The following is a 72089-nucleotide window of genomic DNA, read 5'->3' on the forward strand; positions in this document are numbered from 1 at the left end:
TGCGTGGGAACACCAAAATGAGGCTCTATTGAGCTACCTATAATAGGAAATCTCTTCTTAAGTACTCCAAATGCTCGTTCAATTGCATTACACAAAGATGCATGGCGAAGATTAAATAACTCGCATGCATTTCGTGGTGCATTTCTCAAATATTCTTTCAAGTGGTATCTCTCTCCCCTATAAGGTGTAATAAGTCCACTTCTCAACATGAATCCAGCATCAACAAGGTAATATTTTCCTATAAGGTGCAATAACGTTGTCAATACAAGTGAAACATTTATGTATTTCATGCCTAACTAATTTGCATTTTAGTATTACCTTGAGGAATTTTCAAAGGACATTGTCTAGTTAGCGCATTTTTTATAATTCTCGAATCAGAGGCCGTCCCTTCCCACCCGCATAGCACGTATGTGAATTTTAGGTCAAATGTGCACGCAGCCAACACATTTTGTGTCGGATATTCTTTTCTACCACGATATCTAGGTGCATCTTTGTTAGATACTTTAACACGAATATGTGTTCCATCAATAGCACCAATGCAATCCTGATATTAAATGTTAAATCAATATATAAAGTTAAGCAAATTAAAACTTAAAAAATCGACTAAATTATTTATCACCTTAAAAAAAGGGTGGAATTTGTCGTTGTTCAATATTTCCGTAGGAATTTGAGACCTATCAGGTTGTTTTAGAAACTTGTCTTCCAACTCCATTATAGCTTTTAATACATTGTGAAAATGACGACTTGTTGTTTCACCGGAACGGCGAAAAAGGAAAGACAATATCCTATTAGTAGTACCATGTCCTAACACGTAAAGTGTTTTTGCAACTTGCTCTTCAATAGTTGCACGCATTGTTGGCCTAAGACCCCCATCTCTTGCTAGCATATCACACAATCTAATAAGAGTAACAAAGAGCAAGCAAAGAGCAAAATCTGGAATTGAATAGCAAAGAAAGAGCAACAAAGAGCAAAATCTGGAATTGAAGAGCAAACAAAATCGAAAAATTTAGCACAAAATCTGGAATTGAAGAGCAACAAAGAGCAAGTAAAGAGCAAAATCTGGAATTGAAGAGCAAACAAAGAGCAAAATCTGGAATTGAAGAGCAACAAAGAGCAAGCAAAGAGCAAAATCTGGAATTGAAGAGCAAACAAATAGCAACAAAATCGAAAAATTTAGCACAAAATCTGGAATTGAATGAACAGTCCTGGATTGAAGATTAAAACCTGGATTGAAGAACCGAAGAAACCTCGTGGAGTTCTGCCTCTTCTTCTTCGTTCAGTTTATCGAGTTCTACGTCTCTTCTACTTCTTCTTCTATCGATTAGGTGAGTTTTTTTTTCATACGGATGAAATAAAGAGTGAGGGCAATTTTGTCACAGGAAAATATTTAACCCTCCTTCCCCCCCCCACCCAAATCCGGAGGTAAAGAAAATTAGGTAATTTTCACCCTCACCTACCTTACCCTCCAATTTACCCTCAAAACAAACAAGATAATTCTAATTCACTTACTTTACCTTACTTTAATTAACCCCCATCCAAACATAGAGTTAGGGACAGATCCAGAGGAGTTTAAAAAACCTATTAGAAACAATGAAATATGTTGTAATTTTTTATATAAAAACACTTAAAAAGAATATTAATTTAACACCTATAAATCACCGTAAACACAACTCTAATTCTCAGCGACTCTTGACTCAACATCCAAAGATCAATGCTTAAAGAAACTCCATAACGAAAATGGAATCACATTCAATAACAAAAAGGAGTAGATAAAATATAATTAAATCATCATAATCTTTTGGCTTTTGACATTGACAGTTTTTGACTAATATGCCCCTCTCCATGCATTCTGTATCAACTTCTTCTTATTGGTAGTTAGAAGAAGCAACATTGCTTTTAAAATAATATTTTATTTTTTTCTCATCTACTATCAAATAATATAAAATTTACAATTAATTAAGCACCCACATCAAATACTTTTTTTTGGTCATCAACAATATTTAATCACCACCTATTATTCTCCCTCAAATCTTATAAACTATCTTTTCTAATATGGTAAAGCATTTCTCTACTCTCCTATAGGTCCAGATTTATTAAAAACAGATACTTCACTTTCATATCAAGTATAAAAGTTAGGCAAAAACATTCTGAGCCCCTTGATTTATCATGTTTTGATACATTAAGTTCTTGATCTTTTATTTTCTGTCACATTAAGTCCATGATGATCATAAAGTCAGTTTTGAATATAAATCTAGATTGATAGAGTATTATTCATTTCACCTACGTTAGAAATTTTTATTTTTAACAGTTAAAACAATTTTTAATATGTAATGCAACTATAGAAAAACTGTAAAATCTTTATTTTAAGCTCTAAAAAAATATAATTTCAAATACGGATGAAATTAATAACATTTTTTTTAACTATTTTAGATATTTACAAGTAATCAATTTGACAAAAAAAATGGTTTAATATGACAGAAAATAAAAAATTAAGGATTTAATGTGTCCAAATAAAAAGTTAAGGGTTTAATACACCAATAATGTGAAAGATAAGGACTTCAAGATGCTTTTTACCTGAAAATTATTAACAAAGTTTCACATTTTCTTTTTCTATTTCTTTTGGTGCAATGTCATATACACCCAATATTGTATCTTTACTGTAAACTATAAATTAGTACTAGTTTACATTAGTCATGAGAGACAAATGTAAATTCATTTATTACAAATTTAAATTTCAATGATTTTTTTCTTGTGAAAAGTAGCATGATGAGTCTTAAATATAAAAAGTGGTAACAATATTTTTTAATATATCATAAAAAAAAAAATCTCTACCGGTAAGACTTTTAAATACATTTGTATTTTAGAATTTCACTTTGAATAAAAGGTTTATTTTGAAAGGAATGATTAATTGGTTTGTTATATTTTATTTATGGGAAATTTCCATATATATATTAAGGTGTCTTCTATGCTTACTTTGTTTTTCACAAAGTAAGCTTTACTTTCTTTTTTCTATCATTAGATGAGCTTACTTTGTCAAAGTTCACCACCATCCAATGGTGAAAAAAACAAAGTAAGGCTTCCTAGATTGTGTGGCACATCTAATAAGTTGTTCTCATTAGAACATGAACAATGTGTTCACGCAATGCACTTACAATAAACAAAGGAAGATTACATTAAAAAGAAATAAAAAACTTCAACCCAACACACCCATAACCTCTACAGTCATAGGTAAGCTCTCAACCAACAGGTTAAGAGCTTCACCATATAATGGTCATAAATATTAATAAAAATATAAATTTATTTAGAATGATCGTTATTATGTGTTCACCAATTTTTTCAAAATGTATAAAAGAAAATCTAAATGAATAAATCAACTATATCTTCTATTTTATAAATTCCATTTTTTAATTAACAAACCAATTTTAGAAATTTATTTATATTATTTATGTTTCACCGAAGTGAATTACGAAATATGATTCATTTTAGTGAAATAATATTATTTATTTATATTCTATTAGTGAAATTCCATATATGTTAATGAAACTGTGTGAACTAGAAAAAATATTCCAAGTACAAGTTAGTTATCCATGTAATATATATACAGTAAAAAAGGAAAATTTCAAGTTCAACAACTATTCATTCATCACATTTGTTCTCCCGATGTACTTCGTTTTTTACATCATAAATTATTTTCCTCTGACAATATATCAAATTTATATTTATTAACTCTTTACATAGATCTATATATCATATTATAAATAATTATTCCATATCGATGTATTATATTTATATTGTTATTATAGTAGGATTAAAGGGGAAGGAAGAGGGAATGGTTGATTCGGCCGCCGGAAGCTGGGGAGGAGAAATAGAGAGTGAAACAGATCAACACAATATTTTCTCTGTTTTTCCTTCCTAACGCGATTGATCAGAGGGAGGAAAAGCTGTACGATAAAACGCAAGGCGATGGAGGCGATTGCGTTGGCGATGCCGAGCCTGTGAACGCGTCTCCTCTCTGCAGTGTAGGAGTGTCGACAACGTTTGCTTCTGTCTGGCGGTCGGCGCTATTCTCTAAACCCCGGTGGGTTCGTTTCTCTCCTTCAATTCCGTGTGTCAATCGGCGGCGGTTTAGATTTACTTCAGCGTAATATTGCTTGTGGGTCCCCCTTTTAGATTGGTTGATTGTTATTGTAGTTATTGGATTGGTTGATAGTGGTTGATTGCTGTTCTTTGTCTTTTGCGTATTTTTGCTTGTGGGTTCCCATTTTGGATTGGTTGAGTGCTGTTGGGGTTATTCCTTTTGGATTAATTGATAGTGGTTGTGGTTATTCCTATGTAATTCCGTGAATTGTGTGATTTACAATTTGATAAGGAATATCAGAGGTGCGATCCCGATGGCGGAGATTTAATTCTTCAGTCATGTGCTCGTCTTCGTCTCAAGCGGCCGGCTCTGCGCCGTTCGCCATTGCCCACCTGTTCGATCGGAGGTCCTTCTCTCGTCTTGCGTCTTATGTCCCTACCTTGCATCCGCAATCGAAGCTTATTGCTCCACCAACTTTTGCGGCGGCTGTGAAGGGTTCGCTCCATAAAACGGCGATCCCTGCTCCGTCGCAGCCGGTCATCTCTGAAGAAGGGGGATTTATGGCGGTCAAAATTCCTCAGGCTATTTACGAGGAACGAATTAAGTCTGTCCAGCACTCTGTCATTGGTCGTGTTACAATGAACAAAGGAGATCGTCCCTGGAGACACGCTGATCTTAAGCAGAAACTGAACTAGGTCTGGAAACGAGACCTAGATTGGAAAATGATATCCCTTGGGAAAGGATTCTATCAGATAGTTATGCCTGATGAATGAGCCCTTCAGTCTATTTGGGGACATGGAGCAATTTCGCTGAAGCCCGGAATCATCAGATTCTCGCCTTGGACCCCAGGGTTCAATCCAGAGTTGCACAAATCCACTTCTGCGCAGGTATGGGTTCGTATTTACAATCTACCTTGGGAATTTTGGGATACCAGGATCATTGCCAGTATTGCTAGAGCTATAGGGGTTCCTATCAGATTTGATCAGAATACAGTTAGTGGTGAATTTGGGCATTATGCCAGAGTTCTTATTGATGTTGAGCTGTCTCGTGAGGTGCAATCTAAGCTCAGGATTGATACGGATAATCATAAACAGTGGGTCTATGTGGAATACGAGAATCTACCAGCGCTCTGTGGTACTTGTTCCTCTATTGGGCACTTGTCGGCTCAATGTCACCGTAATACTGATGTTAAACAGCAGGTTCCAATTAGTAAGAAATAGAGGAATGATCATGGTAAGGATTGGCGAAAAGCTCCTAATGCAAAGATTATCGAAGAGAATGAAGCTTCGCAACATGTAGAGAGATCTTGTGACAAAGAACAGCAGGTAAACGCCCTGCAGTTGGTTCTACATAATTCTGAAACTCGAATGAATGATGCAACTGGAGATAGGGCTGAGCCTAAGTCTTGGGATGATTCTAGTGAAGGTCTCAGCCGATCTACTTCGGATTCTGAGGGAATTGCGGTGAAGGTGCCAGCGGCTATACCAAAAGAGGTAAATTTCCTTTCTGAATCTCATGAATGGACACAACACTTGATTAGATAAAAAAATAGAGAGTCTTGTAATGGGAATGACTTTGCTGCTGAGAGTAGTGACTGGATCACAATGAGAAAGAAGCCTAAAGCTAAATCTACTGAATCTCAGTTGAAAGGGCGAGTTAAATCTCCCATCAAATATCCATGAAGATTTTGTACTGGAACTGTAGGGGTATCCAGAATCAGGGTACCCAAAGGGCTTTAAAACTGATGTGCAATACTAATCATCCTGATTTGGTGTGTTTATCAGAGCCTATGGTTGATTTTGATAAAATTTCTTCTCGCTTCTGGAACGCCCTATGGCTGCAACTCATCTCTCAAAATGATTGCAATTCAATTTGGCTTTTTTGTAAGATTGGTCTGAGTGGTCACTGTCACACTCTTCTTAATCATGAGCAACATATCACGGTTAAGTTCAGACTGCAGACTAATGAATTTCAGATTTCCTTTGTTTATGGGCATAACAGTTCTAGCATGCGCCGTTTGCTTTGGGATTCAGTTTTAGATATTAGGGAGAGTAATAAAAGAATTGTTCTGGGAGATTTTAATGCTGTGAGGGGTGCACATGAGAAAACTGGCAGAAGTCCTTCTGAAAGCAGCTGTAGAGATTTTAGAGAATTCATTCGGAATGGAGAATTGACTGAAGTGGAAAACACAGGTATGCAATTTACTTGGTCAAATGGTAGAATGGGTGATGCACATGTTGAATGCAGGCTAGACAGGGCTTTTGTCAATGACAATATTATTGATAGTTGGGACAGAATTCATTGCTCGGTTCTTCCTCGAAGCAAATCTGATCATTGTCCGATCCTGCTTTCTTGTGCTTCCGTCATGGCTCGGAAGGGAAGATTTAAATTCCTCTCTATGTGGACCACTCACAGCTCTCTGCACAAACTGATCCAGGATCATTGGATCTCCTACGCTATCTCTCTTCCACCTGCTCAGCTTCTCTGTCACAAACTTAAGACTCTTCGTCCTAAGCTTAGGGCATGGAATATTGAAGTTTTTGGCCGTCTTGACAGTAATATCACTGCTGCTCTTGACAAAATGAGAGAGGTCCAATCTGATATCTCTAGGGATGGCTTAAATGATTCCCGCTTTGCTCAGGAAGCGGAGGCTCAACAAGACCTTGATTTACAGCTTAACAGGCAAGAGATGGTTCTCAGAGACAAAAGCAGAGAAAAATGGCTTAGGGCATGAGACAGAAATTCGACCTTCTTCCACCGGTCGTCTAAAATTATGAAGGTTCAATCCTCTCTGGATAGTCTCCTAATCAATAATACTATGGTTAGTGATGAGAATGAGATATCTCAGCATGTGGTTAATTACTATGAGTCTCTTTTCTCCGGTAACTTAAGATTTGTTGATTATGATGCGGTTAACTCAGTCATTCCCCGTAGTGTGACTGATTCGGACAATGAGCTTCTTCTGAAGAGACCTTCTGATGATGAGATCCGAAATGCAGTATTCAAAATGAATAGGGACAGCTCGCCAGGGCCTGATGGTTTTGAAGGTATGTTTTATCAGCATTATTGGGATATTGTGGGATCTGATGTGTGTAGGATGGTGCTCAACTTCTTTGACTCTGGTTACATGCTTCCGGTCATGAATTCTAGCATCATTGCTCTCATTCCTAAGGTAGAAGGAGCTAATGAAATCCAGCAATTCAGACCTGTTGCTATGGGGAACTTCAATTACAAAATCATTTCCAGGATTCTCTCTGATAGGCTGGCTCCTATTGCTTCTAAAATTATCTCTAACAACCAGTTCGGCTTTATCTCAGGCAGAAGTATTCATCACTGCATAGTCGTGGCTTCAGAGGGTATCAACATGCTTAAAAAGAAGTGCTTTGGCGGAAGCATGGCTCTAAAAATTGATATCAGAAAAGCTTTCGACACTTTAGACTGGAACTTCCTGTTAGCTGTTCTAGATTCTTTTGGCTTTTCACTGAGGTTCAGAAACTGGATTCTGGAAATTCTTAGATCGGCTAGAATTTCAATTGATGTAGGAGGTGGAATTAAAGGATTCTTCAGCTGTTCTTGTGGTGTCAGGCAAGGGGACCCGCTCTCCTCCACGCTTTTTGGGCTCGCTGAGGATTTTCTTGGCAGATGGATTAGCAAATTGGCTGCTGAAGGTAAATTTGATCCTATGAATTACACTAAGGATGTTGGTTTTCCCTCTCATCTTCTATATACAGATGACATGATGCTATTCTGCCAAGCCACTATGAAAAATATGAGATGCATTAGAGATTTTTTCGCCCTTTATGAAGCTATTTCTGGACAAGCTGTCAATTGGGATAAATCACATGCTATCTTTGGCAACTATATCTCTTCCACTCGCGGAAACCGGCTCTCTGGTATCCTGGGTATTATGGTAGCTTCACTTCCATTTAATTATCTCGGAGTGCCTTTGTTTCAGGGGGGCCCTAGGTCCAGATACCTACAACCTCTAATTGACAGATTTCTCAGCAAATTCAGTTTATGGAAGGGACAATCCCTATCATTTGCTGGCCGTCTCACGCTTATTAAGTCTTCCTTGACTGGTGCGCTGGTGCACTCATTCCTAATTTACAAATGGCCATGTGCTCTCATTGCTCGAGTCAATATGGCTGTTCGCAACTTTCTCTGGACCGGGGACAGAGATAGAAGGAAGCTCATCACTGTTCCTTGGAATATCTGCTGTCAGCAAGCAGGCTTTGGTGGATTAGGTATTAAGGACTTTCAACTTTTCAACTCTTCCTTGATTGCAAAATTTAGTTGGGATCTATTGTAGGGTCAGAGCTTCATCACCACGCTGCTCCGACGTCGTTTCCTAGAAAACTCAGGGTTGGCGAAAAAATACATTGCAAATTCCTCTATCTAGACCTCTTCGAGATTGATTTTTGAAACTATCAGGAATAAGACTATTTGGTGGTTTGAGGAAAATTCTAAACTGAACTTCTGGACTGATCGATGGATCGTCCCTCCTGTTGCAGATCAGTTGGGTATTCCGGAAAAATTGCAGGCTAATCTCTTCAATCCTATCTATGAGTACAGATTGAATGGCAATTGGGCCAATTTGCAGGGCCTACCGGATCAGATTCAGAATATTATTAGAGAGATTGAGGTTTTTGGGGAGTCTGACAGTTGTGTATGGCAGCCGTCTGACACAGGAATGCTTTCTGTTAAAAGCTTTTATCTCGAACTTCAGCCGGGGACCCCTGTGAACTGGTGCAATTTCTTGTGGAATTCGTTTGTCCTCCTAGGCGGGCAGCGACCTGTTGGATGTTATTACACGGCAAGATGGCGGTGCAAGCACAGCTGCAGCATCGTGGGTTCTCGCTAGCTCAACGATGTGAGCTTTGCCGTGCTGATGGTGAATCCATCGAGCACTTGTTCGTTAATTGCAGGGTGGCCACGGACTTATGGACGATGGTCTGCAATATCCACGGGGTTAGCCGCTGTCCTGGTTCTGGTTTCGTCGAGTTCTTCAATGGGCTAAAAGCTGTGCGCGTGAGCAAGAGCTTGAGGAAAGGTTGGATTTTCTCGGTTATTACCTGCATCTGGTTCATTTGGTTCATCCGCAACAGGGCCGTATTCGATAACGAACTCCCTTCAATCCAAAACTATCGATGTTCTTTGCTGCACTTTATCAGTGAGGGAGCTACTGCCGCTACTGCCCGCACTCGACCTCCGCCCGAGCCGGATTTTGCAATAGTCCGTTGGATCCCGCCACCGACTAACTGGATAAAGGTAAACACTGATGGGGCTTCGAGTTCAAATGGCAACGCCGGGGCAGGAGGGATTTTTAGGAATTATAGAGGTTTCGTGAGGGGATGCTTTGCGTTTCCTATTCATAACTTGCCTGCACATATTGCTGAGCTGAAAGCTATTATCTATGCGGTTAGCGCTGCCTGGGAAAGAAACTGGAGGAACCTTTGGATTGAATCTGACTCATCGTATGCCGTGAATCTCCTTAATACTTACTCAAGTGGTGTTCCTTGGATAATAAAGAAAGACTGGCATTCCTGCTTAGCAAGACTTTCTGGCATGAATTGGAAAGCCACGCACATTTTTAGAGAAGGTAACCAGGCTGCTGATAGGTTGGCTGCAATGGGGCAATCGGCTGACTCTTCTCTCTGGTGGCACTCTGCGCCGCATTTTTGTCAGACTTTTGTTTTTGATGATTTGTGTAACGTAGCTCACATTAGATTTCTGTAACTTTCTTTTTTCTTTTTTCTGTCTCTTTCTCCCTCTTCTGTACTTTTTCCTTTATTAATAATATTCGGGTTGTTGGCTGTGCTGGAGGTGCCAACATAATTGGGATGTCTGGCCTGCCTTCGCGTCCCAACCTTTCATTCAAAAAAAAATATTGTTATTATAGTTGCATAATGTATGGTTTTATACCTTCTTATCACATTTTATGGAGGTTTTCTATGATATATGCTTACTCAATCCGTATTTTGACTTCCTAGATTGGTCCTTGACGAAGGATATATATTAAAAATGTATATTGGATATTGAGAATTTCTAAAAAAAGAAATTGGTCCGTATTTTGACTTCCTAGATTGGTCCTTGACGAAGGATATATATTAAAAATGTATATTGGATATTGAGAATTTCTAAAAAAAGAAATTGGAAAGCATTATAAGGATTTAAGCAAAGACACATGATAGGAATATACCGATTTCGTTTTCGTTCATATTTTGACACTACGTAAGGGTGAATCTAGAAATTGACTTCTGGAGATATAATTTTTTCGGCTACCGATAAAATTAGGAATCAACAACTCGATGGGCGAGCGATGCAAATTGAATTTAGTGCAAGTCGATGAACAAATTCAATAAATATAACCAAATTGTAATTTATCGGTTCGGTTTACTAATAGGTTAATAACCAATAAGTAAAAAATATTGTAAAATCAATCTATAGTCCAATAAATTTATTTTCTAATTTAATTTATAAAATATATAACATAACAAATTCATATTTTTTTTAACTTAATTCAATGTATAGCTCCTTAATTTATAATCCTAATTCATCAATTAAATTAATTTCTCAATTCATCAAATTAATATTTTCAATCTAACTCTAATTGATCAAATTATCACAGCGAATTAATTTAAATAATCAAATAATAATGCTAAGTTGAAAAAAATCAAATTAAATCTTCAATTCATATTTTTAATTTTAACATAATTTATCACATTTTCTATTAATTAAAATGATTAGCATTAAATAAATTTGAAATAATAGATTGGGGCTAAAAGCGTATAATATATTTAGAACAAAACCTTTTTTAAAAGTAAGTCTAAGAAAGAATAGGGACTTATCCTAATGGATCGAATAACTTTTAGTTTTTTAATCTGAAACACCAAGATTACGTTTAAAAAAAGGTGTTAGCTTATTAGGGCGGACATCATATTAGGCGTTGGCTCATTAGGACCGACATCACATTCTTTCTTTGTTGGAGTGTTTTCGCCGCAACAGAGAAATGAGAAGGGTTGCGAAGAGACAACACTACCCCTTATCAAGAATGATGTGGACAGTCAAAGATACTGTGACACCCATAAAATTTCCACCTTAACATCCCTAATAAAAAAATTTCCATTTTTCTTGTCATTGATAATTACTTTGAAAATTGTACGTCTCCATAATCCAATTCTCTTTAGAAGATAAAAAATTTCCGACATGTTAACACCTCTAATTATATGTAACTAGCTAAAATTCGTTTATTACTTTTAGGGATAATATGCAAAAATACCCCTAACGTTGACACATAAGAACACTTTTACCCATAACATTTAAAATGACGCAATTGTACCCCTAATTTTGGCAACCAAGAGCAATTTTACATTTAACATTGCAAGTTGAATCAATTTAAGATGTCGTCATTAAAAACAAATATTTTGTTCATTATTCTGCACCAGTTGCCTATCTGTTGGTATTAAAAAAAAATTCACATTTTTTGTGATTTAATAGTAAAATTAGAAATTGACAATTTTAAATATGATGAAATATTTGGATTTTTTTTTTGTGTAACTCGTACAAAATACAATATAATTTTATAATTTTTTTTTTAAATTTAAATCTATTCATATGGTTGTGATCCGTTACTAACGAGTGAATAGACAACGCACATATAAAATGTAGATGACACGCTTCATAACTGTGAATACAGTTTAATAAATTATTTTTTAAATTGACCGAACTTGCTAACGTTATATGTAAATTTACTACTAATATTAAAAATAAAATTGAATCATTTTAAACGTTAGAGATAAAATTACTTCTGGTTATAACCGTTACGAGCATTTTTCACCATTTCCCTATAAACCCAATATGATTTCTAGCCCTACATTTTTTAAATTGATGATTAAGTTGTTGAACAACATGCACTAATGACGACTTAAAATTATTATTATTATTATCATTATCAACGAAAATAAATAAATAAAAGAAAAAAAGTGGGAGAGAGAGAGACAATAATAGAAGGGATAGGAAAAAAAAGAAAGAAGAAGACATGCAAGCCGCTTTTCTTTGCAAATTGCATCTCTTCTCTTCTCTTTAGCATACGACTTCTCAACTCACTATTTATTTCATTCTTCTCTCTCTCTCTCTTTCTAAAGACTCTCCCTTTCTCTTCGAATCTCTTTTCTGAAAACAATAGCAGATTAAGGAAGAAGGTCCCATCTTCCACACACTCGCGCATATACGCAAATTTCTTATTCATTTCTGTGATGCCTATTTAAAGCGAGAATCTCTGCGCCAAAGTCATGGATTCGCTCCTTGTGGTTCAATTTCAGCTCCTCTTTTTTGGGTATCTCTTATTCCTTTCCTTTTCTTCTTCTTCTTCATTGAGGTTGGTTTAGTTGTGATGCGAGCATTTTTTTTCTTCTTCTCCCTTGCAGGTTGAGATTTTGGTAGTAATGCGGTGTGCTTTAGTTGTGTGATTCTCAAAATGGATTTCTCTTTTGAGGGTAAATTTCATTCTTTTTTTTTTGTTTCTGTAGTCATTAATTGGATGTTTTTGTTTCTGGATTTTGGATTTGTGAGTGATTTGTTGTCACTTCAGCTATTAAATGCTGAGATTCTCTTGATGGATTTGTAACCGGTATGTTCATTCGTTTATCAGAAGCAATGATTTCTGTGATCTTATTTTTTTATGATTCTGGTATTGTGTTTGTATTTGTAATCTGGTTTTCTAACGTATTAAAGAAATAAGCTCTTCGTATAGTTGTTTTTACACATGCTTGTTGAATTTGAGATAACACATATTCTGATGTTTTTTATTGAAATTGGTGGATGAATTTTGGAGGTTGCAAACTTCCTCTTATCTGGATATGGATATTCTGCATTTGATTGAGTTTTATGAGTCAATATATAACGGACTGGCCTTACTGCATATGTGGACAATTCTCTTTCTGGCATGCCAGTTTTGATGAGACCGAACCCGAACGCAGAGGCAGAGTCCCCTCGGAGTTGAAATCATGTTTTTAGGCTATTAACTTGTGTACTGATACCTACCTTACTCAATTAAACAATTTGAATACTTCTATTTTTTTGGTTTTTGATGTAGTTGGAATGTCTTTGTTAATACAAGTCAACCATTTTGTTTTTCATTATGTTAGTTAATTAATAGTATTTAGGGTTCCAAGCAACTCCAATGAGGCTACTAGCAGGTTGGTTGTTTGTGGTTGCAAGTTATCTGGGTTACATTTAGTTAGTCTGAGAATCTTTTGAGGTGTTTTCTTTTCCTCTTGCTAGTTAAGGTCTGGATCAAGAACATCCTAATTGAAAGATGATGTTACACTTGTCAATATTTATTTTGATGAATTTGTATGCACATGGGCATTATTTGTTATATATTCATACAATTATTATTTTTTATTCGCTAAATGTAATTTTTGTCTGATATATATTGCTGGATTTCTGGAAAGATTGTATTTTTAACATGATTGATTGGTTTGCAAAAAAGGAATCCATGTGGCTGAACTCAACTAGTTTGGATTAGGGCTTTGTTGCTGTTGTTCTTTGTCTTTATTTTCAATCATTTTCATTTTATTTGTCTTTGATAAATTCTTAAGTGGTAGATGTTGCCTTTTCTTCTTTAGGGAGTGCACTTGATCCATTGAAATGCAGTAAGCTAAGCATAGATGAAAAGCGAGAATTAGTCTACCAAGTTTCAAAGTGTGCAGGTGCGTCTGAAATGTTGCAGTCGTGGAGCCGTCAGGAAATTTTGCAGATCCTCTGTGTTGAAATGGGAAAAGAAAGGAAATATACTGGCTTGACAAAGTTGAAAATAATAGAGCACCTGCTGAAACTAGTTTCTGAAAAGAAAGCAGGGGACTCTGAGATTCCAACAGATACCGAGACTGAATCATCTCCTGCACCTTTACAGAGATGTTGCAAAAGGCAGAGAAAAACTGACAATCCATCGCGCATAACTGTTCCAGTGAACTATAGTGCAAGTAATAATGGAGGCAATGATTTGGGCAATACCATATGCTGTAAAAACTCAGCTTGCAGAGCTGCATTAAAACAAGATGACGCATTTTGCAAGAGGTGTTCGTGTTGCATCTGTTATAAGTATGATGACAACAAGGATCCCAGCCTGTGGTTAACTTGCAGCTCAGAGCCTCCGTTTGAGAGTGTTGCTTGTGGCATGTCGTGCCATCTTGACTGTGCTTTGAAGCATGAAAATTCTGGCATTGGAAAAGATGGATATGATGGCAGTTTTCGCTGTATAGCTTGTTGGAAAGTGAATGATTTACTTGGGTAAGCATTCCTCTTGTTATTTCTATTCTTTGCTTGCTTTTAGTTTCATTTTTGTGTGGGTTTTTGTTTAATTTGGTTAAAGTTCTTCTGCATTTTAAGTCTTTATACTGTTGATATGGTAGGAAAACTGTTTGGAAACCATTTTTTTGATGTCTAAATTAGGATGTTTGATTGTATGCTTTCTGTTCCTTACTTACTGGTTTTGTTTTGCAGCTGTGAGGCTGAAATTGAGAAATTTTCTCTGGCATGAGATTGTATGAAATTGATAAATCTGTTATATTTTGATTCTTTTGGCTGCTGGAAGTATATAGTTTGTAATGTTTAACTAGATTGGTGTTTGAGTTCCTTATAATCTGTCATTTACAATGTGTAGAGGACTGGGAAACTATGGGTCTTTTAGTTGTACATTATTCTTTCTGTTTTGGCACTTGACTCTCGTATTTTGCTTAATTGGCTAGATTGGGGCTTTGATTCATATCAAAGTTTTTTTATCTAGATGGCATTGATTTGGAGGACTATGAGAAGGGCTTTAGTTTTGAGAGCATCAATACTTATCTATTGTGGTTAATGTGCTCTTTATAATGTCAGTCAACAAAATTTATGGGGAAGTTCTCATGTTATGCTGAACTGTTTTTCGACTGCATTGTCTGTATTCTTTAAGCCATATACTTATTCGGATGATTGCATAGTTGACGTTTGGATTTTTTAAATCTTTTTTTTTTTTTATAGCTGGATTTTTTTAAAAACATTTGCTCTAGTATATAAACTGATCCTTTTTGCAATCAAGTGTAGGATATCTTTTTCGAATCAAATGCATTTAGGACTAATAATCACACTCTAGATGTTAACGAGTACCATTTTACCTGAATAAACTGTCTCCTTATTTGTTTTCTCCTTTTTTCTTTTCTACATGACTATTTTTTAACTCATGTTGCCAAAATAGTTCAAGTGTTTGGTACTGAAGTGTCTTTTAAGATGGAAGATTAAATTTAAAGAAATGATAAAAACTAGTAATTTCTGAATAATACGACTGTAGACCTAAGAAATTATTGATGGGGAATTGTAGAATATGTTTTCTTTAACTGGATTTTCCAAGTATGTTTGTATGAAGTTCAGGATTCCTTGTTGTCTTGAAAAAATCTTATAATCTTTTCTTCAATGTTTCAATTGATTCATCTATTTTATCCTAATAGTGAGTCATGGATACAGTAGTCCTTTTGGTACATCTCTTATACGAAACAGCACTGAATCATGATTTCTGGCATTCAAAATTTTCTCTAGCATTTTCTACAGTTGTCGTAAAAGTTCAAAATTTATATAACCCCGCATGGCATCGCTCTCTTGCATCAATCTATATGCTAGTTGTCATCCAAATATTCCTTCTCCTTTGTCATATATTAGCTTTGCCAGTTTTTTCAAATTATAGGGTGCAAAGTACAATGATGCAAGTAGGCAATACGCAATGCATTCCGATGTTATTAGGAATATTGTTGTAATTATTCTTTGGGAAGGTTGTAAAAGCTTGATGCATGTTTCAAGTTTCTGTTGAGATTGCATCACAGGCATTCAGGAGCTATCTTGATGACAAATGAGATGTAACTTTCTCATGCCTCATGAAGAGGTCATACAAACACCCTGATTGATGTGAGTACGGGATGTTTGTGTCTTTGGTTTTCTGGGTTTAGTCAACTGTTGCTTTCCTGTTGTTTTAGTCACAAATATCAGTAACTAAAAATATGTACTTGAATGGAATTCCCACACCAATTTTTGCAGAATTTGTCCATTGAATATCTAGTTTGATTTGTTCATCTGCCTTTCTGGTGCTAATTTGTTATTTTTAAATCTGTTTTACTAAATTGACAGCATATGTTGAATGGTAGAAGAGGAAGGAACAAGTTTACAATGGATTATCCAAAACATAGGAAAAAATAGGTCTTTCCCTTTGATTTCAGTGTAAATCTATTATCATTGAGTTGAAGAGAGCTTGAAGTAATTAAAGAGAAGAAAAAAAAGGATCTCATGACTTAAATAAATTAACTTAGGGACACTGCTTTCTCAGGAGAAGCTACAAACAAATTCTTCATTGCTTTACTATGTGTTTACTGAGAAACATATGTTTGAGCAATGAGCATGTTTACTGGTGATTATTTCCTGTAAAAGTCCTCTCAATTCTTCTTAGACAGTATATTTCTGATGCGGGCAGCCAGTCGACAACATGTGAGGTGATGGGTAATGAGAGAAGTCGAGCCAAGGGGCAACACGTCTAGGGAAAGGGATGACAAGCCACGTGAAGAACGGGACTCACACTACGTGCCAAATAGACACACGATGTGTGATCTCAAGAGAAGCAACGAGGAGTGTCAACAAAACACCCACACGACGTATGGCCAGAAGAGAACAACTCCTGAAGTCTCTGATTTAATCCACACGGCATATGGCTTTCCCACATGGCGTGTGGACTTACTTAATGAGCAAGCATTCCTTTCTCCAGCTTTCTCCTTATTACAAGTTTGCTGCTCTTTATTTACAACTCATAGCCCTAGCTTATTTACAAGCTTGCCACCCCTTTACCTCTACCCCATTTTACCCCTTTTAACCTTTTATCTATTTAGTTATATGCATTTGCCATTTATTGTAATTTCATCTTTAGGTTTTGAATGATATAAATTCATCTCTTTCTTTGTAATGAGTTAACTTTTTAGCAATCAATCAAAATTATCTCTTTGAGAGCTTTGTTTAGGGTTCATCCCTTTAACAATGGGGATTTTACAATTCCTACGGGTGTAGCTCGTGAAATATTGGGATTCACTCCTAGTTTAGCTAGAGAAGAACCTCTTTGTTAGTTTACGATCAAAACTAACTCACTCATCAAAAATCCGTATTAGTTGGTATCAGAGCCGATCATTTCCTGACCTGAGACTTTTTTCATCACCACAAGAAACAATGAGAGTCGTTGACAAAAAGATGGAGGATCTCAAAACCGAGATACGAGAGCTACTAAGGGAGCAAGTTTGGGTTCAACTCGAAGGACGTAAGGGGACGGAAGAGCAAATAAGGACGATGGGAGCAAGACTGAAAAGAGTTCAAATAGAAACCCGAAACATCGTCCAACAACGAAGAAATGAAGAAAACCCAATGTTGCCTCCTAAAGATTCATCACCAATATTTTCTCCATTGCACATTCAAGAGGTAAATCCTAAATTTTCACCTTCTCATATTATAGTTATGGGTAATCAAATTACTAGTGAGAAGTTGGATGTTTGTGATGTGGATGGTGATTTAGATTCTCATTATGAGCTTGTTGACACAATGAAATTGTGACTTTGAAGATTTAAATTCATGTATAAATGAGGAGGAAGGAATGTTAGTAGGTGGGAATATTGAGGAAACCCATGTTGAAAAGGGTGCTCCCTATGTGTTTGATGAAATGCCCCTTCGTCAAACTTTCACTTGTATACTTAAGGAATGTGAGAGCCTTAATCTTGAAGAAGCGGAGAATGATTTTGGGCTTGATAATCTCTTTGAGGAGACTGATGACATCACCTTATGTGTGGAGGTTGATGGCTATGATGATGGGAGAGATGTTGGTGGTTCAACCATGTTGGGATGTAGCATGTCATTTGAGTCAGGCAACTTGGCAAATGAAGTAACCGACTTGAACTACGGGGAGAGGAGTGGATGGAAGCGAGAGGTCGTGAGAAAGATTAGGTTGTTGACGAAGAGGATAATGAATTTGAATATGATCATGAAGAAGATGAACTCGAAGAGGAGAACTAATCCAAGAATGAGCTAGAACGCAATGATGAACTTGACTATGATGAGAGTGAGTTCGGGAATGAGGTTGAAAGAGAGCGCTTCCGAAAATGAACTATGTGATGATGGTGAATTTTATCATGATGCAAATGGATATGATTATGATGAAGATGATGGAATTTACCATGATGAGGATGAGTTCCGAGAGATTGGGTGGAACCAACACGGGGCTACCTGTGAAGATGACAAAGATGAGTTCTATCATGATTATAATGGAACATTGAGTGGAACCAAAACAAGGCTACTTATGAAGATGCCGAAGATGGGGTCTATCATGATGAGAATGAGCTTTTGAACATTGAGTGGAATTAACACGGGGCTACTTATGAAGATGATGAAGATAGATTCCATTATGAAGACGAGTCGTGGAACGTTGAGTGGAGCCAAAACGAAGATACCTGTGAAGGTGAAAGTAATGATGATGGCGAGGAGCGAGTTGTGTATTTGGTGATGAGGGTGCTAATGTCTAGTGAAGAGGAGCATGACCTGCGACATCAATTATTTAGAACTCGGTGTTTAGTTCTTGGGAAGAAATGTGAGGTGATAATCGGCGGAGGAAGCCAAGTGAATGTCATTAGTCGAGTCGCCTTGATCAAGTTTGGTTTGGTTCCCGAGCCACATCCTAGACCTTATCGCACTGGTTGGGTCAATGAGGTGGGGAAGCTTCAAGTTACTCATCGGTGTAAGGTTCCTTTCGTCATTGGGGCTTATCGAGATGAAGCTATGTGTGATGTTATAGAGATAGATGCTTGCCATATGCTCTTCGGAAGGCCATGACAATTTGATTATGATGCCTCCCATGCGGAAAGAAGAAACACCTACACGATACACAAAGCCGGAACCAAGTACATCCTTACACCCTTGAAGAGTTCGCCAATTGAGAAAAAGAAGGCAACCTTGATTGCTTGTCCAACTCGGGAGTTGAATTTGAATGGGTGCATCGGTAGAACGGGGGAGACTCACCCGGAGGGAGTCGAAGCAATGTCCGAATATGTCAATGGAGCTACCTTACTAGAGAAACCTCAAGATCTACCACATTGGGAAAAGGCATCGCATCACATTGACTTGGATCCGGGGGATCACTTATCTAGCCTCTCCCATGATGGAGTACACTTCAAAGACAATAATGAAATTGAGGAGGGAATGAGCAAGCTTGAAAGTGACAAAGTGGGACCAATGTTCGAGGATGGCAAGTACGTGTCTTTCAATGAGCAACGTTGAGGGATTCCACTTTTGGGTAAGATATCGTGTAACATTGCATAGGATTATGGGGATCATTTACCTAGGCTTTCTCATGATGAAGTTGGATTCAAAGAGAAGAATGAGGTTGAGAAGGGGAAAAGCAAGTTTGAAAGGGATGAATTAGAACCCAATGTCCGTAGATGACAAAGATTTGTCATTCAAAGAGCAACTTCGAGGGCTTCCACCTTTGGGAAAGATACCGCGCGATATTGCATGGGATCCCGAAGATCGTGTACTAAGTCTTTCTCATGGTAGATTGAGCTTTAAAGAGAAGAATAAAGGGTACCATGTGACGTCTCTTGAAAGGACCGAGACTCCTAGCACATGCATGATGCAAATGAATCAAGTTGCCCACTTGGTAAAATTTGAACTTATTCTTTTGTGCTTTTTTGAAATATATGTGTTGGGAGCTATGTTGTGTTTGTTGAGGGAGAATCCACCTTATGAGGGGCATATGAGATGTAACCTTGTGGTGAAGAGTGTGAGCTTCATGGAGTATTTGATGAATCAGAATAACATCCCGGGTGATGTAGAGATAATGAGAGATATTCAAGAGTTGCGGGATGGTGCCCAAGTTAGTGAAGAGGCGAATCTAAAATCTCGTGATTGTTAACTCAAGACAAGAGAAGAGCTAATATGAGTGTTCTTGGGATTACTATGAAGTGGGTTGACAAGTGCTACCGGGATATTCCATTTGATGTCGGCAATAGGCGAGTAGAGGTTGAGCATAACATCCGAGGTAATGATGTGAGGGACAGAGAAGTTTGGGAATATATAACTCAATGTCATGTTGGGGTTGTGAAGAGTGCTCAAGGGATCGCATCAAGTTGGGTTGATATGCGTTGCCGGGACATTCCATCTGAGATCGTTTTGAGCGGAAAAAATTGGTAGCTAATCTTCAAGCTAGTGAAGTGGAGACCGAGAAGGTCCGGGGCTGGCCCGTTCGACATGTCGTGGGAATTTGGAAGAGAATGCAATTCTTGTTGGGGAGTGGATCGACAAGCTTCGTCGAGATATCCCATTTGATGTAGGTAGAAATTGGAAGACGAATGACAAGGAGGATGAGAACCGGGGCAAGTCACAAATTGAAATATGGGATGAAGTTCGTGTGAAGAATGTCAATTCAGAAGCTTGTGGAATGAGCTTCATGAATTCATTTCGATCCACACCTTGGTTTGATTTGAGAGCTTTGAGTCCGTTCAAGATCAATGAGTTTCTTCTATACTCAACCAGTAACTTGAGGTCAAGTCTTTTTCAAGAGGTAGTGAATGATGCGGGCAGTCAGTCGACAACATGTGAGGAGACGGGTAGTGAGAGAAGTCGAGCCAAAAGGCAACACGTATAGGGAAAGGGATGACAAGCCACGTGAAGAACGGGGCTCACACAACGTGTCAAATAGACACACGATGTGTAACCCCAAGAGAAACAAGGAGTGTCAACAACACACCCACACGGTGTGTGACTACAAGAGTACAACTCCTGATTTAATCCACACGGCATGTGGCTTTCCTACTTAATCAGCAAGCATTCCTTTCTCCAGCTTTCTCTTTATTACAAGTTTGCCACTCCTTATTTACAACTCATACCCCTAGCTTATTTAGAAGCTTGCCACCCCTTTACCTCTACCCCATTTTACCCTTTTTAAGCTTTATCTATTTAGTTATATGCATTTACCCTTTATTGTAATTTCATCTTTAGGTTTTGATATGATATAAATTCATCTTCTTCTTTGTAATGAGTTAACTTTTTATCAATCAATCAAAATTATCTTTTTGAAAGCTTTGTTTATGGTTCATCCCTTTAACAATGCGGATTTTACAATTCCTACGGGTTTAGCTCGTGAAATATTGGGATTCACTCCTTCTAGTTTAGCTAGAGAAGAACCTCTATCAAAACTAACTCACTCGTCAAAAGTCTGTATCAATTTCATGAATAATATTTCAGACCATTTAATGCCATATAACAAAGATTCTCATATGGTGGGAGAAAAAAGGTCAGAAATGTATGAGGTGTGCATTTTGACTTCTTTGTTTAGTGTTATCTTGCTACTCTATTTAGTTATTTATTAGTACTCTTATGTCTGTTAAGTATTCTTTTGTCCTGAGCAAGCCCAAAACTGTGGTTTCTGCTATATGTTTATATCTATGCCTTTAATAAAGAAGTTCTTTAAGGTGCCTTTGGGACTGGAAAAAGTTGGAAGTAAGCATAACAAAAATTTTGATTTCTTTGTTGTGCGTTGTTCTATAAATTGCTACTTTACAAACAAAACAAGTAACAGTTACTTATTTGGAATCTTAATTGCATTCAGATGTTGGAGAAAGCAGTTGTTGATAGCTAAGGATACCAGGCGGGTGGACATACTGTGTTATCGTTTGTCGTTAAGCCAAAAACTTCTTAATCCTACTGGAAAATATCGAAAACTATATCAGATTGTAGATGGAGCAGTGAAGCAGCTTCAAGATGAAGTGGGTCCTTTAAGTGGCTTAGCTGTGAAGATGGGTAGGGGTATTGTCAATAGACTTTCTTCTGGACCAGAGGTTCAGAAAGGTTGTGCTTTGGCTTTGATGTCGCTCGATAAAATGGTTTCGACTCTCATTGTGCATCAATTACCTCCTGCTCCGGTGATAAGAGGTTGGTCTCGAGATTTGTTTTATTTTCTTTAAGATGCATTTTCATCATGTTGGGTGTCATTAGCTTGTTGCTACTATCATTATTCATGTTCTGTGGTTCTTTGGACGATTTTGGAGGAAATTATAGTTTTCGGGATTGTCTAATGCATGTCTGTGGCAGATATAAATGCAGCTGCTTCAGCAATGATTAGATTCGAAGATGTAAATGCAACTTCACTTGCTGTGATATTGGGTTCTGAAGGTCATACTTCAAATGCTGTTGCTGGCTACAAATTATGGCATTGCAGCAGTCAGGATCGGGATTATCCAACCGAACCAACATGCACACTGTTTCTACCAAGTAGAAGGTTTGTTGTCAGAGGCCTTTCTCCTGCTCGAGAATACCGTTTCAAAGTTGTATCCTTCAATGATGGAAGGAGAGAAATGGGCATATGTGAAGCTCGGTGCTGTACTCGGAACGAAGTTCTAAACTTTCCAGCAGAAGAAAGAAGTCAGAGCCCAGCAACCAATTGTAGCAGTCTTTCTAATCCATCCTCTGTAGAAGACGAAACTAATCATAATGCTCCATGCGGTGACCACATTGTGAACCGAGCAGAAAATCCTCTTAGTTATTGCAAGGACAAAGGCAAAATCGTTTCTGCCAATTTGTCCAATGGTTTCATAACCCGTGGGGGTGACACGGACAAAGGAAGAACTCGGACGGATGCAGTTCCTTTGTTAGATGAAGAACAGGCCTTGCAGATGGTAACCTTTGCCCCAAGTTCGGATGGGAATAACCTTCAAATAGTTGATGAGATGAGCACCGGCAATAGGTTGGATACTGCTCTTAAGACTAGCTTGGAATGTGTGCCATTTGCGGGTAATTCAGAAGCTAATTTGCCGATAACTCCAAACAAGTTGGAAATAAATAAGGATGTGCAAGGAAGACATTCAAGGTCCAAATCCAGCAGCAAGGATCTGTCTCCACAAGGGGAGGATCCCCAAGACGTAACCACATCGAAGAAGAGAAGTGGGGAAAGGCAAGACGAAGAATGTGTGGCAAATGGGCATTCAGACAGGGACTTTGAGTATTACGTGAAGATAATCAGATGGCTGGAATGCGACGGACATATCGAGAAGAATTTTAGACAAAAGTTTTTAACTTGGTACAGTTTGAGAGCAACCCCACAAGAGATGAGAGTTGTAAAAGCATTTGTTGATACATTCATTCAAGATCCAGCATCTCTTGCTGAGCAGCTGGTGGATACCTTTTCAGATTCTGTTTCGAGCAGAAAACCATCTGCCGTACCAGCTGGGTTCTGCATGAAGCTTTGGCATTGATGCAGGCAACGAGGATTCAAAATTCACTGACAGGTGTGCTTCGGGTGCTCAATTGCTATTTTTTGGCTGCTTTTGCCGAAAAAATTACAAATCCACACACAGCTGCCGTGGAGTTGAGCCCCCTGGATCCGTCACTGGATAGAGATTATGTTGTTACATATTCTGTACATGAGCCTCCGGCTGGCCGGCAGGCCTTACTGGAGTTTGTGTAGCAGTAATTCTTTTATGAATCCATTATTAACATTCTTGATTCTGACTATGATTATTTACCTGTGATATTACCATTTGATATTCTTATGGTATAAAATGAATGTTAGATTTCATTTTCCTAAATATATATAAGTTTCATTTCAGTGTTACGTTTTAATTCTGATCAAGTGGTTACAAATTCTTTGAATAGGGGGAAGATAAGTTATTATCCTTTTTTACTGAAGATAAATTTACAATTCCACTTCCCTAAAAACGATAAAGAAAATTTGAACTTTATCCTTTATTTCTTAAAAGCCTATTAATTTTGCAAATAATTTGTTTTTAGATACTATTCGAGTTAAGTAGGGGTGACAAAGGGATGGGAATGCATCTCCCGTTTCGTTCTCGACACTTACAATGATAGATTCAAGAAATTCTCATTTATCATTATTTCCGTCCCGCACGGGTTTCCACAGGTGAAGGAATCCCCGTCCCTAAAAAGACTAGAAAACGAAGGAAGATCAGTTAACTCTGTTAAGTTGGTATTATTACTCTAATATTCTAGTGCATCATTTAACCTATTACATTTAGACTTATTAAATGAAAATTTTAGAATACTTTGAATGTCCATTTTAGAATTCTAATAAAGCTAAATCTTACTATGACTCGGGGTTCATGCTAGGGATGGCAATGGATAAAGATACCCATGAAATCCGATACTACCCGATCCTACTAGGATTACCTGAACCCTATATAAAAGGGTTTGAGACGGATATAGAATTTAAAAAATTACCTGGTATGAAACGAGTATGAAATTATCCCTCTGGATACCCGCTACCCGTCATATATCAAAATAAAGATTGTTATTTTATGAAAATTAACTATTTAGTTTCATTGTTTTTAATTTGCTTATAATTTGAATAATTTAGAATGTTTATTAAATTTGTGGATGGTTTATTAAGAGCATCTCCAAGAGACTCTTAGTGCACTCCCTAAAAATAATATAAATAATTGACTCTTAATGATTTAAGAGTTACTAAGACATATCATCTCCAACAATACTCTTTATATTCACTCCTTATTTATTATTTATTATTAAAATTATTAATTGTTATGATATTTACCAATAGTGAAAGAAGAGAGAATCTTCAATAATAAATTATTAATAAAAAATGAGTTAGGAGGCACTAAGAGGTGGAGAGATGCTCTCTATTAATAGAGAGGATGGAGATGCTCTTAGTGATTTGAGGAGCCACTAAGAGGCTGTTGGAGCTGATTTTTTATTCTCCCTCCTCAAATTTTAACTTAAGAGCCAACTTAGGAGGCTGTTGGAGATGCTCTAAAGTTATGTTTTGTTAATTTTGCAATTCATTTATTTTATGTGTTAATTATTAATGGGTAAGAGTATTCACGAATTAAATGAAAGGTGTATAAGATTCAAAGAGTATATTTGTTTGGATAATGGAATGGGACGGCTAAAGATACGAGATTGACATTATCCGTGAAAGGAAAATTGTGCGGATATGAGATTCGCTAACGAGAAAGATCATAATCAAAGGCGGATGACATTGAAGAAAGGAGTTCTTAGGTCCCAATATTTGTTACATCCTAATTCATGTTATATCCTAATTCATGCTGATTAAATGAAAAGAAGAATTGTTGTCAAAAAAAAAAATGAAAAGAAGAATTAGTTGACTTTACTTTTATACATTAGCAAAAATGCTATTATTATTTTACTTTTTTTTTTACTTTTCATTTAGATATATGGTATCAAAATACACTTTTCTAATACATTTTTTCAAAAATACTATTATAAATTCCTCATCTTCTTCTTCAACTCGCCTTCTTCCTAATCTAGTAGGATTTAAACTAAAAAAGAGCAAATAACACTCTAAGGGGGCGTTTGGTTCGGGGCCTTTAGAAATGAGAATGGGAATGAGAGAGTTTCATTCCCTTTATCCATTTTAGATTATAGGTTTACCCCACTTTAGATTAAGTCCATTACCCTAGGCCATGTAGGGAATTGGATTCCCTTTCCCACAGAAAACACACATTTTCTTGACAACAAAAAATACGTCTCCAATCCTTGAAATGCGATCCCTGAATGTGTTCTCCTGCAATATCCGACCGCCTCTTCTCCGTTCTACGGCCGCCTCTTCTCAATAACCATGTTTCAATATAAGAACAATGAAGAAAACAAAAACAGAAACTAAAAATAAGTAGAAGTAAATTTTGAATGTTTAGAGTAAATTTCTTCAACCTCATCTTCTTTTTCAACTCATTTTCTATGTAATTTTGAATGTTTAAAGTAAATTTAATGGTTCACAGATATATGATATACTTTCGTATTTTATGAAATGAAAACCCATTTAGAAATGAGATTTTATGATATGAGTTCGCATTTTATGAAATGCTCATTTCATAAAATGCGAACCAAAATGGTAATTTGCGAACAATAAAAAAATCCTTACTTTCTCTACCTCAAATCTATTATCTGAGTTATAGGTGACTAAAGTCGAAATTACTGTCCACCGGAATTAGCTTAACATATGGGTATACGAGTTGAAAGTTGGAGAAATTCTTGCAGAATTCAACGATTTGGGACGTTAGGGGATAGGAAGTTGAAGAGTCAAAGAATATTTTTGGTATAAGGGTTAGAAGTGTCTAATTTGGTAGCATATATTGAAATATGTCTAAAAATATAAATGGACTTCTCCTAAGGTCTAGTTTTATAAATTACCCTATATATATAATATAAGTAACATTATAAAAATTTGAGGATTCACGCGGATATTTTTTGGACATCCATCGGGATTTAGTCGGAGCCTGATTGGATACTCACGGTTCTCCATTCTCATCCTTGTTTCAATTTGGAAGCAAAATATCCCTGTTATCTGGCATCCATCTCCATCCTTAAATATTTCGATGATTCTCCACCTTATCGATTTGGATACTTACGAGTTCCGTATAACCTTCCCTATTACGATTCTAAAGTTACAAATAAAAATCAGCCTTAAAGTTGACGACATAGTTCAATTTAATTCAAATTAATCGAAATATAATTAATTTTAATACCTAAAATTAGGATTAATTTGTCAAAATTTATATACTTCAAATTCAATTTGTCCTAAATTGCTACCAAATTTAGCAACTATTTGATACTTTTTGTTTTGAAAGAACTATTTTGATACATAATTCAATATTGTTCATGTAAATATATATTCTTGTCCGAAGTGTTGGATAATCGGTAAGGTGAGAGAGAGAGAGAGAGTCGAACTAGAGAGAGAGAGAAATGATTTGAGTAATTCCCTTAATTAGGGTTTTGCCTTGATTGATTGTATATATATGACAGGTATAGATATCTAGTCTAATTAGGTTTCAGTGACCTAAGTAGACGTATATACTAAATACAACTCTAGTTGTTTATATCTAATTATCATAGAGACACTAAGAGTATTTATCTCTAACACTAATTAGACTTATAGAGCAAGTGCAACTCTAACTAGTGTGATGATAATTACAGTAGAGATAATAAGATTATTATCTCTAACACCCCCCTTCAAGCCGATGCCGCGGTGAAACCAACAGTCGTGAGCGCAGTCGAGTGAAGCTAAGACTGGGAATCGGCTTGGTCAGGATATCAGCCACTTGATCATCTGTCGGGATGAATCGAACATTGAGAAAACCTTTAGTGACTTGTTCACGAACAAAATGATAGTCGAGCTCAATGTGTTTTGTGCGAGCGTGAAACACGGGATTAGAGGTAAGATAGATGGCACCCACATTGTCACACCAGAGTTGCACCGATAGAGGTGTGTGGAAGCCCAAGTCAGTTAGTAAGGACCGAATCCATAGAAGTTCCGCCGTCGCATTTGCTACTGCTTTGTACTCACTTTCAGTGGATGATCGAGCTATTGCGGGTTGCTTGCGTGTTTGCCAAGAGACGATGCTCTTTCCAAGGTACACGCAGAATGCTCCTGTAGAGCGCCTATCATCAGGGCAGCCTCCCCAGTCACTGTCAGAATAGCAATGAACATGTCCAATGGGTTTGGAGGACATGAGAATGCCAAATTCTAATGTTCTTTGAAGATAACGCAACGCCCTTTTTACACTTTTCCAATGTTCATCTGTCAGGCAGTGTAGAAATTGACATAGTTTGTTAACCGAGAATGCTATGTCAGGTCGGGTGAGCAAAAGATACTGAAGAGCACCAACGATACTGCGGTATTCATCACCGGACGGAAGCTGAGTTCCGAGACTTTTGGAGAGTGTCGGGGTGGTAGCCATGGGCGTTTGAATGGGTTTAGCATCAGCCATGCTAACTCTATCATGGATATCAGCGGCGTACTTTGCTTGATATAGGTGAATGCCGTCATTAGAGTATTGAATTTCAATGCGTAAGAAATATTCCGCCCGACCAAGATTACGAATGGGAAATTCAGTCTCAATAGATGATATAATACTGACAATGTGTGCTGGTGAGTTTCCTGTGATGAGGATTTCATCCACATAACAAAGGATGAATGTCTGAATCAAACCATTTTTGTGAACAAATAGGGAGTTATCGGCCAACGGCATCTGAAAACCAAGCGAGACGAAAAAATTTCGTAGGCGAGTGAACCATTCACGGGGAGCCTGTTTCAGTCCATAAAGACTCTTTTGAAGCAGACATACATGGTCAGTAGGGCTGTAAATGAACAGAGCCGCTCATGAGTGGCTCGGTGATCGGCTCGATAAAAGCTCGGCTCGATTCATAAACGAGCCGCTCGTGAACACGATTTACTGGCTCGGTTCGTAAATGAGCCAAGCTTGAGCAGGCCAAAACTCGGCTCGAAAGCTCACGAGCAGGCTCGATTAGAACATTTATGAACAAATTTTAGTTTTATATAAAACTATATAGTTTTGTGTTAGTTCACAAATATCTAAACTTAATATTATTTCATTTTCTATTAGATGAGTTCGTTCACAAACATAATAAATGAGTAATAGATGAACTATTTGTAAGCATCTTGTTTATTTATTCACGAACTTTGCTTGTGAGCTTGTTTATGTACACAATTAAAGAGTTATTTGTGAGCAAACTTCACAAATATAATTAACAATTTACTCACAAACAATTCATGGTTAGATAATTTTCTTAATGAACCAAGTCCAAAAGAGGATTTTGGGCTCGAAAAAAGCTCGAAGCTCGGCTCAAGCTCGTTGAGCAAGCCAAAGTTCGGCTCGGGCTCGGCTCGTTAATTTTATAGCAAGCTCGGCTCGGGCTCGAGCTCGTTAATTTTATAGCAAGCCGAGCTTGAACATGTCAAAGCTCGGCTCGACTCGATTAAAGCCCTAGCTAATGGTTAGCATTGTCCGGATCCCGAAATCATTGAGGTTGTTCCATATAGATCGTTTCAGAGAGATTTCCGTGTAAAAATGCATTTGAAACATCGAGTTGATTGATGAACCACCTGTTTGCAGCAGCAATGGCCATAACGGTTCTAATCGTTGTAGCTTTCACAACCGGACTGAACGTCTCCTTGTAATTGATTCCCAATTTTTGAGTGAATCCACGTGCAACAAGTCGGGCTTTGTAATGATCTATCGACCCATCAGATTTTCGTTTTGTGTGAAATAACCAACGAGAGGTGATGACATGTCTCCCACTAGGTCGCGGAATAAGTTTCCAAGTTCCATTGTCAATTAAGGCTTTGATTTCATCCGACATAGCTTACCACCATTCGGGCAATTTGTGAGCTTTGCTAAAGCAGGATGGGTCAATTACCCCATTATTTGTGAGTGACCAATAGGGCCTCAAACTTGCCGTGAGAGTGCAGCGTCGAATGCCGTAGTTACATCATATGGCGTCTGTTTGTGTCGTGTTCAAGTGATGGAAGGGGTCTAACACCGAGACCTGCAGGTACAGGAGCAGTGATTGCTGTCGTTGGGCCATTTGAACTCTCCATTTGCGTGGATTCGAGCTCCCGCCCCGTCTGCATCTCGTCGTGCACCAGCCAAAGGGCATTAGTGCTTGATGTAGCAGGTAGTGATGAGGGTGGTCGAGTGGTAGATTGTGCACACACCCGAGTTCCGTGTTCCATCGCAATAGGAGATGGTTGCTGGAGCACACAAGTCGTGCGATCGCTATGGACGACCGGTGCAGGCAGTCTGCCTGGTAAGGTCGGCAGAGACGCAAAGTCCGCAGCGGCAGAAATTCCAGGCATGCGCGTGTGATTGTCGTGGTCGATAGGTGCAGGTCGTTTGCCTATTGAGGGTGACAACAACGGAGAACCCGTAGTGGCAGAAATTGTGAGGCTGCCCAGATGTATACCAGCAGCCGTACCAAGTTCGTTGCTAACAATTGGTGAATCACTGTTTACAGTAGTGGTTGTCGTAGGTGGTGCATATGATAGGGATGAAGAGAAAGGCAAAGGAGGAGTGAAGTTAGAAGGATTACCTCGATACGATCCAAGTAGAGACGGCAGCTCATGCATTGTCGGTTCCGACCCTGCGCTAGAGGAGATAGGTGCAGACGGTGTCAGTGTTTCCGGGAAGACTCATTCGTCATGTTTCACAAATTTGCATATGTATATCCTATTCGTTCAGAAATCTAGACACACATCTCTAGAATGATTTGAGGAGGGTCCTATATAGATACATAATTTGCTTCGAAAATCAAACTTGTTTTTATTATATGGCCGAAGTAAAGGATAGATCCCACTACCAAAGATACGAAGTGATGAATAGATGGGTCGTTCTCGATGAAACAAGAAATAAGGAGAACGATTTCAAAGTGTTTTAGTGGGAAGAATATTGATCATACGCAAACTGTGAATCATGGCATAATTCCAGAATTGCAAAGGTAAAGAGGCATTGGCAAGCATTGTTAAGCACGTATCTACCATATGTCTAATTTTTTGTTCAGCTATGCCATTTTGAGCATGAGTATGAGGGCATACAATTTTGTGTACAATTCCATTTGTTTGAAGAAAGGGTTGCAATTTTTGAAATTCACCCCCAAGATCAGAATAAAAGTTCTTAACCTTAGCATTAAATTGATTTCTAATCATGGCAAGAAAGTTCTGAAAAGTTAAAGCAACTTCACTCTTATTTTTCAAACAGAATACCCAACTAAAACGAGTAAATTCATCAATAATAATCAGAAAATAACGATGTCCATTAAAATAAAGCACATGAGTAGGACCCCAAACATCCAAATGTAAACTTTCAAACCTAGCACTACTAGAACGAATAATTGAAGGTAAAGGAGATTGAGTTAATTTTCCTAAAGGACAAAAGGAGCAACCACTAACTGATGCTGATGATGAGAGATTGTTATCTTTCAAGATTCTGCTGACTGTCTGATTCTGACAATGCCCTAGACGTGCATGCCACCGTTCAAAAGACACCTTCTCTCCTACTAGCACCTCTTTCAAGTTGGGTGGAAGCACATAGAGCCCATCCTTACTCGGACCGCGTAACAGGATTTCCCCAGAAGTTTGATCCTTCACAAGAAAATGGTTAGGACAAAACTCAAAGAAACATGCATTATCACGAGTAAATTTTTGAATAGAAAGCAAAGATTTTGTAAGTTTAGGAACCAACAATACATCAGAAATTTTGAGATTATTGACATAAGTTTGTCCAAGATGAGAGATTTTCAAACCTTGCCCACTGCCAAAGTGAACTGTGTCGTTTCCAGGATAGGGATGCATATGCTGCAGTTGACTAGGATTAGCCATCATGTGATTTGTGGCTCCCGTGTCTGGATACCATGGTTGGGGCAGACCACTGAAGGGATCCGTTGGGTTGTGCCATGAGACATGTGCTTCGGCACCAGATCTAGTGTGCTGAGTTGCAAATCCCTTAGGTCTTTTGCATTTATCCGCCCCGTGATCAAGGTCACCACAATTAAAACACTTCCCACCTCTCTGTTTTTTGTTCTTTGATCTTGCAACAGATTGAGTGGAGGTGGTGGAAACATTGGCTTCATGTGAATTCAGGTGAGGCGCAAGAAGCATAAATGTGGGTTTTTTTTGTGGACTGGACCATCCCTTCAACAGTTTTCAATTTGCTCAACAGTTCATAATAATCAATATGGATGCCTCTTTGTGTCACAAGATTCTGTATGCTAGACTTGAAAACTTCATTAACATTCTTATATAAAAGTGCAGGCAAGAGGTGCATAGGATATGGATTGCTAGACGCAGCCAAATCATCTAGAATAGTTTTAAGCTTTTGCATATATTCACTAATAGACAAGTCGTTTTGTTCAAACTCATGTAATTCAATCCTCAGTTGAAATTGTTTGCTATCAGTGATTACACCATATGCTGTCTCAAGTGCTACCCATATATCATGTGAATGATGAAAACAGGTTATGATAGAATATACTTCTTCAGTAATGGAGTGTAACAATAGTGACATAACAACATTTTCTAAATCATCCCATGCAGTATAATCAGGGTTGAGGAACAAATTGTCATTGTTTGTTAAGAACCCTTCCCGAGAAAGAAATTTTGGTGGAGGTGGGATATTACTTACGATGTGATCAAAGTAGTGATGAAACTTGAGGGTAGACACAACGGCCATCCTCCATGCTTTGTAGTTATGCGGGGTAAGTTTGATGTGAGTTTAGGTATGTGCTGGAGGGGTTCGAGATTGGGTGACAGAATTTGTGTTAGGGTTTGAGTAGGTGGAGTAGTTAGGAGGAGCCGTATGATTACGGAACACATTGGGTATATGATCATGGGTTGGGTTTGCAAGAAAAGAATCAGAGGTATGATTGGTGAATGTGGACGGCAATTGTGAACTGTGATACGATGGGGGAGGTCCAAAGCCAGGTCGAACGGGTGGTTGAGAAAAATTACCTGGAGGATGAAACAGTGGTGGATGTTGTTGCGATTCAGAAGCCTGTGGTGGATTCTGCTGTTGAGAGCGAGGGAATATCCCTCCGTCGTATTAGTCGAACAGGTAAGTCGACGTTACCGATGACGGAGCCGCTGTCGTGAATGGCGATTCAAACCGCCACCCAGACGAGGGTTGCAGGGACGACGCAAACGCCGTATTCACCGTGAATTCTGATGCAAAGCTGGCGTGCGGTGTCACGGAGCGATCAAGTGCAGCCGATGGTGACAGAGTGATGAAGTTGCTGGCACCAGCAGCCGCCGGACTAATAAAACCGGCAGAATTTGCCGCCGCGGAAGGAGTCCGCAAGGTTGACGGAGGTGTGGATTCTGTTGTAAATATTGCGGTATTTTGCTGTTCGAGTGAAACAGTTGGTGTTCTATGAAGGGAATCAGGAGAAACAGATGCGGAAGCTGAGCCAGACGGATTGGAACCGTTTCCTGCCCGTGATACCATGTTGGATAATCGGTAAGGTGAGAGAGAGAGAGAGAAAGAGATGATTTGAGTAATTCCCTTAATTAGGGTTTTGTCTTGATTAATTGTATATATATGACAGGTATAGATATCTAGTCTAATTAGGTTTCAGTGACCTAAACAGACGTATATACTAAATACAACTCTAGTTGTTTATATCTAATTATCATAGAGACACTAAGAGTATTTAGGCAAAAAGCATCCTGAGGCCCCTGATCTTTCATTGTTTGGTGCATTAAGCCCTCGATTTTTTATTTAGACACATTGAGCCCCTGATCTTTCACCATTTGGTGCATTAAGCCCTCGATCTTTCATTTAGATACATTGAGCCCTTGATCTTTCATATATGGGTGTATTAGGCCCTTCCGTAAATCAATTAATATATAGGTTTATTAAGGGCATGTTTGGTGTGACAACAAATGATGTTCTAAAAATAACAAATTCTAAAATAAAAAATATATTATACAAATTAATAAAAATAATTTAAATAAAAAATAAAAAATTTATTAAACACAATAAAACCTTGTTTTTCGATAATTATGTTCTAAAAATAAAAATAATGTTAAAATTGAAGCACATTTTGTGGAAATAAGAGAGTAATTTTATCAATAACAAGTAACTACAAACAAATGTTCATGAAAAGAGTTTTTCGTGAAAAGCTTCAAAATGTTGTAGTGTCTAGAGAAAATGCGAAACGCTGCAGTTATATAAATCTAACCAAACATGCCCTTAATAAACCTATATATTAATTGATTTAAGGAAGGGCCTAATACACCCATATATGAAAGATCAAGGGTTCAATGTGTCTAAATGAAAGATCGAGGGCTTAATGCACCAAATGGTGAAAGATCAGGGGCTCAATGTGTCTAAATAAAAAATCGAGGGCTTAATACACCAAACAATGAAAGATCAGGGGCCTCAGGATGCTTTTTGTCGAGTATTTATTTTATTAATTAGATTTATAGAGTAAGTGCAACTCTAATTAGTGTGATGATAATTACAGTAGAGATATTATTATCTCTAACACGAAGGACATGTGACTGCTTCTTGGCTATGACTGGAATCGTCTCATCAATTTCAAATCCTCCACTTCTTGTTCTTCTGCAGAAATGCAAAACAATGGCCGAGCTAAAGCAAATTCACGCCCACACAATCATCAATGGCTTATCCCGTTTCTCCTTTATAACTAGCAAAATTGTAGCTTTTTGTGCACTATCACAACATGGAGACATAAATTATGGGCAAATCGTTTTCGATAAAATTCTAGCACCGAATGTGTATGATTTCAATTGCTTGATGTTGGGTTTCTCTCAAAATTCACAATCTGCAAAGGGATTTTCATTATTTTCGCGTATGCTTGGGTTAGGGATCGAACCAAATTCCCACTGTTTTACTAGTTTGATCAAGTGTTGCTCTTGTTTGTCCTTACTTGATCAAGTTCATGTTCTAGTATTAAAATTTGGGGGAAACTCCGATGTTTATATCACCAGTTCTTTCATTAATGCGTACTCAAAGTTTGGGGCAATGGAACTTGCTCGTCGAGTTTTTGATGAAAGTTCTAATTCAAATGTGGTTTGTTGGACTAGTCTTATTAATGGGTACTGCTATAATGGATTAATGAATGAAGCACGCAAGTTGTTCGATGAAATGCCAGAAAGAAATTCAGTTTCTTATAGTGCAATTGTTTCTGGGTATGTTCGGAATGGGTTTTTCAATGAGGCGATTGAGTTGTTTCAAGAATTGAAGAATTGTAATGATGTGAGTTTCAATGGGTCTCTTTTGGTTACTGTTCTTAATGCTTGTGCAGCCATAGGTGCATTTGAAGATGGGAAATGGATTAATTCATATTTAGACAGAAACAGTTTTGATTATGACCTTGAGATTGGCACTGCCCTGATAGATTTATACGCCAAATGTGGATACATAAACGATGCGGTTGAGATATTTAACAAGTTGCAATATAAAGATGTTACAACTTGGAGTGCTATGATCTTGGGTTTGGCTATCAATGGAGAGAATCAAAGAGCAATCCATCTTTTCTCAGAGATGGAGAAGAGAGGACCGAAACCGAATTCAGTAACTTTCATAGGACTGCTTACTGCTTGTAACCACAAAACTCTAATAAGTGAAGCTTGGAGATTCTTTGGACGTATGGCTAAAGTGTATGGCTATGAACCAGCAATTGAGCATTATGGGTGTATGGTTGATCTTTTGGCTCGAGCTGGGCGGATTAGAGATGCAGAAGTATTGATAAATTGTATGGCAATGAAGCCAGATGGGGTTATTTGGAGTTCATTGCTTAATGGGTGTATGATCTATGGCTATGTTGAAATGGGAGAAAAGGTAGGGAAGCTTCTTATCCAATTAGATCCTAAACAGAGTGGGAGATATGTCCTTCTGGCAAACATGTATGCCACTAAGGGAAGCTGGGAGGAGGTGATTAGGTTAAGGAAAATGATGAAAGAGAAGGGAGTAGTTACTGATTCTGCCTGGAGTTTCATTGAGATTGATGGCATTGTTCATTAGTTTATTGTTGATGATAAGGCTCATTCTAATTATAGAGGCATTTATAATTTTTTGAATCAACTCAATGAGCAAGTTGATTGTGATTATGCTCCAGATGATCCATCCTTATGCTATAGATAATGATGTTGGATTGGAAGATACATTTGAGGTATTTTCATTGTCTTTATTGTTTTCTTTACCTCTTGCAAGTTAAGGTTCTGGGTCAAGAACATCCTTGTTGAAAGATGATGTTGCACTTTATCAATATTTATTTTGATGAATTTGTATGCATAGGTAGCATTATTCGATATATATTTTTACAATTATTTGCTTTTTTCTCACAAAAAGGAAACTTTATCTGATATATATGCTGGATTTCTAGAAAGATTGAATTTTTAATGGAGGCACTTGCCTCCACTGATTTTTAAAGAAAATTTTGGACCCCCAGCACTGCTGTCGCCATTGTTTGCGGCAGAAACAAAGTTTGGAGCCGTTCATCGTTTCTGGATGCGACTCAGAGTCTCAGACTCACCACTTAGGTTAGTGATTACTGATTAATGCTCTGTTGATTTGCAGCATTGGACTGAGGCCATTTTACTTCATGGTTTTGGATACTACTTCCTTGTTTTATGCCATTAAAGTGTTGTGTTAGTGTATTTCTCTTTCACTTCAGTTTCTCTGAGTTGATTTCATTCCTTGTTGGTTCTTTGAACTATGTAGGATACAATCATACCTTTAATGCAATCTTCTGTTACTATGAAGGATACCATTTATTATTTTACATATACATATAACCGCTAGTTGAAAATCCTGTATCCATCCGTGGCGAAACCCATTTAGTTGGGATTTAAGGCTTTGTTGTTGTGGTTGTTGTTTCTTTGTCTTTGTTTTCAAATCATTTACATACCTTCTATGCGTTTTTATGTCATCAGTGAATTCTATAAGTGGTAGATGTTGAGTGCACTTGATCCATCGAAATGCAGTCAGCTAAGCATAGATGAAAAGAGATTTGTTTACCAAGTTTCAAAGTGTGCAGGTGCCTCTAAAATGTTACAGTCATGGAGCCGTTGGAAATGTTGTAGATCCTCTGTGTAGAAATGGGAAAAGAAAGGAAATATACTGGCTTAACAAAGTTGAAAACAATAGAGCACCTGCTGAAACTAGCTTCCGAAAAGAAAACGGGGGAGTCTGAGATTGCAACAGATACCGAGATTGAATCATCTCCTTCCTGTGCCTTTCCGGAGATGTTTCAGAAGGCAGAGGAAACTGATAATCCAGACGCACATAACTGTTTCAGTGAAGTATAGTGCAAAAAATAATGGAGGCAATGATTTAGGCAATAACATATGCTGTAAAAACTCAGCTTGCAGAGCTACATTAAAACAAGATGACACATTTTGCAAGAGGTGTTCATGTTGCATCTGTTGTAAGTATGAAGACAACAAGGATCCCTGTGTATGGTTAACTTGCGACTGAAAGCCTCGATTTGAGGGTGTTGCTTGCGGCATGTCCATATTGACTTCGATAGAAATCAAAACAACAGATTGAATAAAATGAAGAAATGGTATTGAATTAGTAGTTTCTCTCTAATACAAACTCCAATTGACAGAAGAACAAAGGTAAAGAAAGATAAACTGAGCTGAGATGAACTCAACCCCCACAGGAATATTGAATTTCCCTCCCTACTCGCAGACTAGTGTTGAAAAATTAACTATTAATTTAAAATAAATAAATAAAGAGATAAAGAAAAAGGGTCAAACAAGTTGTGCCATAATTTATAGGCACAAATCATGGCACATATGAAACCTTGACTTTCTCAACTAATTAGTTGAAAAAGTCTTCAAGAATATGGCTATATAAAGTCATGGATTTAGGGTGCCAATGAAATACGGAGCTGAGTGATAGTAATCTAATTTTGCAAAATGTGAGTCAAGGTTTTGCATTGTGAGTTTGAGAGAGTTGAGTGTTTTGAGGGTAGTCCAATTATTTGGGGAGAGACAAAAGATAGTAAGTTAATTATTTTGGGGTATTTTTGGAAACACCGTAGTGATACTATTTTTTGTTTTATCACATTGTAACTCTAGAAAGTTTCTAGATAACCTAATTCTCTAAAGAGCCAAACATGCATAATTTCAATACACCATCCTTCTCACCCTACACCTATATATGCTAACTAAAGCCCTCTCTCTCCTATAATTAACTCTCATTAGGCCCTAAATCACGTGTTCCTTAATTTCTGTATTACCCTTTACTTCAATTAGCATATTCTCTTTCAGATTGTGCTTTGAAACATGAAAATTATGGCATTGAGAAAGATGGATATGATGATAGTTTCATTGATTTACTTAGGTAAGTATTCATCATGCTATTTCTATTATTGCTCTCTTTAGGGTTTTTTTTTTTTGTATGAAATAATTAGGACAAAAGTAGGGGTCACATCTATTGAGAATAAAATGAGAGAAAACCGACTAAGGTGGTTTGGCCATGTGAGACGTAGAGCGCTTGATGCGCCGGTTAGGAGAACCGAAGAGTGGCAAAGGGATGTAGTGGTGAGGGGTAGGGGAAGACCTAAGCAAACTTGGAGGGTGATCGAGAGTGATATGAGTTTACTGGGAATTGAGGAAAATATGGTAGTGGATAGGACGGATTGGAGGGAGCGAATCTGTGTCGCTGACACGACTTGACTTTCACGGTTTTATATGATGGTTCATGTTAGCCGACCCCGAATCATTTCGGGACTAAGGCTTTGTTGTTGTTGTTGTTGTATGTGGGCTATTGTTTAATTTGGTTAAAGTTCTCTGCATTTAGTGTCTTTTATACTGTTAACATGGCAGGAAAGTTTTTTGGAAACCGTTGTTGTTTGGATGTCTAAATTAGGAAGTTTGGTTGTATGCTTTCTGTACCTTATAGACTCAGGCGTAGTTCTGCAGCTGTGAGGCTGAAACTGAGAAATTCTCTTTGGTTAAGTTTTGCTTTTAATTTTTTTTATGGACTGTCATATTTGAACCCTTTTGGCTGCTGGAATTATATGTTTGGTGTTTCAGTTCCTTGTGGATAATATATTGCTTACAATGTCTAGAGAGACTGGGTAACTATGGATCTCTTAATTGTACATTATACTTTTGCTTATGGCATTTGATTCTTGTATTTTGCTTCATTGGCTAGATTGGGGCTTTGATTTCGAGCAAACTTTTTAATGTCGATGGCATTGGTTTGGAGGACTATGAGAAGGGATTTAGTTTTGAGATCACCAATACTTACTGTGGTTAATGTGTTCTTATAGCCTTGGCACAACGGTAAACGTTGTTGTCATCACAGGTTCGAGTCTTAGGAGCGGCCTCTTGCCAAAAAAATTGACAGGGAAAGGCTTGCCCCCAATACACCCTTATGGTGGGACTCCTACCCGGACCCTTGCTTAACGGGGACGTGTAGTGCATCGGCCCAGTCAGCAAAATTTATGGAGAAGTTGTAACATTATGTTGAACAGTTTTTAGGCTGCATTGTCTGTTATCTTTAAGCTATACATTTTTGGCATGATTGCATCTTGACGTTTGGATTTTTAACAGAATTACTCTTCTAGCATCTGAACTGGTCCTTTTTGCAATCAAGTGTAGGATATCTTTTTCTAATCAAATGCATTTGGACTAATCTGCATGTTGGGTACCCTAATAAACTGCATCCTTATGATGAGGACATCTCCAGTCGTACGGTTCGGCCAAGATATGGAGGAGCCCGGACCAATGAGAATCAAAGCCCGCAAGGTGAATCTAGCTGATTGAATAAGAGCATGGACAATCGAACCAATCAACGAAAAGGATTCCATCACTTCCAGTGCAAGTTGTCCAGGTTAATTGTAACTTCCTCTATGTAAATAGGTTATTTTGGTCTTTTGTTATTGTTCCTTTTTTTCCAGGGTTACGTACCCTATAAATAGAAATACTTTCTTTGCAAGCAGAAGACAATTTTTTGTCAATCTTCAATATCAAGAAATAGAATTTTCTTCTTCAAATTTCGGACCTTTATTGGTTTTCAGGTTAAAACCTTCATAGTTCTTTTTTTAATTTACTCTAAGTTTGTATCAAGTTGGTATGGAACATCATTCATGATTGAGCAATGTGGTCGAAAGGTATGATGAGGAAGGAGTGTACTGTGATCCTCTTAATGGTGATGAATATCAATCTGGCGATGAACATACAACTTTTCTGATAAGGAAATTGTGTGTACCGAACAAGATTGAGCAAGGACAACGACACTAGTTGTTCCAGATTCGATGCCTGGTTCAAGGCGGAAAGTGTAGTGTAATTATAGACAGTGGAATCCAGGTGAACATAATCAGTGAAGCTTCTTTTAGAGGTTTGGTTTAACAACAGAAACTCATCCGGACTTTTATAGTATCAATTAGATGAAGAGCGTTAGGGAGCTTCGAGTTACTCAATGGTGTAGGGTTTTAATTGCTGGAGAATATGTGGATGAAGGATATTCTGATGTAGTAGAAATTGATGTCTGACATTTGCTACTAGGGAGACTATGTCAATTTGACCTGATGCTTTACATTTAGGCAAGAAAAACATTTATAAGTTTGTGAAGGATAGGGTTAAGTACATTTTGACTTCAATGAGCGATAAATTGAGTGAGAAGAAACGAGACACCATAGTTATATGATCAAACCACAAGTCTGTCAAATATTAGTATAAGATCTATGATTGGACCTTAAATATTAGCTTGAGCTTTTAGTTCAATTGGTTCCATGACATGGTATAAGAGCTTTTTAGATAGACCAAATAGTCGAGGGAAAACATGAGTCCACGCGCGGTTCCGATTTTACTTATGACGGGAAGGATGGTTCATGATGGATGTGTATTGATAGCAGATCAATTAACGAGATCACCATCTCGTATTATTTCCTTATTCCTTGCTTAGATGATAATGTTAGATCAATTTAGTAGTTCCAACTTATTCTTCAAGATTGATCTCAAGAGTGGTTACCATTAGATCTTAATCAAAGCAGGGGATGAGTGGAAAATTGTTTTCAAGACACGGGAAGGCTTATATTAGTGGCTAGTGATGTCGTTTGGCATGACAAATGCTCCAAACACTTCATATGGTTGATGAACCAACGGCCACATCTAGTCATTGGTAAGTTTGTTATTGTGTATTTTTATGACGTACTGGTGCATAGTAGAACTTTATACGAGTAGTTTTTGAATTGTTGCGGGAGCACAAATGTTATGCCAATACTAAAAAGTGTGATTTTGATAAAACGTTAGGTGTTCTTGGGATATGTGGTTAGTGGGGATGGTATCCAAGTTGACAAGGAAAAATTTCAAGTAATATAGGATTGGACAACATCGAAGAATGTTGGGGATTATAGGCTGCCTACTTTCTATGGACGATTCACTTGTTTTTATCAGCCCTAGTACTAAAAACATGTGGCTTCTTTGTTTGTATACCCTAAAATTCATAATCAAGAAGTCTGCCATAACCTACAAAACCTTGGAACTTATAACATGTATCTCAAAACTTTTCTCCTTCAAAGATTTAACCAAAATGCTCCGGAACTTCGCCCAAAATTAAATACGCTATCAAGAATAAAGACAATGTCTCTTTGGTTCAAATTCCTCGTAAAAGCAATACCTTTAGACCAGCAGTTTTCAACATCCTTATCGATCAACTGAAACCATAAAAGTCTCCACATACAACTGGTGGGCGGACATCTTACAACATGGTATTAGTTAGACCACCTCTGTGAACCAATAGGGAGAGTTCTCGGCTTTTCATCCTCACCTTTCTTTAAAGGTGTGTTGAACACAAGCATGGTAGGAGATAATACTCGCCAGTCTCGTATCTCTATACACGTCATACAGAGCCACTAGGTCAATTGGACTCACTCTCCAACCCCTATAAATATAAGAAATCTCCACAGATTTAAAGTACACATATGCATACACAACCTCTCTAAATGTCTTTATTTGCTTCTCTTTGCCTTCTAAACTTATATCTAACTTACTAATCAATCATACATTTATTGATTAATACCAATTACCTCTCATATAGTAGCATGTGTTTATATTTTAATTGATCAGACATGTTATTCGATGAGTATAGTAAAAATTCTCGTGATAACATTATTTAGTGGGTCCACAACTTTTGTACAAGTGCCACGTGTGTGACATGAGCAAATAAAGGAAGTGAATAAGCAAAGATGATGATACCAAAGTTAAATGGCTTAATAAAACTCTCCACACCATCTCGTGCCCATCGTTCTTGAAGTATAACAAACCCACGTATCATCCCACAGATTCCCGAGATCAATTACAGCTTCTTTTGTCATTTTCTTCAACCGTTTCTATCATCTTTCAAATTAAGTTCTTACTCTTCTTCTACCTTTCCTGCTCGATCTCACTTCAATTCATCACTCTTTTTTCTCAAAGATCCAACATGTCTTCTTCTACTGTTGCCGGAATCTTTACAGCTCCGGTTGCTGGGTCTGGTTACTCTAACTCTACAAAACAGCTGTTTCCTGCTAAAGATTCTGTTGCATGGACCAGAAAAACAGTCTCAAATGGCTCCAGGACTTACTGTATGAAGGTAATAATTGATTTTATCAGAAAACATGTGAATGTGTTTTAGTTACTACTATCTGTAATAGGTAATTAATGAAGTTGTTGTGTTGATGGAAATAGACATGGAATCCAATAGATAACAAGAAGTTTGAGACACTTTCATACCTTCCTCCTCTTACTGATGACTCTATTGCTAAGGAGGTTGACTACATGATCAAAAAGGGTTGGATCCCTTGCCTTGAGTTTGATCAGGTAACCTTTTTTTAACTTCTTTTTTCAGCTCCTTAAATTTACTTTCTCCTGACCTTAGTGATCTGTTTGTCCTGTAAAAATGTCTCCTATGACATGCTTCAACTTCAACTTGTTAAAGTGACACACTTCAATTTGGTTAAAGTGACACACTTTTCAACTTGGTCAAATCTCGTATTACTTGTCAGATAACATTCTTAAAGTTCAGAGTGCATTCACCCAAATAATGTTTATAAGTAGTTAGGGTGGATATGGACAGGGGGCAGGGTCCAAGACCCCCGGCCACCGGTTCTACCTTGAGTACGGATTGATTTGTCCTTTGTAGCCCTCCTAATATTAGTATATATAGACTCTATATAGTATCGTTTCAATGTTTAAAGGTAGATGAGATGGTTAAAAATTGATGCTTCTATTTAAAAAGTCTTATTTTAAAATCCTGACTCCACCACTGGTCATGGACTTTGTTTGTTGAATGGGATGCAGATGGGATATGTGCGTAGAGAGAACAGCAGGATGCCAGGATACTACGATGGGAGATATTGGACATTGTGGAAACTGCCGATGTTTGGGTGCAACGATTCATCACAAGTGCTTAATGAAATGAATGAATGCAAAAAAGCATACCCAAATGCTTATATTCGCTGTTTGGCATTCGATAATCAACGCCAGGCTCAGTGTATGTCCTTTGTCATCCAGAAACCAACCCACTAAAAATAATCACTCAACCCATTTGGGGTTTTCTTGTTTCTTGTTTTCTTTCCTACTCTTGTGTTGTGTTGTATAAAATAAGATCTGGTTTTTACCTGTCACCATATGTTTTAAATTATTAAATAAGTTTCTCTTTTTGTTTATGTTTTTTTAATAGAATTACTGTAATGTGACTAGTACCTGGTTTTGGGCAAACTATGGGCAATGCCCACTGTTTGTGATATTTAAAAGCCAAATTACATTTCTGTTTTTCTTTACTCCTATTAAAATGAGTCCGAGGTTAAGGAACAGTAAACTTTTGATGCTCCATGCAACAACTTTTTAATAGAACACTTAATAAATCAGTTGTCCTGAACTTGTTTAAATAACTTGATTAGCGCTCTAATTACATGTATATTATTAGTCATCTAAACTTGTTCAAAGTGTCATGATTAAGTACTCAAATCTATAAAAACGTCATAACAAAACAGAAAGTTAATTTATTTTAAAGACTTAGAATAACGAATTAGGTTTTTATTTTTTAAGTTTAGATTTTTTTTATTTTACAGATTTAGACAAATTGAATTGTATATCATTTTAAACAAGTTCAGATGGCAAATAAAACACTATAAGCAAGTTTGGGGGATCAATTGATCAGTGGCCAATAGGTTATATTGAGCAAGCTAAGAAGACTAACGATTACACTCAAGTTTTTTTTTAACAAGTTCAATGGCTTTTGATGTATTAAGCTTCAATAAAAAAAAATATTATAAAAAACGTGATTTGATAGTGGGTCCTATTGTAATTGTAGAGTGAGTATAATAAAATTGAGTTTGTTGAATGTATTTTGGGATGATGATGTTTTAAGTGATTTTGGTATAAGATCAATAACATATTTATTCTACTGAGTAAATTACATACGTGATGTACAACATTTATACCATATTACATTTTAATGTCTAACCTTCACTTTTGCATACTAAAAATGTACGATTTATAGATAATCTCCCACCATATTGTGCACCAAGTAAAAATGATCGGTCAACTCTGATAAACATGCCACATCACTAATTTTTAACTTATCTTTTGAAAAAAGTGAGACCTATATATCTCTACGATTAATTTCTCTTTCCTCAATTTTTGTTTCCCAGTCTCTCTTTAACTCTCTATTCTCTCTCTCTAACAATTATTTCCAAAAGGGCATTCCAAATTCATCATCATTATGATATAGAAAGCTCAATTCACTCCCAATTGTAGGATCTTCATGATAGGGATTAGCAATACCAAGAGGGAGCATTAAAAAAGCACCCCCACCCGTAACAGTTTAATTATTTTTGTAAGCAGTAGCGAATGTCAACAAAATATCATTATCCTCATCTGAATCACTAAGAACAACACCCGACTGCTGTAGAAAAGTTTCATTGATTATATAATACCAATCGGAGATGCAGATGTTATTGTTCTTAGTGATTCAGATGATAAGAATAATATATTGTTGACATCTGTTGCTGCTTATAAAAATAAGCATAACTACTTTTTCAAAGGCCCCTCCTGATATTACTAATCCCTGTTCTGAAGATCCTACCATTACCAGTGGATTGGGCTTCTAAATCCTGATGATGATGAATTTGGAATGCCCCTTAGGAAATAATTGTTAAAGAGAGAAAGAAGAAAAGAGAATTAGGGAGAGAGTAAGGGAGAATTAGAGAAATAGGAGATGTTGTAAACAAAAAATGGAATGAAAAATTAATTATGAAAATATAAAATTGAAGATGATGGATCCCATTTCTTCAAAGAGATGAGTTAAAAATTGATAATGTGATAGGTTTATCAAGATTGACCGGCCATCCACCATTTTTACATGGTGTACACCATAATAAGAGATCACTTATAAAATCGTACATTTGTACACCAAAATCTAAAATGGTATACACCACATATATAATTTACCTTTTTTCCACTTGTATAATTCTTTATGACAATGTATGTGATTATTAGTGAATCCTATATTTATATTATCACTCTTGATACATTAAGAGCCCTAAAATACACAAAGCTTCTCTTGACCTGCCACATGAAATGAAATTAGTGGGTCAATCCTATCACTTTAAACAAGAAATACTCAAAAATTTAAGAGGTCAGTCAGTTTTTAAAACAAGCTCAGGAAGCTCCTCATATATTAAGCCTATTATCCACTATAGTAGAGCATTGAGATGTTATTAAATTGCAAATTTAAGCAATCACCTGCCTGAAAAATAATAATAAATCTATGACTCCCTGTGCTGAGGCAATTTGACCAAAAAACAAACGAAGAGATTGCAGAAATTGGATAATCTGCAACAAGACATGGTATGCACCAACTAATAAAACGCAAAATGGCCGATTTGGTACATAACCTATTCAAAATGCATTTTGCTCACCTTTTAATTTATCCCAATTAGGCCCTGGAATATTCAAATTTAATACACTGAACTCAATTTAAATGGACCCGTTTCACACCGTCAAAAATGCAGCAAAACACAATGTATAGTATACCAACTCACCCTTGGCAACCACTTCGCAGAAACTCTGTTTGAACCATAAAGAACTAATTACCCCAACCTGTTGGGGAAGGGTAAAATTAGATGCAGGTTGGTTTAATAGTTAGGGTTTCAAACCTCAACAACAATATTTGTACTAGTAAATTAGCTTATAATAGCAGATTAATTTGATGACATGATAATGTAATTTTAACAACGTAGTATTAAGTGCCCTTGCCTCATCAACATATTTTCTATATATCAATGGTTGAAACTATACGTACAAGTTCACCGCATCTTGAACCTCGTTTTGAACGAAACGAGCATTAAATGCATGAAACCACTTTTTTTTTCACTTTTTCCTAGTAAAAGAAAATTATTATGAAGGATAAAAAAAAAATTGAATAAGGACTGGAATCCAATCCTTGAATCTCGATCACATAATCAGCTGCTTCTCAGTTTCATATGAGCCACTAGAAAAACAAAAACACAATGTCACCCCAAGTCAAAGGGCACGTTTGTTATGAGGAAAGGTACGGGAATTGGAAAGTGCGAATTTCACGGAATTCATCTAGACGTCTAGATGTTCTGTGAAATTCACACTTTCCATCCATCTTTCCCAACAAACACACCCTAAGGGCCAAAAATCTCACCCGTCGAGTTCTTGAAACACAGGTCAAAAGCTCATCTTCATGCTCACAAAACAACTTCCATTACCTAGTGAAGTAAAAATTACACAACAAATACATTGTAAAATAGTCAGAAAAATCTCCACTTGGCATCCACATCACAAGTAATCCATCAGAGTGCTGACCTGAAGTTTCCCTTGCAAGAAAATCATCCATACCCAGAAACAAAAAGAATTCGATAAGTCGATATGCTCCTGAGGCACAGCACTGTCGCATGCATGAAGTTAGACGAATAATTTGAAGTGTATACATGTATTACTTAGGATCATCTCATGTGGCAATTATAAGGTACATCAGGCTGGACACATCAACTCCAAAAGCAATCTCTCTGAATATTTTTTGATGAGCAGTTAACATAATTAGAGGAAACAGAAAACATACATCGACAGAAAGACCTATCTCACAGTAATGCAGAAAGCACAAGTCTTACAAGGTCTTTAAAACGGATCCTACATATGTGATGCAGCCATTTAAGTCGCTATCAAGTGCGCCTTATGCTCAGATTCTACCGCCTGTAAAGAAGCAGAACATTGATAATTAGGGTAAGAAAAGCATTAACTAATTGGCTAACAGGTCATTCATTTTTCACTCTTTTAGAAATCCACTGAATAAGATAAATAGTACAGGAAAACCAAAATAATTAGGACCTTGTATGAGACCAAAGTTTGAGCCACAAACTATCAAGCTCAAGTTAATACATTGCTACTTTACACACCAATTTTTCCTACCATAAGCAGCACAAAACTATCCCCCCACTAATGACATTAGAATTTGGAAGTCAAAAGAGTTCTCACATTTGACAATGATACCGGTCACTATTTTCCCCTGATGTGGGGCTTCAAAAGGGTGAACAAAATGCAAAACAGGCATTCAAATTCAGAAAATTTGTGCCACTACAGAACCCAAGATGAATATGGTCCCTACCACTAATGCTTGATATTTAAACAACATTCTTTCTGTTACAATTTTTTATATAGTCATTCAGTGTTGAGGCCTGATGATAGGGTTGGGGACAATGAACAAACCAAAAATTTATTCAGGATACAAAAGACCCTTTTATAAGAAAATGATATCTACAAATCAAATACAGCTTCTACATTAAAAAAATATCATTTCTAATCAAGGCAACAGGAGATTTGCATCCTCCCTTTGCATTGCCAAGAAAAACAGAGTCACCCAAACACAAGGAATGGTTCAAGAACAAAGTGTCTGGATGCCAGAAATGGGTAGATCATCTATTGAAGGGTGGTCCTTTCCTTAGATTGTGATGATGTTCTGGTAACAAGAATGGGATTTATAATAGTTAAGGAAAACTAAACTAAGGATTATTAGATTAATTCTTGCTATAAGTTTAGATTTCGAATTCAATTTTTCTTGTAATATATTTACTGAGTTGAGGTTTCCACTCAGAGATTAATTTCAAGCGTATTATGAAGCTTAGATCTCTTATTTAGGAAGATAAACTATTTGAGGATTTTAAACACAAGTTTACCCCTTGTTTGGAAACATTCATTTTGATGGATTTTAGAGGAATTCAATTATATTTCTCATGAAATCCATTGTTTGGAAGAACTTAAACAAGATAATTCAATCACTTTAAGGTCATTTGATTGCAAATCATGAGAGAATTCTATTTGAATTCATTTCTTGTGAAAATTTTGATTTCAAACACTGCATTAACATAAAAATTTACACTAGCGACTAGTCCTACTGCAAATTTAAAACTCTTATCTAAGAAGACAGTCTTTTGGGGTTTTAAGCAGATGTTTAACGTTAGAAACTGCATCCTGTTTATAATAACAATAATAATAAAACAGTAACACAAGTTACACTTGCACAGCTATAAAAAAAATAAAATTCTCTTCAGGCATTTTTATCTCCTAAAGGTTGTGTATGTGGGAAGACATTACTGCCAACGCAAGCCAATGGGAATTTAGCAAGTTCGGTGACATAGCTGCTAAACTTTCTCTATTTACTATTTTTATTTCCTATTTTCAGTTTTTCCATTAGATAGGTCATGTGTGGCTTAGCTTTCATCGTACTTTTTTTATAGCAAGTCTCTTAGCTGGTTTACCTATATTGGAACTCTTTCCTTTGCAATATTTTTATGTCTCCTATAAGAGACGGATTAATCAATAATAATCCATATGCTTTTACAGACAAAAAAAATAGTCAAGGGAGTTAGGTGATCTCTCACAAATCACCATTAAGTTTTCCAAAATAGGTTTGTCGAAAAATAGGAGCAACAAGGAAAATCATGTTGATTTTCCTTGCAAACAACCTGTGACAAGATCCTATTTGCAGGCACCTGTGGTTTCTCATGCGTTTGACATTAGAGTTGTGTTTCCATTTTCTAGTAGTATTTTAGACAATTTATTTGCGCCTCAATTCACTTGAGCCATTGCCTCTTTTGCAGCATCCACCCACGGCCATACAAGAATATATTGTCTTAGTTGTGCCTAGGGCTTTGAAAATCATTGCTTTATATAAGAGTATACTGAAACTGTTGTATGTCTTGGACTCTTAAACTAACCAATAAGACGTGCATAGACTATTTTCATGCAAAAGGCCTAGGAACAGTTACAATTGTGAATAAAAATCCATATTCAACTGGACAAAATGAATATATAATCAGATTTAGATAATTCAAGTAGGGAGAAAAATAAGACAAGATAACTCATAGTATTCCAATAAATGAATCAAAAAGAAACTAGTTAAACCAACAAATAACCAAATTAAAATAAGATAAAATACTTAGCATATAAGCAGCTCAAACAAATTTTGCTTCATGAAGCCCTTGGCAACAACAACAACAGAGATCACATGCACGAGCACACACAACACAACTCAAACAAGTTAACAAATTACTCTATATGCTTCTTGTTCAAACAAAGAAGAAAATATATCTACCAATAATATTCTACTTTGCATCAACATTCTTCAGGTACGAATTTCCGTTTCAGCACGGTCAATCAAGCAACCATCAATTATAACAAATACACATAAGTATTATGAAGCTAAAGTATGTATGCCTCATCTATTCGCAAAATCCAACAATATTAAGAAAACTTAAGAACCATAACCCTGTCAATATTAGAAATGTATCATATGTAAATTTAAAGAATTCAAAAACAAAAAACGCAGACTACTTAATAGCCAATGAAGTAGCAGCGTATCAGTATTACCTAGCAACTCTAACCTAACGCATTAAAAAAATTGTATGAAACTACAGAAACAATAGACACTGATAACGAAGCAAAAAAAGTGAAATGTAAAATCCTGACCTTGCCGCATTCCAAAGAGCAACAAATTAGCGGTTCCGCTCAGGAGGCAATGGCCGATTGAATCCACCCCTGCGGTTCATATACTGTCTTGGCTGCCTCTTCGTAACCATTCTCACTCCACTGACGTCGGCACCAGGAACCGGCTTCCCTTTGGTGGAATCGAAGCCAACTGGAATCCCTAACTTTTTCATCATCTCAATCTCGTTCTCGTCTCCCATCGCACCTTCTATCTCTCCATCTCCACCACCATTGTTACCGTTACTAACAACCTTCTCCAACTGCTCTCGTGCTATCTCGTCAACAAAATCAGACACAGCTGCCCTTTGCCTATCCTTATCCCTTTCTTTATTATCTCTACCATCTTCAATTTCATGACGGTGACGTTTTCGAGGTGGCGACGGGGATGGAGTTCGATGGTGGCGGTGGCGGCGGTGACCACGAGTCTCGGGAGAGCGTGACCGTGAACGATAGCGGTCAGGGGAGCGAGTGCGGGAGCGTGTGTGTCGTGACCGGGTTCGATCAGGTGAGCGAGTACGGGAGCGTGTGCTGCGGTGACGGTCTCTATCACGGTCCCGGTCATCTTTGTCTCGGCGTTTTTCTCTGTCTCTGTCTCTGTCTCTGTCTCTGTCTCGATCTCGTTCGCGCTCTCTTTCCCGTTCTCGTTCACGGTCCCGAGGTTTCTCTCTGTCTCCCATGGCAGCCGATGAATCAGAGTCCAAGTATCTGGGATTGTGATAGGTAAGGGGTTAAGGCTTAAGAATTTAGCTCCTCGACACAACTGGCCACCCACTCTTTAAAATTGTGCAATTCAGTCCCTAACCATTTCAAAGAAATCACCTATTGAGTCCATGATAACGTTGGGAGAATGGATGTACATCAATTCGGTTTTAAACCGTACAGTGAACCCAATTCGATTCTTTAGTTTGATTTTTTTTGGGAAAATTACAATTTAATGGGAGGCCCATTTACATTTTAAGACTCATTATTGTTCAACTTACATATATAGACTGATTTAATTTGAAATACCCATAATACCCTTTATATATATAAGACACTTAATCAGATCATCTCTTCTTCTCTCTTTTTACGCGATAAATCTCATTCTCACTTTCACAGTTCGCGATTTTCTCTCTCTCTTTTTTTCCTTAAGATTCTTCATCAATCAAAGCCTAAGACTTGTCATGTAAGTATGATGTTAGTTTCATATGGTTAAATCGCTTTGAACTCGTTGATGTTAGTTTCAGCAGCAGTTTACTTTTGAGGTTAGAAATTTGTAAATCTGAACTTCGTGCGGAAGATCGCGTGCTTCGCATATTATGATTTCGTTTCGCGAAATCTTAATATGCGAAGTCTATTGAAGGCTGTGTATGCGTTTGTTATTCGCATACTTCGCGGAATTCGCATATGGAATATACGCGAAGTATGCGAAGATATGGTGTTCCAGCATTGGGTGCGCACTCTTCGCATATTTTACGTAGTTGCGAAGTCTGCGAATGTATTTGCGAAATATGCGAATTCGCATATTCGAATAACTGCGAATTATGCGAAGTGTATGTTATTTCATGATGTTATTTCATTCTGTTATCTCATTCCTTTTTTTTGTTTATTATTGATAGAAGCATGTCAGACCAGTTTGTGTTGTGTGTGATCATGTGGAATGGCCGGTGGAAAACAGTTGGTAAGACCATGACATACGAGGGGGGCGAGAAGAAATTGCTGAAGCTGTCTCCGGGATTGAGCTTGGAAAGGCTGCAAGAGATAGTATACACTACTGCTCATGTTGATCCAATGTCATTTGATCTGCGTATGACTATGCAGTTAACTATCGGATGAAAGCAACTACCTGGGGCAGTAGTTTCGATTGTTGATTCAAGTGATGTTGAGTGTTTTTTAAATTATTGTCGGATGAAAACTAACGTTGTTACCCCACTATATGCTAATTTTGAGTCACGAACAATCCAACCGCGAGTCACGAAGGTAGAGAATGTTATTCATTCAAGTTGTGATGCCAATACCACAGTTGTATTTGAAACAAATCCTGAAGTAGACAACACAACTGTTGAACGCCCCCCTCATAGGCCAGGAAAAGAACCAATCACTGAGTGCAATATTGCATCCCACACTCCTGGTTTAGATGATATTAGCTCGAATCCGGTTTATCATCGGGAGGACCAGATGTATGACGATGACATTTGGGGTCATGATGACACAGAGGAAACGGTAAATGATGGACAACCTACCCCTCCGAGACAATCGCATTGCGAAGCTGTTCCCCAAAGCAGGGTATTGGCAGAGAATGTAGAAACAATAAGGAAGATGAGTGATCCATTTCGATGGCTACCTGAGATCCATGATGCACCCCAAGTTTACTATTGAAGATAGTTCATCGAAAGGGGTCGTCGGTTTAAAGGTACACGACATGTTCTCCAACAAACGAGAATTGCAGGATGCACTAGGTAAATACGCAGTGAATAACAGGTTCGAATGGAAAGTGTACAAGTCTAACAAGTCCATGTTTGAGGTTAGATGTAGACATTCGGATGTATGTAAATGGCGTGCTAGAGGAATTGTGATATCCAATTCAAGTATGTTTAGGCTCCGAAGAATGGATACAATGGACAACCACATATGTTCTAGGGATCAAATGTTACCACATCACAGGCAAGTGGGGAAACGAGTGGCTGGCATACTACTTTCAGATAAGTTTGATATCCAGGGTAGAGTGTTTAGACCAAAGGACATTGTGAAAGATTTTGAGACCCAATATAAAATAAACTTGTCGTATATGCAAGCTTGGAGAGCAAGGAATTGGGCCATAGAAGATGTGATGGGTTCACCGGAAGAGTCATACATGTTGTTGCCGGACTACTGTGAGACGTTGAAAGCATGCAACCCATGTACGGTAACACATATTCAAACCGACGATGCTGATAATTTTCAGTACTTCTTTATGGCATTTGGTCCTTCACTTAGAGCTTTTAAAGAACACATTCGGCCTGTCATTTGCGTTGATGGAGCCTTCCTAAAAGGTAAGTATCCAGGACAATTGTACATGTAGTCCAGTCCGCATCTAAACCATTCTCGAACGATTGGCGCCGCAACAGATACATGAATGCATCGATGTGCTAGTTAAAAAAGAAATATAGACATAAGTCAAACACATGCTTCACAAACATATGCATCACAAACAAACAAACCATAATATTTAAAAGCAATACCTCCTCGTCCTAATATTTTCCCGGTGTCTCAGCTTGTATGAACCACGGGTTTTCCGGCTGCAGTGGTTCTGTCCCTTTAACGGGCCTTGATGACTTTTTGTTGTAAAAATTCCTCCATACCTCATACGTAGACACATCGTCCTTATCAATCCGGTCTGACCATGACGTATGTACAAGAGGTGCTCTAGGAAAGGTGGGACTCTGTGATACGACAATATCCATGCATTGATCTACCGTCTTAGTTCCCTTCTTGGCTACCTTCTTAGTTCCCTTCGTAGCCAACTGCTTACACCTTTTTCTTTTCTTTTCCTCCGTGTACGGTATTATCACGTGATGTGATCGCTTCCTTTGTCGCACCGCCCTTAACGGCTGAGGCTGATGCACATCATCTATCACGGCTTGTGTGTTCTCGCTTGAAGTGATAATTGCTTCCTGTCAAAACATAACGACCAACATCCTGTAAGGAACATATTTAAAAATAAATATAAAACTACATGTATATAAACTATCATATACCTTTTCAGGGAGCATCTCTTGTGGTTCCGTGTCATCGCCGATTTCAATCACCTCCCCACACTGATCCTCCTTCCTCTCACCTTCTTCTTCCTTATCCTCTCCACACTGCTCTTCCTTCCTCTCACCCTCTTCCTTCTTATCTATTCCACTCTGTTCCGCACCATGCTCTTCTACAACGTTCGCCTCCCCCACATCCCCACCTATTTCCCCCACAAAGTCGAAATTAGTATACATATCACATCCAATACGCTCTCATATCCGATCTGCCTTACTCACAGCCCGTAGATCCACCATCAACTCCTCCTTCAACTCCACCCTCAACTCGTCCTTCAACTCCGCCCTTAACTCTCCCTTTAACTCCACGTTCAACTCTGCCCTCAATTCCTCCCTGAACTACCTTCTTGTACACGTCCTCGAGGGCAGCATTCATGGCAATCATCACTACTTTATCCCGAGGGCCCACCTTCAACTCTGCCATTAACTCCTCCTTCAACTCCACTCTCTCCCGCCTATTAGACTCATTGAACTCCGATCACATCTTCCGCTCGAATTCATCTGCCAATGAATCTTTAAGTTCCACCTTCAACATTTCAAATCTCTCCCGCATCCTTGCCTTCCTTTCTTCTTCCTCATTTGCCTGTACATTCACTTTATTCTTCTTCTTACACCTCTTCTCGTTTCTAATTCTGTCCTCCTCATCTATATAAACATACTCTTCCTCCTCATTTCCAACATCCTCTTCGCTCTGATTACCTACAACATTCTCTTCCTCACTCTCTACAACATTCTCTTCCTCATTATGTACCTCATTCTCTTCTTCATTGTTCTCCTCTTCTTGACTTAGCTCAGACCCCTTATAAGGTGCGAATAACACATCAAGGTCAAGGTCTACAACTTTCCCATCAAAATAATCCTTCATTGGCGCATACCAATCGCATTTTTACCTCGTCTTCCTCGATAACAAGTTCAGATGCTTGCACATCAGCTAACTGAAAACATGAAAAATCAAACCCAACTCCATAAGCACATGTTACTTGTTGAAACACCTTTCCACAAGATTTTGATTTGATAAAATCATCCATGATTAAGAGGCAATTAAATTTAGATGCTTTGATTTGATTGTACTAATATGTTTGTTAAATCTTGAGTGCAAAAATATATAAAGTAAAGACAGGACAAAAGTCAGCACAAACGAAGCTGAGTAGAAAGGAACTCAGCATGATATAATAGAAGCTGAGTGGAGTTAAAATTCAGAAACAAAACAAAGCTGACTAAAGCTGAAGACTTCTTCAGGAGCGGTTAAACAAAACGGAGCTGACCTTAAAGGAACTCAGCATGAACCGTGAACATTCGAAAAGAACAAATGAAGCTGAGTAACAGTCAGGACAGCATGAATGTTCTGTTCACTAAAGGACAAAGGCTGCCAATCTTCTGCGCTAATAATTGGAACCTCGAAGACACCTAAAAGACTAATTCCAAGAGTCATGGGATGTTGGATTATTAGTAAAAGACAACTGACACAAACAAACAAAAGAGACGCTAGAAGACAAATCTGACGCCTGCAGAAAACAGAGAAAGGGAATGGAGGTGCAGTCTGAAGATTTCCAGAAATTGTTCCCCAAAAGAGCCGTTTTGGTGGCAACGGTCAAGACATTTCAAAACGATCAAATCCACAGGTTTTCGTCTATAAAAGGACAATCGAAGAACCAAAACAAGATACAGAACTGAAGCATCAAAAGAAAAATACAAGAGAGAAAGTTTCAAAAGCACTCAAATACAAAAAGAATCTTACACCGACGTTTCTATTCTATGTGTAAATGCTAGATTGAGCTGTAATCATCTAAAGTGTTCTTTAGTTCAAAAAGGAACAAGTCTGTGATCAATAGAAATATTGAGTGTGTAAAGCTGAGTGCTTGGTTGTAAGCATTTCAGTAGTAGAGAAATCTAAGTGCTGGGTTGTAGCACTTAGTAGGAGTTGAGTAGACGAATAGAGGAAGGTACTCTTGCATATTCAACTGCCTTGTAATTGGTTTGTGCTCTACCTTTAAAGAGCTCAGTATTGGATTCAAAAAGCCCGGAGGACTCTGGGGACTGAAAGTAGGCAGAGAGGCCGAACCAGGATAAGTGATACTGAGTAATCTCTAAACTCACTCTTATAACTGCATTTGTTGTTTGCTTTATTTACTCAGCATATAAATTGTCTAAGCTGATCCTGAGTAAGTAAGTGGTGCTGAGTTAGAAGCTAACCTCCAAGAGTGTCAATTCCTAACTCTCAAGGAAACAACTTTGGTCAACATCTGACTAAAGCTGTCCTGTGATATATCTCACCAAGCTGACCAAAGGCTGAGTTAATAAACTCCCAAAATAACTTCTGATCAGCTCAGTTAGAACAAGAAAAAATTATATTAGTTCCTAACCCCCCCCCCCTTGGAACTAATTACCAGGGACCAACAAGTTGTATCAGAGCAAAAGCTCACTACTAAAAGATTTAACAATCTTGAGCTGATCCCTAAAAATGGGTGAGAATAGCACTCGTTTCCTTCCTGGAAACCAAACAACACAGATACTCCCTGAGGGATTATCAATCACTAGACCACCCCTATTCTTTGGATCAAATTATACATTCTGAAAGAATAGGATGAAGAACTTTATTCAAGCCACAAACATGAGTGCATGGCTTGCAATTGTTCAAGGTCCACATGTGCCATACAAAACTATTAACAATGAGAAAATTGTTAAGAGTGAGGCTGAGTGGACAGAGGATGACCTCAGAAAACTACAAAATAATGCTTCGGCTATAAACATGCTTCACTGTGCGTTAGATGCTGCAGAATACAATAAGATTTCAGGTTGTGAGTCAGCACAGGAGATTTGGAAGAAGCTTGAAGTAACCTATGAAGGCACAAGCAAAGTTAAGGAGTCTAAAGTCAATCAACATATGAGACTCTATGAGGTGTTTGAGATGAAGGAGAATGAAGACATCTCATAAATGAACGCAAGGTTCACAAACATTATAAATGAGCTAAAAAGGCTTGGAAAGAACTTCACTGAAGAAGAACAAGTGAAGAAAATTCTGAAAAGTCTGCCCAAGAGCTGGCAAGCAAAGAAAACAGCCGTAGAAGAAGCCCAAGACTTGACTACCTACAAATATGATGAGCTGATCGGATCCTTGCTGACCCATGAAATCTCTATGAAAAACTTTGAAGCCAAAGAAAAAGAAAAATCAGAAGATAAGAAACAAAAATCCTTTGTCATGAAAGCAGACTCAACTGAAGCGGAGTCAACCGATGATGAGGAATTAGCCATGTTCACCAGAAAGATGAAAAAGCTATTCAGAAGAAATGATAAAAATGTCAAAAGATCATTTAGAAGAAATGATAAGTACAAAGCTGAGTCAAGCGACAAGTACAAGAAGGACAGCTCGAAATCTGTCACATGTTTTGAGTGTCATCAAACCGGGCACATCAAGTCAAGCTGTCCCAACCTCAAGAAAGAGAAAAAGGGAAGCAAAAAGGCTATGGTAGCCACATGGAGTGCCAGTGATGAGTCAACATCATCTGAAGCTGAGCAAAATGAAACAGCCAACATATGTTTTATGGCAGATGATGGAGCTGACCAATCCCAATCTGAGCATGCTGACCTTTCTGATGAAACTGACCAAGAGAATCACAACAATGAGGTAACATCTTTACTTTTGCTTAGAAATGAAATGGTGAATGCCTTGAGTGACTTATATACACTAACTAAGAAGTGTAACAAAAAGATTAAGGCACTCAGCAGGCGCTGTGATGAGATTGAAGAGATCAAGCTGAGTGATCTCCGATATCTTCTCCAGGACAACTCTGACTTGCATATCAACATGCAAATCTTACATAAGTTTGTCACGGAGGTTCAATCTGAGTCAAAGAAACTTAGAAAGGATATCACAACATTACAGAGTCAATGGAAGGGCTCAAACAGAAATAAAGCCCATGCTGAGTACGCAAATAATAGTCAGCATAAGCAAGTCACTCAATATGAATGTTGTGGAAAACGGGGACACACAAAGGATGTGTGTTGGCATAACAAGCGGACTGTCCAATGTGACTTCTGCGGAAGAAAAGGGCATACCACAAAAGTATGTTGGCATGCCCAACACAATAATGCTGACTATACTCAGTTCAACCCACAAAGGGTACCTTTTTGTGACTTCTGTGGTAAACCAGGCCACACCATAAAAGTATGCCGTCATAAGTTAAAACATGACTTTGCACCTGTCTATACTAACAAGAAAGGACCCAAAAGAAATTGGGTACCTAAAAATGAATAGTTTAAACTGCAGGTCAGCTTGACATGCATGGAGAAGTCAAAACTATGGTATATAGACAGCGCATGCTCAAGGCATATGACAGGTGATGAAACTCAGTTCATCACACTAGAGCTTAAACGAGGTGGAAGTGTAAGCTTTGGAGACAACAAGAAGGGTAAGATAGTCGGCTCAGGTACTATCGGAGGTAACCCAACCATTGAGTCTGTCTCCTTAGTTAAAGGTCTCAAATACAATCTGCTGAGTGTAGCTCAGCTTTGCAAGAGCGGCAGAAGGGTTGTATTTGATGATACTAAGTGTCAAATACTCGAGGGAAATACAAATGAATTGATTTTAACTGCCCCTCGTGTAGAAAATGTATATATGTTAAACTTGGAAAAACAGTTTTCTAAAAATATATGCTTAGTATCTAAAGAGGACAACTCCTGGCTATGGCATAGAAGACTTGGACATGTCAGCATGGACCTTCTTGCCAAATTAGCTAGAAAGCAATTAGTTGAGGGATTACCCAAATTAAAGTTTGAAAAAGATCAACTATGTAAAGCCTGTCAGCAAGGCAAACAAACTAAAAAGTCATTTCATAGTAAAAATATCGTCTCAACCAAAAGGCCATTGGAATTACTACACTTGGATCTTTTCGGACCTATCCAGCCACTCAGCTTGGGAGGTAAGAAATTTTCTTTGGTTATTGTAGATGATTTCTCTCGGTACACTTGGATCATCTTGCTGAGTAGCAAGGATGAAACCTTTGAGATATTCACCACATTGATCAAAAAGCTTGAAAATGACAAAGACCTAAAAGTAGCTCACATTAGAAGCGACAATGGTGGAGAATTCAAAAACCAACAGTTTGATGAATTCTGTGAAACCTGTGGTATTGACCACAACTTCTCTGCTCCTAGAACACCTCAACAGAATGGGGTTGTTGAAAGGAAAAATAGAACCATTGTCGAAATAGCTAGGACAATGTTGAGTGAAAATAGGCTTCCAAAATACTTCTGGGGTGAAGCTGTTCACACGGCATGTTATATACTGAATAGGGCTCTAGTCAGACCTATACTCAAGAAAACCCCATATGAACTTTGGAAAGGTCGAAAGCCCAACATTGGATACTTTCGTGCCTTTGGGTGTAAATGTTTTATACTCAATACAAAAGACAATCTTGCTAAATTTGATGCCAAAGCTGATGAGGCGATCTTTTTAGGGTACTCAACAAACAGTAAGGCATATAGAGTATTTAATAAAAGAACCCAGATTGTAGAAGAGTCTGTACATGTTGAGTTCGATGAAACTAACCCTACAGGTAAGTCAGCTCAGCCTGAAGAAGATGAACCAGGCCCAGCTTCCGCTGAACAACCTGAAGCCACAGTGTCAAACACACAGGAGCTGACTCAAGGTAAGCAAGAAATTGAAATATCATTTGCTGACCAATCTATTCCTATAGAGATTGTAGAAACACCTCTTCCAAACGACTCAGCACTGCCAAAGGAAATAAAGATACCAAGAGGCCATACAGAACAAGCCATTCTTGATGCCGCCAACAACAAACTGATGACCAGGGATCAACTTAGAAAATACCTCAGCAATGTTGCATTCGTATCAATACATGAGCCAAAGAATTTTGCTGATACTGAGCAAGATGAGTATTGGATCAATGCTATGCAAGAAGAGCTTGATCAATTCACCAGAAATGAGGTATGGGATTTAGTACCTAAACCTAGGAATCAAAAGCCCATAGGAACTAAGTGGGTCTTTAGAAATAAGCTAGATGAACATGGAAATGTGATTAGTGTTGGTCCCTTATTTAGTTGTAAGTATAGTTCCAAGGGGGGGTTAGGAACTATTTAAACTTTTTCGCGATTTAGGCAGACTTCTTTTTCTAAAGAAAAAGGTTTGAACAGCGGCGCTGAGTAAACAGTAAGATACTGGCTTAGTCAACAGGTGACTAGGTCAGTTTCTTAGCTTGAGTCAGGAGATAGCACTTAGAGTCTATTCCTGAGCTCAGACGTTCAACGTGCACAACTCAACTTGACCTCTTTACTTGGTCAGTTTTGATTATTTAAAGCAAGCAATATAAATAAGGAGTTAAGGTTTAGAAATACTTCACTCAGCAGATTTATCCAGGTTCGGCTTCTTCTAAGCCTACGTCCTGTCCTCGGAACACGTTCCGAGATTTCAAATCCTCTACTGAGCTCTTTAAAGGTAGAGCCTCAAACCTTTTACAATATCAGCAATTGAGTATGGCAAGAGTACCTTCCTCTATACTTCTACTCAATCCTAATCTCTCCGCTGAGTACTTAAAACCGAGTACTCAGCCTCTCCTTTCTATCTCTAGAAATGATAAGTGTTTTTGTCCTAATACAAAGATGTGCTAAGACACTTTAGACGATTTACAATCACTCTAGACTTTTACACAGATATGAAAATGTAGTGTAAGAATTTTGCTTTGCTTCTTGCTTGCAGAACTTGTAGAGATTTGGTCAGCGTAATGGCTTGATAAAGTTCTGTATTTTGTGAAGCTTGTGATGGCACTATTTATAGAGACGTCTTGGTCATTCGGTCATTTCGAATTTCGAAATAACCGTTGGAGGGAAACGGCTATGTGTCGTTCTCATCCTGACTTGCACAGAGCTCTCGGCCAATCACAATCGTGTATCTTCTGTCCTCGGTCAGCACAGCAGATGGTCTCTCCTTTTATGGTAAAGTCAACTGGACAGCATACTGTGTCGTCTGAACTTTGCTAAAAGAGGAAACACTTTGTCTGGAAGTTTTCCTTTTCCAGCTGCTGTCTTGTATGTTTTGTCGAGACTACTCAGCAGCTTCATCTTGAAGTTATTCCCGAAGGTCTTCTAGATCCTTCCGATTGCTGAGTTGCGTTTTGAACAAAAACGGCAACGTCTTGACATACGCGGGCCGAGTGTACTGAGTTGTTTGACTTGGGCCTTGGCTTTCTTAATGGGCTTGGGCCTTTCGATTCTTATGTCTTATAATATGTTAACTCAACATTGAACAAACACATTAGTAGAATTAAATCAAAGCATTTAAACTTTAGTGTGTTTAGAATATGTATATATGTTATACTCAACAATTTTGTCAAATCAAAATTATGTGGAAAGGTGTTTCAACAAATAGAAACAAGCCCGACTTGTAGCCCAAGGCTATAGTCAGCAAGAGGGTATAGACTATGGAGAAACATTTGCTCCTGTTGCTAGATTAGAAGCTATACGTATATTGTGTGCCTATTCCAGTTACATGAATTTTAAACTATAACAAATGGATGTAAAAAGTGCGTTTCTTAATGGTTTTATAAACGAAGAGGTATACGTTAATCAACCTCCTGGATTTGAATACTCAAAATTTCCAAATCACGTTTATAAACTCAAAAAGGCCCTGTACGGCCTAAAGCAAGCTCCAAGAGCTTGGTATGAGAGGTTGACCAACTTCCTGCTGACCAGGAACTATGTCAGGGGAAAAGCTGATACAACCTTATTCATTAAGAAAAAGGGTAAACATACCCTACTTGCACAGATATATGTTGATGATATAATCTTTGGTGCTACTGACGAATCCTTGTGCAAAGAATTTAGCCAACAGATGCAAACTGAGTTCGAAATGTCCATGATGGGTGAACTCAACTTCTTCCTTGGACTCCAAATCAAGCAAGGTAAGAATGGCATATTTATAAGTCAGTCTAAGTACACCAAGGAAATGTTAAAGAAATTCAGTATGGAAGATTGCAAACCAATATCAACCCCCATGGGTACTGATACTGTCCTATGCAAGGATGAAAAGAGTAAGTCAGTTGATAGTAAACTCTATCGAGGTATGATAGGTTCATTACTCTATCTCACTGCTAGTAGACCAGATATTCAATACTCAGTATGCTATTGTGCTAGATATCAAGCTGACCCCAGGGAATCTCATCTAACTGCTGTAAAAAGAATTTTTAGATACTTGCAAAGCTCAGTTGATGCAGGTCTATGGTATCCAACATCAAATGACTTCACACTCATTGGATATACTGATGCTGACTACGGACGAGATAAGCTAGAACGAAAAAGTACTTCAGGAGGATGTCATTTCCTCGGAAGCTATCTAGTATCTTGGTTTAGCAAGAAGCAATCATCCGTTGCTCTGTCTACAACTGAAGCTGAGTACGTGGCTGCTGGAAGCTGTGTTGCACAAGTCCTATGGATAAAGCAACAGCTTGAGGATTACGGAGTCAAAACAAAGACTATAGAGATCAAATGTGACAACAAAAGTGCCATTGATCTATCTAAAAATCCAGTCCAACATAGCAGGATGAAGCATGTTAGCATAAGGCATCACTTCATCAGAGATCATGTACTAAAAGATGAGATCAAGCTGACCTACATACCAACAAACGATCAGCTTGCGAATATCTTCACAAAGCCCTTGGCACGAGATCAATTCAACATACTAAGGGAAGCAATTGGTATGTCAAATCCACTCTAACTAAATCTGTATTGAATAGTTGCCATGTGAGTGGAACTTTGAATGATTGTGCAAATACCATGTTGAGTGAAATATCTATTCCCTACTAAGCTTAAAAATGACACTATGCATACATAGTAAGTAACGATACTGAGTAGGCATAAAAGTTGAGTAAACATCTCATGCTGAGTAGATAAACAAATCACTCTATGCTGAGTAAAAACACATGCTGAGTATGTAACCTATACTGAGTTAATAGGAGATAGAAAAATTGTCTTAACAAACGCTAGGCACTCAATATCATAAACGCTTCGAATTTCAGCAAATAAACCCATTCGCATAAAGTAAATCTACACGTGTAATTTCTGACACATTGGGAAGACGCACATTAATGGCGAAAACCCATGCGCCGAAGATGTCATAATTGACAGAATATCTATCGATTGAACGTCCCTAGGAGAAAGACGACAAGATAATGATTTAGGGTCTTCATTAATTTATATAAAATAGTAAAACCCCCACTCGTCTTTCCTCATGCTTATAATCCCTGAAACTCAAACTTCTTCCTCTCTAAAAACTTCAAAATCGTCAAAAATGTCTCCCAACAAAAAGAAAACCCCAGAAGCTCAAAACACAGACAAACCCACTGACCACGCTGGTCCTTCAATGCAAAGGGAGAGGACAATGATCAAGGTACACTCGAAGGTTAACAATCTAGAGGTGTTAAAATATCGATGGTTCTCTCCAAGCTTCGTATCGTCTGAAACACCATTCTGTGAATGGATCGAGAAAAACAACTGGAAAGGTCTCTTTTCTCTTCCAGGAACAACCTACCCAAGGTTAGTTCGAGAGTTCTACTCAAATTTACAGGTTGATGCAGACGACTCAGATTATTTGGAGACCACTGTGAAAGGTCGGAAAATCGTCATAACCCCTGCCTATCTAGCCACACTATTAGAGATACCAAACGAAGGAATCCAATTTAGAACAACAAAGGAGAAGATACCAAAAGCCACATCTGAGAAGCTAAAGGGGTTTTGTAAACCCAAAGATCATAAAGGGGAAATACCCAGTACCTGTATGGGTAAAGATCAAAAGATGGTTCACTTCATGCTGACTAACTTCATCTTTCCCAAACTCAGCTCAGCCTCCTCCGCATCTAACTTCGAACAGTGCTTTATCTGGCACATGTTGACCTCCACTCCATTCAATCTTCCTGTGTTTCTAGTTGGAGCCCTTCAACGAAGCGGTAGGAAACTACGTTTGGGTTCACTTATTACGAAAATTATACAAGACAAGCAAATAGAGACCGTGGATGAGACAAGTTCGTTGGGAAGTGAAATCACTGCTGACCTACTAAATGGACTATTATATAATCAACCTTTGAAGGGGTATGAAGGAGCTGGAGATGCTCAGGAGGATGAGGAAACTGAGCAACCAGAAATGGAACCTGAAGCTGAGCCTGCAAAAGATGTTGTGGCTCATACTGAGTCACCTGAGACAGTTCAGCCTGAAAAAGGGAAGAAGAGGAAGGCTGTAGAAGCTTGCTCCAAGGACATTCATTCTGTTCCAAAGAAAATAAGGCTTTCATCAAAATAGAAAGCTAAAGCTGACAAGGTTAATGAGCATGTTGAGAAAAGAAAGAGGCCAGAAGAGCCTGAGGATGAGAACGAAGAAACTCTTAAAACCCCGTTAAAGAAAAAGAAAAGAGGTAACTCTTTGAAGATAGTGGAAGCTGTCCCACTAGTCTCTACTCAACCTGAAGGTCATGGAATGGACCAAGAAAAGGAAGATGAGGAACATGTTGAGCACCAACAAGTTAATACTGAAGAGGAAGAATACCCTTATGAAGATGCTGAGCAGACAAGAAAAGAAGGTAATGTTGAGCAACCTGTAGAAGAAGGGACAGTTGCTGCTGAGTCAAGTGAAGGTCTTCAAACTGACCATTCTCCGCCAAAAACTGAGACCCGACGAAGATTAAAGAAGAAAGCACAAAAGCACCTTGATCTCATGAACGACTTTCCCCTTGACGAGCCAGAAACTGACCTTTCTACAATTCAGTTCCAGTATTTCTCAAATGTAACTGAATCTCCACCAGAAGATCTAGCGGAAAAACAAGCCTCTATTACTCAGGATGAGGAACATGCCAAGAACCCTGCAGATCCAAGTCAAACTGCTCCAATTGAGCCAACTCATACCTCAACTCCACCTCCAACACAAAGTGTTGATAACTCAGCTCAACAAATTCATCAAAGTCCAGGTACTCAATCTGGCAAGGAACCAACACCTCCACCATCAGAAAATCCTGCACCAGCCTCTGAGTCCAATGCTGCTAAGTTTGCATACTTGAATGCAACTGAGTATGGTCATCGGGTCATTGCTTCTGCTCAGATGTTGCTTCAAGACTTTCATCCTACTCAAGCTGAAGGTTGCCAATCCTCTCAAGCTGAGACCTCTCACCTGACAGGTATCACTCAGCTTCTACAAGAACTATGTAGCCTAAAAGATTTGGTTAGTATTATCACTGCAGTGCAAACTCAGCAACCAAACCAAGAGCAAATGGCCAAACTGACTGAATTAGTGCTTACCATGGCCACCCACATGAACTCTCTTGACGGGAAAATCCAACAACTCTCTGAAGCAAATCCAGGGTACGTCACTTCCACTGAGCTTCAAAACTATTTTGTTAAGCTAGCAGCGGAACTGACCCCCTCTAGAGCAACTGCCCATACTGAGTCCGCAACATCTGCTGAGTTGCAAGATTGCTTCACCAAGCTATATGCTGAGCTAACTAAATCCAGTCCACCAAGTAATACTGAGTTTGTCACCTCCACCGAACTCCAACAATGCTTCACTAAGCTTCAAGCTGAGTTGACAAGTACACGTGACCTAGTACCCTCTTCCTCTCAGTGTACTATTGATCAATTGAGTGAGACAGTGAGACTCCTGAACCTTGATCGAGCCCAGATGGATGTTGATCCAGTATCCAACACAGAGCTCATGAGCTTCTCGCAAGCTATCATGAAGGCCATGAGGATCAACAATGCACAACGCATGTTTTATGACTCTTCTCTGCTAAAACTATTCCATCAATCCTATAGTCAGGTCACCAGCTCAAATTCTTGCCTAAGCAAAGCCCATGAATGTCTCCTCAGCATGATCAGCAGTTCTCTTAGGGTCCCCAGGCACGTCCAGGACGATAGCATTCCTGTCATTGACTGTTTGGGTGAGAGCACAAAAAGGCTTCAGCGCTACTCTAACTACCTCTCCTCTGCCGCCAGGAATAAGACCTTCCTTTACCAACCCGATGATGGCAAAATGGGGGAGACAAGTAAAAGAGGAACTCAGCCTCTGCCTTTAGGAACTGCGTCTGCATCTGGAAGCAAAGGAAAAGGCATTGCTCATGTTGATCCCTCAGCTCAAAGAAAGAAGAAGTAAATCTAGCCAGTTTGTGTCTAGAGTTTTGGCACCATATCCTGTTGTCTGTTTGTTTTTGTCATCTACTGTTTAGGTTGATATGCTTTGTTTTGTTGTTGTCCAATATTAGTTTCTTTGTTGTTTTTAAATCCAATATCAGTTCTTTTTCTTCCTGATCTGACTAATCAAGTTTGAACAAACAAATCAAAAAGACACTAAAACTAAACTAAGAGACAACATCTTTCCAAAACTAAGTCGGTATACACAAATGTAACAAATCCAATGAAATTAGATCTTGGAAGTCTTAGAATAAAATTAAGACAAAATGAATGCAACCCTTACGGGGGAGTCATATCAAAAATATCAATCATGGGGCAACTTATAACCGAGTTCCGTAATTATGTACTTTGCCAACATCAAAATGGGGGAGTTTGTTGAAACACCTTTCCACAAGATTTTGATTTGACAAAATCATCCATGATTAAGAGGCAATTAAATTTAGATGCTTTGATTTTATTGTACTAATATGTTTGTTAAATCTTGAGTGCAAAAATATATAAAGTAAAGACAGGACAAAAGTCAGCACAAACGAAGCTGAGTAGAAAGGAACTCAGCATGACAGAATAGAAGCTGAGTGGAGTTAAAATTCAGAAACAAAACAAAGCTGACTAAAGCTAAAGACTTCTTCAGGAGCGGTTAAACAAAACGGAGCTGACCTTAAAGGAACTCAGCATGAACCGTGAACATTCGAAAAGAACAAACGAAGCTGAGTAACAGTCAGGACAGCATGAATGTTCCGTTCACTAAAGGACAAAGGCTGCCAATCTTCTGCGCCAATAATTGGAACCTCGAAGACACCTAAAAGACTAATTCCAAGAGTCATGGGACGTTGGATTATTAGTAAAAGACAACTGACACAAACAAACAAAAGAGACGCTAGAAGACAAATCTGACGCCTACAGAAAACAGAGAAAGGGAATGGAGGTGCAGTCTGAAGATTTCCAGAAATTGTTCCCCAAAAGAGCCGTTTTGGTGGCAACGGTCAAGACATTTCAAAACGATCAAATCCACAGGTTTTCGTCTATAAAAGGACAATCGAAGAACCAAAACAAGATACAGAACTGAAGCATCAAAAGAAAAATACAAGAGAGAAAGTTTCAAAAGCACTCAAATACAAAAAGAATCTTACACCGACGTTTCTATTCTATGTGTAAATGCTAGATTGAGTTGTAATCATCTAAAGTGTTCTTTAGTTCAAAAAGGAACAAATCTATGATCAATAGAAATATTGAGTGTGTAAAGCTGAGTGCTTGGTTGTAAGCATTTCAGTAGTAGAGAAATCTAAGTGCTGGGTTGTAGCACTTAGTAGGAGTTGAGTAGACGAATAGAGGAAGGTACTCTTGCATATTCAACTGCCTTGTAATTGGTTTGTGCTCTACCTTTAAAGAGCTCAGTATTGGATTCAAAAAGCCCGGAGGACTCTGGGGACTGGACGTAGGCAGAGAGGCCGAACCAGGATAAGTGATACTGAGTAATCTCTAAACTCACTCTTATAACTGCATTTGTTGTTTGCTTTATTTACTCAGCATATAAATTGTCTAAGCTGATCCTGAGTAAGTAAGTGGTGCTGAGTTAGAAGCTGACCTCCAAGAGTGTTAATTCCTAACTCTCAAGGAAACAACTTTGGTCAACATCTGACTAAAGCTGTTCTGTGATATATCTCACCAAGCTGACCAAAGGCTGAGTTAATAAACTCTCAAAATAACTTCTGGTCAGCTCAGTTAGAACAAGAAAAAATTATATTAGTTCCTAACCCCCCCCCCCCCCTTGGAACTAACTACCAGGGACCAACATTACTTACATCCAAATCACACATTAATTCTGTACACAAGACATATGTACTTACCTTAAATATTTCTTCAGCTTCTAAATAAGTTATATTCTTTGCACTTATCCACCGACATATACGAGGGTACACGTTCTTTGGTCTCCTCAAATAGTATTTAGGGGGTGCACGCAATATCTCCAGTATCCAAGCCTACAAAGTATTAAATAAAAATCATTACAGTTGAAATCTAACATTTAGTAAATCACATGAATATAGGAAACATACATGGAACGCTTGTGCTAATCCATGAAGCTGATATGGGACGACCTTCTTCTTTCCTTCTTCCGCGTTGTACGCGTCAAATGCCTTCTTCCTTCCTGGGATCCCACGTCCCATCGTCTTGTACAGCTCATTCCAAGCAGGCACACCCCATGGAAGCGAGTTAAATACAGTCGGGAAATCAGTTAGGTTGATGATATTGTCATCAACCTTTTTCACTGCATCAGTTGTGAGTAGGAACCTGTGTATAACGAACAACATAGCCATTGCCACCGCATCATCATTATTTTTTTTTCCCAATTAGTCTCTAAGAAGGTATCGAATATATCTTTGTGATTTATGCTCTCTCTACCTCTAAAATAGAGATTCCTCAATCTGTTTTCCCTTTTATAATTGCTCATCCGTTTAAAAATTGGTAACGGATCACCTAGTCTCAATCCGGTTACGAGTGCGAATTCACGCTGACCGAATTTCACTTCAACACCATTGATTTGGAACCACATTTCTCCGGATTTACCCTCTTTCGGATTGATCTCCATTGTAAGAACCCCATGGCATAGAGGAGAGGACAACGAATACACTTCGAAGTCCACCAAATGACCAAAACATGTTTTCCTGAACATGGCCAACTGCACTGTGGATAATCTTTGTTTCACTTTCTTCATCACCTCAACATCAGAACGAACTGTGATAGTAGCTCTCGTATCATAGGCGTAGGGGTACCTAAACGTGTCTTTGATACTCTTCTTAAGTGTCTTTGATGTCCTCTTCTTCTTTTTGGAATTAGACTTAGAATGATCACCCTTCCAAATCATAAAGTATATCAAATTAGTCAAGTAAATACTCACTTCGCGAATATTACATTCGCGAACTGACAAGCGCATTCGTGACTTTGCATATGCGGAACAATAGCATATGCATCGACTGCTTCGTGGACATGAGTTTACTTCGCAGATTTTGCTCTTCGCGAAGTAAACTCATATTCGCGAACTGGTCGATTCTGTAAAATTTGGTCCCCCCAACTGATTTTAACTATTTCTAAGTATCATTATAACAAAATGAAGCTATGAACCAACGAAAAAACACAATAATTTGCAAACCCTACTTCTAAATCGCATGAGAAGTAAAATCACCGTAGTATAAGAATAGAAACGTTAAAACCTAAACAGAAATCACACAATAACATACCTTCTTGCCGGTTCTTGCCATTGGAATCGGTTGGAAGTCACTGGAAGAAGAAATGTAAAGATTGGAGGAGTTGAAGATGTTCGTCGTTCGAGATTTTTGGTGTTCGTCGTTCAAGTTTCGCGAATGGTTTAGGGATGAAATGCAAAAGTTCTAATATATATATGAAGGGCATTTCTGGAAAGTTTTAAGGGCATAGTCTATATATGTAAGTTGGTTGATAATAGGTCTTAAAATGTAAATGGGCCTCCCATTTGACCCAGTTTTGTAATTTACCCATTTTTTTTAAACTTCGGTTTGGTATCGGTTTTAATTTTAAAGGCATTTCGATATTCAGTTCGGTTTAATAAAAAGTTATTAAAAAAACTGAACCGTACTTAATTATATATATTCTACATTATTTTATATATATACACACATATTTAATTTTATAATTTTTTTATTGTTGTTGAGATAATAAGTTAGTATAAATATATAATAAGAAAATATAGTGATTTCATTTGTTGTTTTTTTTATTTTGTTAACTAAATTCGGTTTAAAACCGAACCGAAACGAATATTTTGGTTCGATTGTATTTTGGTTTTATAAATTATTCGGTTCAGTATCGGTATTAATTATTTTAGTAATTTCGATATTCGATTTTTCAGTTCGGTGCGGTTCTGTTTTGAATCAATGCACATCTCGGAGTGAATAAAGTATCGAAGTAACTAATATCCAAATTGGAAAAAAAGTGTGTTTTAATGCTAAATTCATCTTTTGAGGCGCATGCAACTCCAAGAAGTTCATAAGACCCAAAATGGTGGAAATTGTCCTTTTCACACAAAAAGTTCATATTTTCCTAAACGGTTCTCCTGTCGCAAAGAAAATTGAGGACATAAGATTATCTTCATGTGACAGTTGATAATTATGTGATATTCCACTTTTTTTTTTATTATTATAATTGGCGATATGGTATTGTTTAAATGGACCATAGTCAAGGGGTTCTAGCTTTATCCTGAAGTCAACATTCGGATCCAATCTCATTAAGGCCCATGAACGTACTTCTCTTCGGTCAAATACTGACTTCGGCTATTTAACATCTCTTCAAGAGCTTCCTAAAGATGACAGGTGGACCAATGATCACACTAGATTCCAAATGCACGCTCACCAAATTCACATGTATTCTGGAATGTAAATATAAGGTCCGAAGACCAATCAAACATCACCACGTGTCTAGGTACACAATATATTGCTTATAGATAGCTTAAGACTCACCTGTCATAAGTACATCACTTCTTAACTCAATTCTTTACTTCATTATTCTAAGTTGGTTTAATATTTTCTCAAATATTCACTGACTTTAGCATCAGAGAGGGTTCGTCGGACCTCTTGCCCATTTTCTAACGGTCATTCATTGATTTAAGTCATCGGAATCAATAAAAAGGCAAATTACAGAAAGAAATATATCAATTGGTAACTGACTTTACCATCGGACTATATTTAGGGGACCCACTCTAACACAGGTCAATAAGCATTTGTGCAAGTCAACTCGAACATTTGAGCAAACCCAATATTGAGTGTGGTGAGCCTAGATTTTACTAGGCAATCTTCGATCTTAACAACTCGGGACATGTTCCAAAAGGATGGACAACCAATTGCATGGAGATACCACTTGAAAGAAGTTCATTCCCCGACCCGATGATGTAAAAAGGAAATAGATCTCATACTGTGAGGAGAAGAAAAGGTCTCAAACCCTAACGAGCAAGACCTCGAGGTACATGATCTCGAGGATGAAACAGTTGAGAAGTCTGAAACAACACAGAACTTCACGACAGATCCTAATGTGATGTTGCTCGCCACATTACAAAAATTCAAGAGACTCAAGTCCCGATGGAGGAGACTCAATTACAACTACAAAAAGATAATGAATAGTTGTGGACTTACCTACACAACAAGAAAATTGATTTTTGGCAATAGAGAAGGTTGTTGAGAAAAATATTTTTAGCAACAACAACGCATGTTTCGTAACGACTTTCAATTGTTGAGAAACTGTTACTAAAAGTTTATGCAACAATGCTTTTCCGGATAAGCATGTCACTCGACCTCAAGTTGGGAAATGTTCGTGCATGAAGCATCCTCTTTAAAATGAGAAGGTATATTGTTGAAACACCTTTCCACATGATTTTGATTTGACAAAATTATTTATGTCAATCTCATTACTAAGACAATTAAATTTAAGTGCTTTGGTTTAATTGTACTAATGTGTTTGTTCAATGTTGAGTATATTTACTAACGAGAACAGGAACTAAAAGTCCATGAAAGAAAGACAGAACAAAGTCAGCATAAACAAATCACATAGCCGCCGCTGAGTAAAATGTAACTCAGCCCCGTTAAAAGAAAAGTCTTCTTCAGAATAATACTTGAAGGCAAAGCTGACCGAAGAAGCTGAGTAGAATGTGACTCAGCATAGATAAAGAAAAAGATTGAAGGCAAAGCTGATCAAGTCAAGCTGTGTATTTATCAGGACAGCGCCAATGATCCGTTGACTAGAAGACAAAGTCCGACACAGGTCTGCACTAATTCAGAAGCCTCAGAAATGTGATCAAAGACCTTTTCGAGACGCATGGATCACTTGACATTTGGCAAGAAGATAAAACTGGCGCTAGAAGACGAACTTGACGCAAGAAGACGAAACTGGCAAGCTTGACGCTTGCTAAAATCAGACGACGGGATTGGCCTGCGATTCTTGAAGCTGGCCAATGAATGACGATTGAAGACCGTTACTCCCAATGGATATGTCGAAATTCAAATGATTTGAAGCTTCATAATTCACTATAAAAGGACAAGTTCATCACTTGTATCCTTACGATACATACAAGTCAATACAGACAGAAAAACCAAATCTTCACAAGAGTGAAAATCCAAAATAGAAGCTGTCTAAAAACAAAGCAAGCTCTTACACCCAATTTCCAATCATTGTGTAAAAGTCTAGAGTGAATTTGTATTCATCTAAAGTGTTTTTCACTTAGAGAGAACAATCTTGTATCAATTGTAAAGGTTAGAACATTGGTGCTGAGTACTCGGTTTTAGTGCTCAGCGGTAGAGAAAATCTGAGTGTTCGGTTATAGCGCTCAGTAGGATTGAGTAGACGAATATAGGACGGTACTCTTGCATACTCAATTGCTTTGTAAACGGTTTGTGCTCTACTTTTAAAGAGCTCAGTAGTGGATTAAAAAGCCCGGAGGGATTCTGAGGACTGGACGTAGGCGATGAGGCCGAACCAGGATAAGACTGCTGAGTAATCTCTAACCCTTTCTCTTGATATATATGTATGTGTTGCTTGCTTAAATTACTCAGTATGTAATTAGTATAAGCCGACACTGAGTAATCAGAGTGCTGAGTTGGAAGCTGACCTAAAGTGTTATTTCCCAACTCACAATTGAAACAGCTCTAGTCAGTGTCTGATTAAAGCTGTCTCACAT

The 72089-nt window shown here is 37.9% G+C and overlaps 4 protein-coding genes across 12 annotated transcripts; 3 read left to right on the forward strand and 1 right to left on the reverse strand.

Moving 5' to 3' along the window:
• The first annotated feature begins 12107 nt into the window (after positions 1 to 12107).
• LOC136204073 (VIN3-like protein 2) lies at positions 12108 to 23743 on the forward strand. The gene is made up of 5 exons (XM_065995257.1): positions 12108 to 12413; positions 12505 to 12573; positions 13708 to 14371; positions 21735 to 22057; positions 22217 to 23743. Exons 2-5 carry the CDS (start codon positions 12555 to 12557, stop codon positions 23374 to 23376), a joined length of 2166 nt encoding a protein of 721 aa, XP_065851329.1. The 5' UTR covers positions 12108 to 12413; positions 12505 to 12554; the 3' UTR covers positions 23377 to 23743.
• A 10188-nt stretch (positions 23744 to 33931) lies between these two features.
• On the forward strand, positions 33932 to 41935 carry LOC136203486 (pentatricopeptide repeat-containing protein At5g66520-like). 6 transcript variants are annotated; one of them, XM_065994647.1, is made up of 3 exons: positions 33932 to 35602; positions 36470 to 37782; positions 39048 to 41935. In XM_065994647.1, exon 1 carries the CDS (start codon positions 33982 to 33984, stop codon positions 35452 to 35454), a length of 1473 nt encoding a protein of 490 aa, XP_065850719.1. In that variant the 5' UTR covers positions 33932 to 33981; the 3' UTR covers positions 35455 to 35602; positions 36470 to 37782; positions 39048 to 41935. The 6 variants fall into 6 exon arrangements, with proteins under 6 accessions (XP_065850719.1, XP_065850720.1, XP_065850718.1 ...); XM_065994648.1 differs by having other exon boundaries at positions 36470 to 37052; XM_065994646.1 differs by having other exon boundaries at positions 36470 to 41935.
• LOC136203489 (ribulose bisphosphate carboxylase small subunit, chloroplastic 3-like) lies at positions 41871 to 43094 on the forward strand. The gene is made up of 3 exons (XM_065994653.1): positions 41871 to 42021; positions 42117 to 42248; positions 42729 to 43094. Exons 1-3 carry the CDS (start codon positions 41872 to 41874, stop codon positions 42954 to 42956), a joined length of 510 nt encoding a protein of 169 aa, XP_065850725.1. The 5' UTR covers position 41871; the 3' UTR covers positions 42957 to 43094.
• Positions 43095 to 45851: 2757 nt separating this feature from the next.
• Positions 45852 to 50257, reverse strand: LOC136203488 (uncharacterized). Of its 4 annotated transcripts, XR_010674860.1 has the most exons (4): positions 49425 to 50257; positions 46571 to 46652; positions 46266 to 46347; positions 45852 to 46168 (listed from the first exon to the last, which is right to left on the reverse strand). XR_010674860.1 is itself a non-coding variant. In XM_065994652.1 (2 exons), the coding sequence occupies exon 1, from the start codon at positions 50117 to 50119 to the stop codon at positions 49451 to 49453; it is 669 nt and encodes a 222-aa protein (XP_065850724.1). In that variant the 5' UTR covers positions 50120 to 50257; the 3' UTR covers positions 46374 to 46652; positions 49425 to 49450. The 4 variants fall into 4 exon arrangements, 1 of the variants encoding a protein (XP_065850724.1); XR_010674859.1 differs by having other exon boundaries at positions 45852 to 46347; XR_010674858.1 differs by lacking the exons at positions 45852 to 46168; positions 46266 to 46347 and adding an exon at positions 46374 to 46468.
• Positions 50258 to 72089: the final 21832 nt, after the last annotated feature.

This window comes from Euphorbia lathyris, chromosome 8, assembly GCF_963576675.1.
Source record: "Euphorbia lathyris chromosome 8, ddEupLath1.1, whole genome shotgun sequence".
Lineage (NCBI taxonomy): Eukaryota > Viridiplantae > Streptophyta > Magnoliopsida > Malpighiales > Euphorbiaceae > Euphorbia > Euphorbia lathyris.

Bases quoted from the DNA above. Each gene is read 5' to 3' on its own strand.
- LOC136204073 (XM_065995257.1), top strand. The intron at 14,372-21,734 runs GTAAGCATTCCT...AATTGCATTCAG, and splicing joins AAAGTGAATGATTTACTTGG to ATGTTGGAGAAAGCAGTTGT. The intron at 22,058-22,216 runs GTTGGTCTCGAG...TGTCTGTGGCAG, and splicing joins TCCTGCTCCGGTGATAAGAG to ATATAAATGCAGCTGCTTCA.
- LOC136203486 (XM_065994646.1), top strand. From the start codon at position 33,982: ATGACTGGAATCGTCTCATCAATTTCAAATCCTCCACTTCTTGTTCTT.
- LOC136203489 (XM_065994653.1), top strand. From the start codon at position 41,872: ATGTCTTCTTCTACTGTTGCCGGAATCTTTACAGCTCCGGTTGCTGGG. The intron at 42,022-42,116 runs GTAATAATTGAT...TGATGGAAATAG, and splicing joins CCAGGACTTACTGTATGAAG to ACATGGAATCCAATAGATAA. The intron at 42,249-42,728 runs GTAACCTTTTTT...AATGGGATGCAG, and splicing joins CTTGCCTTGAGTTTGATCAG to ATGGGATATGTGCGTAGAGA.
- LOC136203488 (XM_065994652.1), bottom strand. From the start codon at position 50,119: ATGGGAGACAGAGAGAAACCTCGGGACCGTGAACGAGAACGGGAAAGA.